The sequence below is a fragment of the Aegilops tauschii genome, chromosome 1 (genome assembly GCF_002575655.3).
Source record: "Aegilops tauschii subsp. strangulata cultivar AL8/78 chromosome 1, Aet v6.0, whole genome shotgun sequence".
Classification (NCBI taxonomy): Eukaryota; Viridiplantae; Streptophyta; class Magnoliopsida; order Poales; family Poaceae; genus Aegilops; species Aegilops tauschii.
Window position 1 is genome coordinate 120,748,385 of NC_053035.3, and position 72,089 is coordinate 120,820,473.

The window sequence follows — 72,089 nt, forward strand, 5'->3', positions numbered from 1 at the left end:
ATGCTGCAACGGGGGAAGCTGCTGAAGATCAAGAGGAACCAGACGATGTGCCCAATGATGCTGCAAGGGGGGAAGCTGCTGAAGATCAAGAGGAACCAGTGCCCGATGATGATGATCTCCGCCGGGTCATTGTCGATGCAAGGACGCAATGCGAAAGTCAAAAGGAGAAGCTGAAGTTCGATCGCATGTTAGAGGATCACAAAAAAGGGTTGTACCCCAATTGCGAAGATGGCAACACAAAGCTCGGTACCGTACTGGAATTGCTGCAGTGGAAGGCAGAGAATGCTGTGCCTGACAAAGGATTTGAGAAGCTATTGAAAATATTGAAGAAGAAGCTTCCAAAGGATAACGAATTGCCCGACAGTACATACGCAGCAAAGAAGGTCGTATGCCCTCTAGGATTGGAGGTGCAGAAGATACATGCATGCCCTAATGACTGCATCCTCTACCGCGGTGCGTACAAGGATCTGAACGCATGCCCAGTATGCGGTGCATTGCGGTATAAGATCAGACGAGATGACCCTGGTGATGTTGACGGCCAGCCCCCTAGGAAGAGGGTTCCTGCGAAGGTGATGCGGTATGCTCCTATAATACCACGGTTGAAACATCTGTTCAGAAACGAAGAGCATGCCAAGTTGATGCGATGGCACAGTGAAGACCGTAAGAAATACGGGAAGTTGAGAGCACCCGCTGACGGGTCGCAGTGGAGAAAAATCAAGAGAAAGTACTGGGCTGAGTTTGCAGCTGACCCAAGGAACGTATGGTTTGGTTTAAGCACGGATGGCATTAATCCTTTCGGGGAGCAGAGCAGCAATCACAGCACCTGGCCCGTGACTCTATGTATGTATAACCTTCCTCCTTGGATGTGCATGAAGCGGAAGTTCATTATGATGCCAGTTCTCATCCAAGGCCCTAAGCAACCCGGCAACGACATTGATGTGTACCTAAGGCCATTAGTTGAAGAACTTTTACAGCTGTGGAATGGAAACGGTGTACGTACGTGGGATGAGTACAAACAGGAGGAATTTAACCTGCACGCGTTGCTGTTTGTAACCATCAACGATTGGCCCGCTCTCAGTAACCTTTCAGGACAGACAAACAAGGGATACCACGCATGCACGCACTGTTTAGATGACACTGAAAGTATATACCTGGACAAATGCAGGAAGAATGTGTACCTGGGCCATCGTCGATTTCTTCCGACCAACCATCAATGTCGAAAGAAAGGCAAGCATTTCAAAGGCGAGGCAGATCACCGGAAGAAGCCCGCCATGCGTACCGGTGATCACGTACTTGCTATGGTCAATGATTTACATGTAATCTTTGGAAAGGGTCCCGGCGGACTAGCTGTTCCGAATGACGCTGAGGGACATGCACCCATGTGGAAGAAGAAATCTATATTTTGGGACCTACCCTACTGGAAAGAGCTAGAGGTCCGCTCTTCAATCGACGTGATGCACATGACGAAGAACCTTTGCGTGAACCTGCTAGGCTTCTTGGGCGTGTATGGGAAGACAAAAGATACACCTGAGGCACGGGAGGACCTGCAACGTTTGCACGAAAAAGACAGCATGCCTCCGAAGCAGTATGAAGGTCCTGCCAGCTACGCTCTTACGAAAGAAGAGAAAGAAATCTTCTTTGAATGCCTGCTCAGTATGAAGGTCCCGACTGGCTTCTCGTCGAATATAAAGGGAGTAATAAATATGCCAGAGAAAAAGTTTCAGAACCTAAAGTCTCATGACTACCACGTGATTATGACGCAACTGCTTCCGGTTGCATTGAGGGGGCTTCTACCGGAAAACGTCCGATTAGCTATTGTGAAGCTATGTGCATTCCTCAATGCAATCTCTCAGAAGGTGATCGATCCAGAAATCATACCAAGGCTAAGGAGTGATGTGGCGCAATGTCTTGTCAGTTTTGAGCTGGTGTTCCCACCATCCTTCTTCAATATCATGACGCACGTCCTAGTTCATCTAGTCGACGAGATTGTCATTCTGGGGCCCGTATTTCTACACAATATGTTCCCCTTTGATAGGTTCATGGGAGTCCTAAAGAAATATGTCCGTAACCGCGCTAGGCCATCAAACAGAGGATGTCATTGGGTTTTGTGTTGACTTCATTCCTGGCCTTAAGAAGATAGGTCTCCCTAAATCGCGGTATGAGGGGAGACTGACTGGAAAAGGCACGCTTGGAGGGGACTCAATAATATGCAGGGACGGATATTCTTGGTCTCAAGCACACTACACAGTTCTACAGAACTCTACCTTGGTGACCCCGTATGTCGATGAACACAAGAACAGTCTGCGCTCCAAACACCCGGAGCAGTGTAACGACTGGATTACATGTGAACACATCAGGACTTTCAGTAGTTGGTTGGAAACACGTCTCAGAGGTGACACCACTGTTTGTGATGAGTTGTACTCGTTGTCCAGGGGACCATCTTCGACTGTATTGACTTACAAAGGATACGAGATAAATGGGAATACATTTTACACGATCGCCCAAGATCAAAAGAGCACCAACCGAAACAGCGGTGTCCGCTTTGATGCAGCAACCGAGAGGGGAAAGGACACATATTATAGTTACATAATGGACATATGGGAACTTGACTACAGACATGATTTTAAGGTCCCTTTGTTTAAGTGCAAATGGGTCAATCTGTGAGGAGGCGGGGTACAGGTAGACTCACAGTACGGAATGACAACAGTGGATCTGAACAATCTTGGGTACACTGACGAACCGTTCGTCCTAGCCAATGATGTGGCACAGATTATCTATGTGAAGGACATGTCTACCAGACCTAGAAAAAGAAAAGATAAGGAAGCGAATACATCATACGATGAGCCAAAGCGCCACATAGTTCTTTCAGGAAAAAGGGACATTGTGGGAGTGGAGGGCAAGACAGACATGTCTGAAGATTATGAAAAGTTTCATGAAATTCCTCCCTTCAAAGTCAAGGCTGACCCAAGCATCTTGATAAACGATGAAGATTATCCATGGTTACGGCGCAATAAGCAAATGACACAAGCGAAGAAAAAGTGAAGACTTTCTCCCGCAACTATTATGATGATACCATGCCAACTTTGTAACAGACGAGTATGATACCATTGTCCGTTTTGTACACGAAGTGCATCTAGTTTTTGCCATAACCCTCTCAACTTTCTTGCACATGCTATGTGGATGAAATGATGATACCATGCCAACTTTCAACCTTTTCAGAGTTCATTTGAAATGCTTTTCAATTTTAGGGTCTTATAGCTCAAAATAATTAGTAAATGCATGAAAAATAACAGGCCAAAAATTATGCCACCTACTGGGCCACCACGGCCTGAATACGATTAGAAACCCATCCATGGGCCAGGATTCAGGCCCGTAGAAGGCCCAGTAGGCCCACAGGCATGTACAGAGAGGTTAGGCCCGTAAACCTGCTTTAGAGAGGAGCTCGACAGCTCAGGCGCACCGCACCTTATAAATAGGTGCGGCTCTCTCTCAGCTAGCGAGGGGACTAAACTCCCACCACCACGCCGCTGTGCAAGGCCATTGGTCCCGGTTGGTGGCACGAACCGGGACCAATTCCACCCTTTGGTCCCGGTTGGTGCCACGAACCGGTACTAATGAGGCTGTGGCCCCACGAGCACCTTTAGTACCGGTTCGTAGCACGAACCGGTACTAGAGTTTCTTACTAAGCAGTTTTTTAGTCCCACCTCGCTAGCTGAGAGGCACTAAGAGTGGTTTATAAGCCCTGAGTGCAGAGACGATGAAGAAGAGGTGCAATGCTCACGTTGCTTAGCTTCAAGCCTTGAGGAATAAGGTAGACTGCATGGAGCTATGTGCAGTGCAGTCTACACTATTTCGAAAGGCTTGAAGCAAATCAACGAGCATTGCGCCTCTTTTTTATTTTTAATAACTTATTACAACTCCGGACTTCTTGTGTTACGACAAAATAAAATAAACTTTAATAAAATTTATGAAACTAAAATTAACAAAGTATTTTCTGTTCAAAATATTATAAGAAACCTCTAGTATTATTGAAACTAAAATTATATAAAATTGATGCAACTAAAATTATCGAAGTATTTTCTGTTCAAAATCATTAAAAGCAAAAAGAATTTTCATAAAGAACTTTTTTTGATAGAAACTTTAATAGCAAAAAGAATTATCATAAAGTAAAATAAATAAGTAATTAGAAACAAAATATAATAAAATAAATAAGTTTTTTGTTGTAAGTAGAAACAAAACAAAATAAATAAAGCAAAAAAGAAAACAAAAAACTAAATACAGCAAAAAGAATTTTCATAAAGAACTTTTTTTGATAGAAACTTTAATAGCAAAAAGAATTATCATAAAGTAAAATAAATAAGTGATTAGAAACAAAATAAAATAAAATAAATAAGTTTTTTGTTGTAAGTATAAACAAAACAAAATAAATAAAGCAAAAAAGAAAACAAAAAAACTAAATACAACAAAAAAAATTGTTGGGGCGCTGCCCGCTGGGCCTTCCAACCCTCGGGTTTGCAAATACAGGCCCAGAAGGGCTAGAGGGCTCAACGGGCAGCGCGCCAAAGTTAGGCCCAGAAGCCTGCTATAGAGAGGAGTTCGAGACAGCAGCCGCGCCGGGGCTTTTAAACTGGTGCGGGCGTCCCTCGGCTAGCGAGGTGGGACTAAACTTTTGGCCGCGACGCGGGCAGCAAGAGGCCTTTGGTCCCTGTTGGTGCCACCAACCGGGACTAAAGGGGTGCATTGGTACCGGTTCGTGGCACCAACCGGGACTAAAGCCCAACCGGGACCAATGCCCCCCTTTAGTCCCGGTTGGTGCCACCAACCGGGACCAAAGGCCGCCACTTCCCGCCCTTTGCGCTGCTAAAAAGAGGGCTTTGGTCCCGGTTGGTGGCACCAACCGGGACTAATGCCTACCTTTAGGCCCGGTTGGTGCCACGAACCGGGACTAAAGGCTTTGCTATATAAGCAAACACTTAGGAAATTTTTCAGAGTTCATCTGCAGTTTGCCCCGACGACGCCGACGCCGCCAGGCTGCCCCGACGCCGCCCGCCGCCCCGACGCCGCCAGGCTGCCCCGACAGCACCTGCCGCCCCCGCCGTCGCCGTCGCCCGTGCCCGTCGTCGCCGTCGCCGTTGCCCGCGCCCTCGCCGTCAGCCGCGGCGCTGCCCCGACGCGCGCCGCCCCGGCCCGTCCCCGTCGTCGCCGTCGCCCTGCCCCGCCCTTCGCCGCCGACGCCTCTGCCCCTGCCCCGACCACGCCGCCGTCGCCTCTGCCCCTGCCCCGACCACGCCGCCGTCGCCTCTGCCCCTGCCCCGACGCGCCGCCGTCGCCTTGGTCAGGGCCGGCACTGCCCCCTTCCTCCCTGTCTTTTTATTGCATTTTTATAAAAATGTATATATGTATGTTCATGTATATATGTTCTCTGTGTATATATATGTATGTTCATGTATATATGTTCTCTGTGTATATGTTCATGTATATATGCAAAAGATAGATTTTTAGAAAAGTTATGATTTTTTTTCTGTTCATAGATTTTTTTGGTGATATTAATTATTGTAGAATATGCAAATGTTTGTATATTCATATGAACAATGCATTAGACAAAACCTTTACTTTTTTCGAAATTTTCTATTTGAACATTTTTTTATGAATGAGAGGAAAAAGGAAAATAAGAAGAGGAAGAAAGGAGAAGAAGAGGAGAGGAAGAAGAGGAGAAATAAATAAGAAGAGGAAAAAAGAAGAAAAAGAAGAGGAGAAGAAGAAAGGAATAGAAGAGAAGAAGAAAAAATAGAAAAAAATTCTATTTTTTCTTCTTCTCTCCTCTATTCCTTTCTTCTTCTCCTCTTTTTTTCTTCTTTTTTTTCTTGGATCTTCTCCTCTATTCCTTTTCTTATTATCCTCTTTTTGTTTCTTCTTCGTTTTCTTATGTTTTATCGGGTCTGTCGTCGTCGATATACCCCTCTCCCGATAACTTCAACACGGGGGGGGGTCGATATACCCCCTCCCCGATAATATTATTTTCCCATGTACGTTCATTGTCGTTGTCGATATAACCCCCTCCCGATAACTTCAACACGTGGGGGGGGGGGTCGATATTCCCCCTCCCCGATAACGTTATTTTCCCATGTATGTATGTCGTCGTTGTTGATATATATAACTCCCTCCCAGATAACTTCGACATGATGGACGGTCGATATTTATACCCCCTCTCGACCGTGATAACTTATACCACGGGAGCACCCCCCCGGCCCTCTCGCTTGACCAAAACTCTCGAGGACACCCAAACCCTAAAAAAACGATGTCGGTCTCCTACCCCCTCCCGCCGCGCCCCTACCCTTGAAGCGTTGCCGAGGCCACCCCAAACCCGGAATAAGCTAGGTCTACGTTTGCACTAACCACCTGCTGTCATGTTTGTGTAATAATTGCCATGTTGTAATATTTGCAGAAACAATGGAGCACGGACGAGACGAGCAAGCAGAAGAGGTGTTGGGGGACATAATCTTAGCCGGAAGTGATATCTTGTCGTATCTTAACGACAATGATGGTCTGGAAGAACAGGGTGAAGAAGCAGGCTACGGTGATCGAAGAGTGGAGGAGGAAAGACATGATTATGATGGCTCCGGTGACCCAATGCTGGAGAAAGAAGGAGCCCGTGGTGACGGCTCCGGTGACCGAACAGAGTCCGGCCAGGCAAATATATTAGTTAAGCCTGTGCTGACTAGCTAATTGATGCATTGATTGTTTTGGTATGTACACATATTAATTAACACTCGTCTTTCTTCTTTTTTCTAGCCTCCGGATCGAGCACAACTGCGGTAAAGAGACGAGGCCCGAAGAGAAAGTTGCGCTCAGATGAAAGGTTTGAGATCACAGCAATCGCGCGCGACGGCCAACCGATTGAACCCATCCGGACAAAGGATGCATTTGCTGCTCAGTGCGGGGTTCTAGTTAGGGACAAGATCCCGATCAGTATCCACCAATGGTATAAGCCTAAGAAGGAAGACCCTGAGGTGTCTTATGTCAATAATATGCAGAAAGATGATCTTTGGACTGAGCTTAAGGCAAATTTCACCCTACCGCCAGAGGAGGATCCGGAGAAGCCAGTTAAAGAGCAATTAATCAAGTCTCATGCTCTTAAGAAGATGGCAGACCTATTCAGGAGGTGGAAGAATGAGCTGAAAACGTTTGTCGACAAAGAAAAGACACCAGAATTCATCGGCCGGTATGAGAAGATCAGAGATCACTGGCCCGCATTTGTGGCCCACAAGACATCGGAAAAAAGTAAGAAGATGTCAGCGACAAACAAGAAGAATGCTGCGAAGAAGAAGCTTCACCAGCGCACGGGGTCAGGTGGCTACCTCAAAGCCCGGCCTAAGTGGGCCAAGGCTGAGAATGATCTGCTTGAAAAAGGGATCGAACCACAGACAATGAACTGGACAGACCGTTGCCGGACTTGGTTCTTCGGGGCTGGCGGAACCTTGGACCCTGTATCAGGGAGGTGCGGTTGGATGAACGAGCTTTTGAGAATACCAGTCAAGAAGATTCAGCAATATATCGATGCAGCGCAGGAAGGGACGTTCATTCCAGACAGAGAGAACGACGAGCTCACAATGGCCCTCGGGAATCCTGAGCACCCTGGACGGACACGAGGCACGCCAGGCTCCGTTCCGTGGAAGGCTAGTTTTCCGGACGCAGGCGGTTACAAAAGCCAGGAGAGGAGGAAAAAAATGGAGCAGACCCAAATTCAGAAGCTGCACGAAAGGGTTCAAGCGCTAGAGGAACGAGACAGCAATCGACATGCCGAAACTACCCCCGAAGCTACCCCGCCATCTCAGCGGAGAAGCAGCGTGGCTTCCACCGAGCTGCTTCAGCTAGAGCATGTCTTGACGGCTCCTGCTAGCTACCCCGTGGATGCTATCACGGAGTCTCAACATTGCCACCTTATGGAGCAATGGCAGAACTTCAAAGTCAAGGCGGCTGTTGGCTCTGTTTTACCTCCTGAACCCGGCGCAACCTACCACTGCCGGCCGATTCCAGAAGGATATGCTAGGGTGATGGTGGATGAAATAACGGAGGGATTTGAGGACCTCCAGCTTGACCACCCTACCGGTGAAGGGGAGACTCGGCTGGGTTTAGCTCTGAAGAATCCGTGCCTATGGCGGAAGGAGCTCATCAACCTTCCGAACTGGACGGCTCCGGCGAGTAAGGGCACTCCACCTCCTCCTCCGCCTCCTCCTCCGGCGAGTGATCAGGGCACTCAGCCTCCTTCTCCGGCGCGTGGCGGCACTCCGCCTCCTCCTCCGGCGAGTGATCAGGGCACTCAGCCTCCTTCTCCGGCGCGTGGCGGCACTCCGCCTCCTTCTCCACCTGCGTTGGCGCGCCAGAGCAGCCAGCCTCCTCCTTCTCCGCCTCGTCAGCAAGGGCGGAAGAGACCCGCCGCCGCTGCGGCTGCTCCGGCGCGTCGTAGTCCTTCTCCTCCGCCTCATAAGCAAGGAAAGAAGACAGCCGCAGCCGCTCCGTCTGCTCTGCCGGCGTCTAGCAGTACAGCTGCCAGAGGCGGGAGGCAATACAGATTCGGTCCTTCTCTGAAGACTCCAGAGAAGTTACCATACGAGAGGACCGAGGAGGAAACCAGGAAGATCGTGCGAGCCGAAGTGACAAACTTTTTTGAAGGGGTGAAAGCAAAGAAACATCCACCTCCGGAGGAGAAGGTAGATCCGGTGAAAGCAAAGCGCACTCTGGCTGCCCTAACAAAACCACCAAAGTCTCCGCCGAGAGGCAACTATGAGCGCATTCTTGCAAAGACATATGCCGAAGCGGAGCGGTCGGGAAGTACTGTCAGTGATCAAAGGTTAAAAGAACGACGAGCTGGGAAAAAAATTGCCCAGCTCGGTGAACAAGCGAACCAATCGTGCCCCCCGCTCAAGGTGTCAAAAGACATCGTCGCTAATGATCCGAGGATGGTGGCCGGTTATAGCAATCTTGGAGATTACCTGCCCGACGATGTACATTATGAAATCATGGAGGTGGACGAACACAAATACCATTACGGGAAGCCTCTCGTCAAAGATGAAAGATCTCTAACAACGATGATGCGAAGATTACATGATTGGTACATGAAAACCTGCAGAGAGTCTGATGGGATGAGTACTTTGACGCTGAGAGTTAAACCGGAGCATGACCTCGTTGAAATTGAACTGCTGAATGTTCCATTTGAGGATTTCTTCCAGTTTTACAATCAAAAGGCTCTCGATAAAACAACGATCACTTGCTACTGTTTTTAAGTAGTACTACTTCTGTCATTAAGTCTCTCTATATAGGTCAGCTCTTTCATTGCATGTATTTATAATTATCCTCACTATATTATGCAGATTGAAGATCGCCGAATTGAAGAAAAGACAAATCGGTGATATTGGGTTCATTAACACAAATCTCATAGATGCATATACGGTTGAAAAACATGCCAAAGAAGCCGAGGCCAACTTGCTACGATCGTTGGTATTAAATCAAAACAAAGATATAATACTCTTTCCTTACAACTTCAAGTGAGTGTTACTGTCTTGTGCATATTCGGTTTCCCTTATTAGTCCAGGTTATGGTAATGTAATTGATGACTTATGCATGCATGCGCAGCTTCCACTATATTCTCCTAGAGATTAAGCTTGAGCAGGGAGTAGTAACCGTCTTAGACTCGAGACGAAAAGATCCCCAGGACTATGCGAACATGACTCAAATGCTCGAGAAGTAAGTTAAATCGATCATTATCCACCATATCAGCAACTTTGTTCATTTCCTGATATCAAGTAATTGTTTTCTTTGTCTGGCAGGGTTTGGAGAAAATTCACCACAAAAGCTCCGGGACTGCCGAAGAAGCTGCAATTTAAACACCCGAAAGTAAGTACTATAGTAGCATGTTCCGCGCATCTCCTAGTGATTCAAGCGCTAGTTTCATCAATACCATTTAGCATGCTTGCTTATCAGTTTGATTGACCTCTATTTCTTGTAAAGTGGTTGTGGCAGAAACCCGGGAATAATTACTGTGGATACTACGTTTGCGAGTCCATCCGCTACACGACCTGTGAGCGGGGTTACTCTGATGAACAATATGAAGTGCGTAAGCAATAATATTCACAATTTTATTTTATTACCATCATTTGTGTTGAGTTTCATTTATTCATATATATATATGTATTGACCCCCTTCTTCAAATTAGATGTTTGGGAAGCGGGATGAACTCCTAGCACCAGATCGTATGCGAGCAATTCAAGAGGAATTGGCGGCATTCTTCCTTGACCACGTGATCGCTGAAAACGGAGAATACTATGTGGACCCTGTGTTCTTACAATTTAATTAGGAGATTGTATTGTAAGAGATAATTATTGTATATATGTAGCCGGTAGTGTCGGATAGATATACGAGAACTTGTTGTTCGACCAATCTCTCGGAGAAGGAGAGGTGGTCGATATCACTTCTCTCTGTATGCATATGTTCATGACGATCTTCTGTTTCCTTCATTTGATTACTAGCTAGCGTGTCTAGTCCTCTCCATACGTATATAGTACGTAGCGTTGACCAAGCACGGAGATAAGAGAGGACACTTCTCTATATTAATTAGCTAGCTAACACAATATATGAAACACCTAAATTAACCCCCCAACACCCCCCCTTTAAAAAAACAAAAACCCCAGCCCCTGAAATGCTGACGCGTGGATGCCTATTGGTCCCGGTTGGTGACACCAACCGGGACAAAAGGCCCTGCCTATTGGTCCCGGTTGGTGGCACCAACCGGGACAAAGGCCTCCCTGCCTGGGCTGGCAGCAGCGGCCACGTGGAGGACCTTCTGTCCCGGTTCGTGTAAGAACCGGGACTAAAGGGTTAGGGCTTTAGTAACGACCCTTTAGTCCCAGTTCGAAAACCGGAACAAAAGGCCCTTACAAACCGGGGTAAAAGTCCCTTTTCCTACTAGTGTTACGAATGTAGCATCAACTGAGACATAACAAAATCTAAATCGAATGACGTCTAGCAAAGTTCTTCTGACATGTCAGTTGTTGGGGGCATCTTGTTCAGGGCAGTCCTCCTGCACTGGCATCTACTAATAAAGTTGCATGATTTGTATGAAAAGTTGGACTTTTTTTTCGAAACAAATTGCAGGACTAAATTGCAAAGAGCCAGTGATAGATCAAACGATTACAAACAAGATCTTGAGAATCCAATTCACCACATCCACCAACACAAAATGCCGGTTGTGAAAGAGCATATTTCAAATGTGACCGGTCATTGTTCGCGGACATACCTGAACGCGTCTGCGGACCTTTGAGGGATATCACCATTGGCCATACACTAATGGTCACTGAAGTTAAGATCAAAGCACAATACAGTCACTGAACTTTAGAATACGCTTAATATGGTCATGAAATACAAGTTGTGATGATTATACGGTCACTGGTTCATCGTAAAGCTCTGTATTCTATCTGCATGGACCTGGTTGACTAGTCAAATAGCCTTTTTTTTGGCATCCAGTGAAAGGTCCCATCTGTCAGTTGTCGAAATAAACAAATAAGAAGCAAAAACTAAATGCGCGGGTTAAGATGCGAACCAAAGACCTGCCGGTCATAGACCGCATGGGCTAACCACTTGACACAATAGGTTTAGCCGTACTTTCATAACTTATACTCCCTCCATCCCATAATATAAGACCTTTTTTTACACTAGTATAATGTCAAAATGCGTCTTACATTATGAGACGGAGGGAGTACTTGTTTTCATAAATACCCATGCACCATGCAAAAAAATAAATATAAATACCCATGCATGCACCCACGGATCCACGTACACAACGCCTGCATGCACACACATACTCGGATGCATGTCTTGCAACGCACCTACACGTCCATCTGGTGGCCACTTGTGCACTTCGTGAGCACGTCCTAGCCGCATGCAGCGCTGGGTCTGGCTACGTGCCGTATATAAGGCGACGTAGCTGCATGGAGGCGTGCAGCTACATTACTTAGCTGCGTAATCTCCTGCATGGAGGCGTGCATCACCCTAGTCTCCAAAAGTGTATATGAGCATATTGTGATGATGAATACAATCAGGGTGAGAGTTACATTAAGCTGGCGTGCGCCATCTAAGGCGACGCCCGGTTCGTCGTGCCGCGTCTAAGCTTGCCCACGACGCCGGGACGACATCTCTTGCAGCATGTCTTTGTCGCTGTTGCTCGATGGCGCGGTCCCAGACTTAGAGCACTGGACGAGACGGGAGCTAGGGCCATCGATCATGACAAGGTGATGAGGTTCTTGAAGGGGCTGATCCGGCAAGTGATCAAGAGCGACTCGAGCAAGACTCCATGCATGAGCACGTCAACATCAAACTTGTCAAGCCGAAGCGCTTTGGCCGTAGCAGGCAGTGAGCAGGCCATGCTGGTCCCGCCTCCACGCAGCATCATGTTGAGGCCGCACACACGCAGGAACACACACCAACACGCACATGTTAGATGGGAAGTGTTCCTACTCCCTCGTGAGGGAGCCGCGTGTGTATATATTGATCTGAGGCAGGAAACGTCCCTGCCGTGGCTTACAAGAAGATACCGATCTCTTGGGGATTCGCTTTGTTACAGAGGAGATAGAAGAAGCTACGGGAGAGGAAGAGATAGAGTTAGTTTGAGATTACAAGAAATATATATCTCTAAGTCTAACACCCTTCTTTAATCTCAACTATCCTACATTAAGATTCTTCTTGAATTCCTTGAAGGGCTTGACTGGCAAAGCTTTAGTGAATCCATCTGCAACTTGATCTCTGAAAAGAATGAATCGTATGTCTAACTTCTTTTCTGCAACCCTTTCTCTTACAAAGTGAAAATCAATTTCTATATGCTTGGTTCTGCCATGAAACACTGGATTTGCAGAAAGATATGTGGCTCCTAAGTTGTCACACCACAAACATGACACATGATGCTGCTTAACTCCCAACTCATTGAGCAATGATTCAACCCAAATGATTTCAGCAGTAGCATTTGCTAGTGACTTGTATTCAGCTTCAGTACTTGACCTAGACATTGTGGCTTGTTTTTTAGCACTCCAAGAAATGAGATTTGAGCCAAAGAAAACTGCAAAACCTCCAGTTGACTTTCTGTCATCACTGCATCCTGCCCAGTCAGCATCAGAGAAAGCACTAACAAGAGATGAGTTAGAGCGTCTGAACTAAAGACCTAAACTCACAGTATGCTTTATATACCGTACAATTCTTTTAACAGTTGTCCAGTGTACAGTTGTAGGCGCATGAAGATACTGGCAAACCTTGTTAACAGCAAAGGATATATCTGGTCTTGTCAGTGTCAGATACTGCAAAGCTCCTACTGCACTCCTGTGTCTTGGGCTCTCTTCTTCCTTAAGTGGCTCTCCTTCAAAAGCTGAAAGTTTTTCTGAAGAAGACAATGGTGTGGGTGAGGGCTTCCAGTCCTTCATCCCCATACGAGCTAGGAGTTCAGTGGCATATTTTTCCTGATTCAGTACTATGCCATCTTGAATCTTCTTAACTTCAATACCTAGAAAGAAGTGTAGATCACCAAGGTCTTTCAAGGCAAACTGTAAACTCAGATCACTCAAAAGAGCATTAGTGGCACTTTGTGAAGAGCTTGCAACTATGATATCATCAACATATATTAACACAAATATAGTTGTATTCGCTTTGTTATAAATGAACAGCGATGTATCAGCCTTGGATGCAACAAAACCAAGATACTTCAACTAAGAACTCAACCTTGAATACCATGCCCTCGGTGCCTGTTTCAAACCATAAAGTGCCTTGTCAAGCTTACAAACATAATTAGGTGTTTTATTACTTTCATACATAGGTGGTTGTCTCATGTAAACCTCCTCTTCCAGGACACCATGCAAAAACGCGTTCTGAACGTCTAGCTGTCTCAAGCTCCATCCCCTAGACACAACAATTGCTAGCACAAGCCTAATAGTTGCAGCTTTAACAACAGGACTAAAGGTGTCTTCATAGTCCAAACCATAACGTTGTTTAAAACCTTTTGCAACTAAGCGTGCTTTATACCTGTCAATTGTGCCATCTGCCTTTTTCTTGATTCTGTAAACCCACTTACAGTCAATAATATTTTTACCTCGTTTTTCAGGTACAAGATGCCAAGTCTTGTTCCTCATGAGAGCTGAGTACTCCTCATCCATTGCATTTTTCCATCTTGGATCCCCTAAGGATTCTTCTAACTTTGCCGGTTCTCCTGTGATACATAGCATACCATACGTAATAGTGCCGTCAGTTCTAACCTTTGGATTTCGTATACCTTTCTGAAGTCGAGTAGTGACACGTGAAACCGTAGTTAGAGGTGGCACAGGAGCTGATGCAGCAGAATTAGCCACAGACCCGCTTTCCACAGCGAATCCCGATCCGAGCCGTGTGGCCTGTGATGTGGCCGACCCACCAGAAGCAGCAGCCGCAGAAGATCTCGTGCTGCTGGCCTACACATGCGCGTGGGTCAGGGATCCCGAGGCTGACCCGAATCCGCCTGTCGTTGTCAATGCATTGGGCCCGCGCGTGGGACGCGGTGTCCCGTCTCGATGCGGTGACGCGTCGCCCTCCAACTGGCGCTGCAGGCTCCTGCCTGGCGCGTGATCCAATGCCAATCTGCGAGCCCGATCCGAGGCGACCTGGCGCACAGGAGTTCCAGGCGACGACGGATCTGCTTCGTGCTCCGCGCCTGCTCCGTCTTCTTCTGGCACATGCAATATAAGGTCGTTTTCTTCAAAATTTTGATCATTTTCTGCACCGATTTCTGCTGCATGATCCTGCATACGAAGAGGCATGGTTCCACTAGTAGGATCATTAGTTGGGTTAGTACAATTGTCTCCCCGATGATCAATGTTTTGGAGATGTGGTGGAAGAAGAAGTAGTTCTTTCTTGAGAAGTGCTCCGACATTAGGATGAAGAGATGCAAAAGGGTAGACAGATTCATCAAACACAACATCTCGAGAGATATAAACTCTACCAGTGGAAACATCAAGGCATTTGACTCCCTTGTGGATTGGACTATATCCAACAAACACACACTTTTTGGAACGGAATGCAAGCTTATGTGTATTGTATGGACGAAGTGAAGGAAATATGCCCTAGAGGCAATAATAAAGTTATTATTTATTTCCTCATATCATGATAAATGTTTATTATTCATGCTAGAATTGTATTAACCGGAAACATAATACATGTGTGAATACATAGACAAACATAGTGTCACTAGTATGCCTCTACTTGACTAGCTCGTTGATCAAAGATGGTTGAGTTTCCTAGCCATTGACATGAGTTGTCATTTGATTAACGGGATCACATCATTAGGAGAATGATGTGATTGACTTGACCCATTCCGTTAGCTTAGCACTTGATCGTTTAGTTTACTGCTATTGCTTTCTTCATGACTTATACATGTTCCTATGACTATGAGATTATGCAACTACCGATTACCGGAGGAACACTTTGTGTGCTACCAAACGTCACAACGTAACTGGGTGATTATAAAGGTGCTCAACAGGTGTCTCCGATGGTACTTGTTGAGTTGGCATAGATCGAGATTAGGATTTGTCACTCCGGTTGTCGGAGAGGTATCTCTGGGCCCTCTTGGTAATGCACATCACTATAAGCCTTGCAAGCAATGTGACTAATGAGTTAGTTGCGGGATGATGCATTACAGAACGAGTAAAGAGACTTGCCATTAACGAGATTGAGCTAGGTATTGAGATACCGACGATCGAATCTCGGGCAAGTAACATACCGATGACAAAGGGAATAACGTATGTAGTTATGCGGTTTGACCGATAAAGATCTTCGTAGAATATGTAGGAACCAATATGAGCATCCAGGTTCCGCTATTGGTTATTGACCGGAGACATGTCTCGGTCATGTCTACATAGTTCTCGAACCCGTAGGGTCCGCACGCTTAAAGTTCTGTGACGATCGGTATTATGAGTTTATATGTTTTGATGTACCGCAGGTAGTTCGGAGTCCCGGATATGATCACGTACGTGAAGAGGAGTCTCAAAATGGTCGAGACGTAAATATTGATATATTGGATGACTATGTTCGGACACCAGAAGTGTTTCGGGAGGTTTCGGGCATATACCGGAGTACCGGGGGTTACCGGAACCCCCCGGGGAGTATATTGGGCCTAATGGGCCTTAGTGGAGAAGAGGAGGGGCGGCCAAGGCAGGCCGCGCGCCCCCTCCCCCTCTAGTCCGAATTGGACAAGGAGGGGGGAGGGCGGCGCCCCCCTTTCCTTCCCCTCTCTCTCCTCCTTCCCCCTTCTCCTACTCCTACTAGGAAAAGGGGAGTCCTACTCATGGTGGGAGTAGGACTCCCCCCTTGGCGCGCCCTCCTACTTGGTCGGCCGCCTCCCCCCTAGCTCCTTTATATACGGGGGCAAGGGGGCACCCTAGAACACACAAGTTGATCATTGATCTCTCCCAGCCGTGTGCGGTGCCCCCCTCCACCATAATCCACCTCGGTCATATCGTAGCGGTGCTTAGGCGAAGCCCTGCGACGGTAGCTTCATCAACATCGTGACCACGCCGTCGTGCTGACGAAAATCTCCCTCGAGCTCTACTGGATCGTGAGTTCGCGGGACATCACCGAGCTGAACGTGTGCTGAACGTGGAGGTGTCGTACGTTCGGTACTGAGGATCGGTTGATCGTGAAGACGTACGACTACATCAACCGCGTTGTCATAACGCTTCCGCTTAACGGTCTACAAGGGTATGTGGACGACATTCTCCCCTCTCGTTGGTATGCATCACCATGATCTTGCGTGTGCGTAGGAATTTTTTTGAAATTACTACGTTCCCAACGGTGGCATCCGAGCCAGGTTTATGCGTAGATGTTATATGCACGAGTAGAACACAAGTGAGTTGTGGGCGATACAAGTCATACTGCTTACCGGCATGTCATACTTTGGTTCGGCGGTATTGTTGGATGAAGCGGCCTGGACCGACATTACGCGTACGCTTACGCGAGGCTGGTTCTACCGACGTGCTTTGCACACAGGTGGCTGGCGGGTGTCAGTTTCTCCAACTTTAGTTGAACCGAGTGTGGCTACGCCCGGTTCTTGAGAAGGTTAAAACAACACTAACTTGACAAACTATCGTTGTGGTTTTGATGCGTAGGTAAGAACGGTTCTTGCCCAGCCCGTAGCAGCCACGTAAAACTTGCAACAACAAAGTAGAGGACGTCTAACTTGTTTTTGCAGGGCATGTTGTGATGTGATATGGTCAAGACATGATGCTATATTTTATTGTATGAGATGATTATGTTTTGTAACGGAGTTATCGGCAACTGGCAGGAGCCATATGGTTGTCGCTTTATTGTATGCAATGCAATCTCCCTGTAATTGCTTTACTTTATCACTAAGCGGTAGCGATAGTCGTAGAAGCAATAGTTGGCGAGTCGACAATGATGCTACGATGGAGATCAAGGTGTCGCGCCGGTGACGATGGTGATCATGACGGTGCTTTGGAGATGGAGACCAAAGGCACAAGATGATGATGGCCATATCATATCACTTATATTGATTGCGTGTGATGTTTATCCTTTATGCATCTTATTCTGCTTTGATTGACGGTAGCATTATAAGATGATCTCTCACTAAATTTCAAGGTATAAGTGTTCTCCCTGAGTATGCACCGTTGCGAAAGTTCGTCGTGCCGAGACACCACGTGATGATCGGGTGTGATAAGCTCTACGTTCAAATACAACGGGTGTAAGCCAGTTTTGCACACGCGGAATACTCGGGTTAGACTTGACGAGCCTAGCATATGCAGATATGGCCTCGAAACACTGAGACCGAAAGGTCAAGCGTGAATCATATAGTAGATATGATCAACATAGTGATGTTTACCATTGAAAACTACTCCATCTCACGTGATGATCGGACATGGTTTAGTTGAGATGGATCACGTGATCACTTAGATGATTCGAACGATGTCTATCTAAGTGGGAGTTCTTAAGTAATATGATTACTTTGAACTTTAATTTATCATGAACTTAGTACCTGATAGTATTTTGCTTGTCTATGTTGTTGTAGATAGATGGCCCGTGTTGTTGTTCCGTTGAATTTTAATGCGTTCCTTGAGAAAGCAAAGTTGAAAGATGATGGTAGCAATTACACGGACTGGGTCCATAACTTGAGGATTATCCTCATTGCTGCACAAAAGAATTACGTCCTGGAAGCACCGCTGGGTGCCAGGCCTGCTGCAGATGCAACTGACGAGCTTAAGAACGTCTGGCAGAGCAAAGCTGATGACTACTCGATAGTTCAGTGTGCCATGCTTTACGGCTTAGAACCGGGACTTCAACGACGTTTTGAACGTCATGGAGCATATGAGATGTTCCAAGAGTTGAAGTTAATATTTCAAGCAAATGCCCGGATTGAGAGGTATGAAGTCTCCAATAAGTTCTACAGCTGCAAGATGGAGGAGAATAGTTCTGTCATTGAACATATACTCAAAATGTCTGGGTATAATAATCACTTGATTCAACCGGGAGTTAATCTTCCGGATGATAGTGTCATTGACAGAATTCTTCAATCACTGCCACCGAGCTACAAGAGCTTTGTGATGAACTATAATATGCAAGGGATGGATAAGACAATTCCCGAGCTCTTCGCAATGCTAAAGGCTGCGGAGGTAGAAATTAAGAAGGAGCATCAAGTGTTGATGGTCAATAAGACCACCAGTTTCAAGAAAAAGGGTAAAGGGAAGAAGAAGGGGGACTTCAAGAAGAACAGCAAACAAGTTGCTGCTCAGGAGAAGAAACCCAAGTCTGGACCTAAGCCTGAGACTGAGTGCTTCTACTGCAAACAGACTGGTCACTGGAAGCGGAACTGCCCCAAGTATTTGGCGGATAAGAAGGATGGCAAGGTGAACAAAGGTATATGTGATATACATGTTATTGATGTGTACCTTACTAATGCTCGCAGTAGCACCTGGGTATTTGATACTGGTTCTGTTGCTAATATTTGTAACTCGAAACAGGGACTACGGATTAAGCGAAGATTGGCTAAGGACGAGGTGACGATGCGCGTGGGAAATGGTTCCAAAGTCGATGTGATCACAGTCGGCACGCTACCTCTACATCTACCTTCGGGATTAGTTTTAGACCTGAATAATTGTTATTTGGTGCCAGCGTTGAGCATGAACATTATATCTGGATCTTGTTTGATGCGAGACGGTTATTCATTTAAATCAGAGAATAATGGTTGTTCTATTTATATGAGTAATATCTTTTATGGTCATGCACCCTTGAGGAGTGGTCTATTTATATTAAATCTCGATAGTAGTGATACACATATTCATAATATTGAAGACAAAAGATGCAGAGTTGATAATGATAGTGCAACTTATTTGTGGCACTGCCGTTTCACTACTGGAATCAGGATCTTAGCCGTCAGCCATGTCTTCGCCGTCCGCTAGCTGACGACAAAGACCTTCTTTGCCGTCAGCTCAATAGAAGCTGACGGCAAAGACTTGGCTGACGGCAAATACCGTATTTGCCGTCAGCCAAGTCTTTGCCGTCCTCCAGCGGACGACATATAGTCTTTGCCGTCCGCTAGCGGACGACAAAGAATGAGGGTGGCCCACTACTGACAACCACCTAACGGACACTGTCTTTGCCGTCCGCTAGCAGACGGCAAAGAAAGTGGCCAAGCTAACGCCCGTTAGCTAGGATCTTTGCCGTCTGCTGGCGAACGGCAAAGAACCGTGCCCTAACTAAAATCCATATCAACGCCCGCCCGCGCCCCACATCTGTCCCCTCTCTCTCTCTGCCCGCGCCCGAGCCGCCGCCGCCCCGCACCATCCCGCCCCCGTGCCGCCGCCGCCCCGCGCCACCCCCGTCGCTGCGCCGGCCCAGCAGCCCCGGTGATCCCCTTCCCCGCCCCGTGCCATCCCCGTCGTCGCGCCGCGCCGCCCCGTGCCTGAGCCGCCGCCGCCCCGCACCATCTCGCCCCCGTGCCGCCGCCTCCCTGCGCCATCCCCGTCGCCGCGCCGCCCCAGCAGCCCCGGTGACCCCCTTCCCCGCCCCGCGCCATCCCCGTCGTCGCGCCGCGCCGCCCGTGCCCGAGCCGCCGCCGCCCCATGCCACCCACGTCGCCGCGGCACCCCCTCCTCCACCCAGGCGGCCCCGGCGCCCCTCTGCTCCACCACCGCGGCCGCCCTGCCGCTCCGGCGCTCCCTCCTCCACCAGGCGGCCCCGGCGCCCGTCTGCTCCACCACCGCGGCCTCCCCGCCGCTCAGGCGCCCCCTCCTCCACCCGGCCGCCCCGGCGCCCCTCTCCTCCACCACCGCGGCCGCCCCACCCCTCCGGCGCCCCCTCCTCCACCCGGTGAGACCTCTTGTATTTTTTCTGTTTTTGTTTCTATATTTTAAGTTTAGTTTAGGTTTATTTTAGGTTTGGTTTAGTTTAGGTTTACTTTAGTTTAGGTTTAGAGCATAGATAGCCAGATTTCTCCACTCATTGGCATATAATGAATTATTATTGTTATATTATTAATAGATGATGGAACAAAAACTATTTCCCTTCAAAGTGAAAAATCTTTCAGTGAAGTAAATATTAGTGCACGAATTCTTTTGTATACAAGAAAAAAATATTGGCATGTCTTGGTAGGTACGTGGCAACCGTATCATCAGAGTTAAACTTTAGAATTAGTATTTGTGATAAATGAATTCAAATGCATTTCCAATAGAAAATGTAATACACATATCTAGTGAACTGTAAACGAAACTTATCCACAGACTCCTTGAAGGGGTTGTATAAAAGATTATGAAACTAATAGTGAGAAGAGCAAAAGCTTTCCTCAAATTCCTTTGCATATATTCAAATTCATCAATCAGCAACACTCGAATTAGTTTAATTTGAGAAAACAACAAGGCATGCATATTGCTTATGGAATCTGTCATAAGAGGCAAACTATACTCGTCTTTTCCTTTTATTTTTTGCGGAAAGGCAAACTATACATTCTGATTTGCATACAAAGTAAATTGATTTTACGACACTACACCCTAGAGCCACCTAAAATATGGTGCAACTATGATTTGTTGCCACAAGTATTCCAATGTGATCACACCAGAAGGAACTTTAGGTTTAGTTTTGGTTAAGAAGAAAGAAGAAAGATGAAAAAAAGAAGAATATAAAGAGGAGAAAGAAGAAGTGTATTTTCCCCCTATTTTTATATTACTATGCTCTTTTTTTCAACATTTTCAGTTTTCTTTCACGTCTAAAGAAATCCCTAGTTTTGAAGGGTGCCAATTGCCATTGCCAACTAACCTACCAAATTAACTAAGTGTTGTTGATGTTGTTGAGCACAAGTGCATTGCTTTTTTTCTCTCAGTTTTCTTTCATGTCTAGAAACTTGGCTCTATGTTTATAGATATGATTCTAGCCAGATACTAATTGGTCTCTTCTGCTGCTTATTAGAGATGGGGGGAGGCCGTCACCGCAGGCTCCGCTCTGCCACACCAGAGTACGAGTTGGATGCTTTTGAGTTCTTCAGTATCATACTTGGGACTTCCTCCAAGAGGCAGGTATATAAAAGGAGAGATCTCCCCTTCACCCATCTCATTATGATAACTCTGTTGTTTGCTACATCACTCCTTGTCCCAAACTGCAGAGGCTGCCTGACACTTTTATGAACATGCTGGGTGAAGATCCACCAAATAATGTGAAGCTGCGACAGGCCGGCAGCGGGTTCTGCAGGCTGTGGGACGTGGGGTTGGTGATCAAGGAGGGCAACATGTACCTGTGTCGTGGCTGGGAGAAGTTCTACCGTGCCTACGACCTGTGGCTGGGGTACTTCCTTCTCTTCAGGTACGACGACGACGCCACCATGCTCATCGTGAAGGTGTTCAACATGACTATGTGTCGCATGCGCTACGCTGAGGACGATGATGCCAGTACGTTCCGCCTCTTCTTATTCCTCTACATTTGGCTTTGTCTCGCATCCATTGTTAACAGTCATTAATTGTTGCATTTGCACAGGCAATGGGAGCAGCAGCAGCGACACTGGCTACAGCCAAAGCAGCGGCAATTCTGGCTGTAGCAAAAGCAACAACGATTCTGGCTGTAGCAAAAGCAGCAGCGATTCGGGCTACAGCAAAGACAGCAAGGAGGATGATCCGGACTGGAGTGGGGAAGAAGAGGAGCAGAGTGGGCATCAGGCTGAGGATGACCTAGCGATGGTGGTGGCTGACCAAGGGCAAGAGATGGTGGTGGCGCACCATGGGCAAGAGATGGTGGTGGCTGAGGATGACCTAGCGATGGTCGTGCCTGTCCTGCCTGAAGATGGCCTCGCGATGGTGGTGGTACCTGACAATGACCTCGCACCGGTGGTGGCGTCGGCGATCCCATAGCTGGGCGACATGACCACGCCAATTGTGGTAGAAGACTACATCCCACTGCCTCCACCGCCTCGCCGCTCTTGGCGCATCAGGCTGAGGAAGGAGAAGGAGAAGAACAATGAGAACTAAACTATGTCAGGTATGTCAGATCTCCAAAATGATCTATATATAGTTAGCTCTAATATGCTTAGTTACCTATGTTAGCTCTAATATGCTTAGTTACATATTTTGGCTCTAATATGCTAAGTTATCTCTACTATGCTTAGTTTCCTATAGGTTAGCTCCAAAATTACTTATGTTAGCACAAAATGACCAAGTTTACATAATAATCTTATAGTCTTCTTCTTCTTCTTCTCCAAAATGACATAAGTTAGCTATAAGTTAGCTCTAATATGCTTAGTTCACTCAAAGATGGCATAATTAGCTAGGTTGGCTCCATTTTACCTAAGTTGGCTCTAATATGCTAAGTTATCTCTACTATGCTTAGTTTCCTATAGGTTAGCTCCAAAATTACTTATGTTAGCACAAAATGACCAAGTTTACATAATAAGCTTGTAGTCTTCTTCTTCTTCTTCTTCTCCAAAATGACATAAGTTAGCTATAAGTTAGCTCTAATTAATATGCTTAGTTCACTCAAAGATGGCATAATTAGCTAGGTTGGCTCCATTTTACCTAAGTTGGCTCTAATATGCTATGTTATCTCTAATATGCTTAGTTTCCTATAGGTTAACTCCAAAATTACTTATGTTAGTACAAAATGACCAAGTTTACATAATAAGCTTAATTATAGTCTTGTTCTTCTTCTTCTTCTTCTTCTAGTATTCTTCTAGTCTTCTTCTAGTATTCTTCTAGTCTTCTTCTTCTTCTTCTTCATTTTCTTCTAGGTTAGCTCCATTTTACTTAAGTATGCTTACTTCTTATAGTCTTCTTCTTCTTCTTCTTCTTTTTCTAACATCTTGTTTATCATTTTGCAGATTTGATTTAATTCACGGAAGCTTACATGGATGGAGTGCTTCTTTTCCATTTGTGCTTTTATAGATGGAGTGCTTATTTGGATGAACTATGTTTCTTTTGTAGCGATGAACTATGCATGTATGGTAGGATGACACTATTGTAATATGTATGGTTGGATGCATGTATGTGGAACTTGCTATGTATGGTTGATGGAACTATGCAGGTATGATGAAATTATATGTGTTGGATATCTCATATGTTTGCTCTGAACTTGCCATGTGAAAAATATATATGTATCATCTATTTTGCTATGAAAATGGTTGGGTATAAGAAAAAATAGAAAAAAGAGGCAATGCAGGCTCTTTGCCGTCTGCCACCAACGGCAACGGGCTCTTTGCCGTCCACCGCGGACGGCAAAGAAGCCACGTGGCAGCCACCTGTGCTTCCTGGCAGCTAACCCATTTGGTCAGTTTGCCTACAGTGGCAGACGGCAAAGGCTTGATGCTCTTTGCCGTCAGCCACGGACGGCAAAGACTGCCGTTAGCCACCTAACGGACTAACAGCACATTTATTGCCGTCAGCTTTCTTTGCCGTCAGCCGCTGATGGCAAAGGCCCCTTTGCCGTCCGCTTCATGAAGCATACGACAAAGAAGCTCTTTACCGTAGCCTACTTTGCCGGAGCCTTTTGCCGTCCGCGGCAGACGGCAAGGCCTTTGCCGTCCGCCATCCTTGCCTTTGCCGTCTGCCGTGGCAGACGGCAAAGTAGCCGATTCCTGTAGTGTTTAGGTCATATTGGTGTAAATCGCATGAAGAAACTCCATACTGATGGACTTTTGGAATCACTTGATTATGAATCACTTGGTACTTGCGAACCATGCATCATGGGCAAGATGACTAAAACACCGTTCTCCGGAACAATGGAGCGAGCAACAGATTTGTTGGAGATCATACATACTGATGTATGTGGTCTAATGAATATTGAGGCTCGCGGCGGGTATCGTTATTTTCTCACCTTCACAGATGATTTGAGCAGATATGGGTATATCTACTTAATGAAACGTAAGTCTGAAACATTTGAAAAGTTCAAGGAATTCCAGAGTGAAGTGGAAAATCATCGTAACAAGAAAATAAAGTTTCTACGATCTGATCGTGGAGGAGAATATTTGAGTTACAAGTTTGGTCTATATTTGAAACAATGTGGAATAGTTTCACAACTCACGCCACCCGGAACACCGCAGCGTAATGGTGTGCCCGAACGTTGTAATCGTACTTTACTAGATATGGTGCGCCCTATGATGTCTCTTACTGATTTAGCGCTATCGTTTTGGGGTTATGCTTTAGAGACGGCTGCATTCATGTTAAATAGGGCACCATCTAAATCCGTTGAGACGACGCCTTATGAACTGTGGTTTGGCAAGAAACCAAAGTTGTCATTTCTTAAAGTTTGGGGCCGCGATGCTTATGTGAAAAAAACTTCAACCTGATAAGCTCGAACCCAAATCGGAGAAATGTGTCTTCATAGGATACCCAAAGGAGACAGTTGGGTACACCTTCTATCACAGATCCGAAGGCAAGACATTTGTTGCTAAGAATGGATCCTTTCTAGAGAAGGAGTTTCTCTCGAAAGAAGTGAGTGGGAGGAAAGTAGAACTTGATGAGGTAACTATACCTGCTCCCTTATTGGAAAGTAGTTCATCACAGAAACCGGTTTCTGTGACACCTACACCAATCAGTGAAGAAGCTAATGATATTGATCATCAAACTTCAGATCAAGTTACTACCGAACCTCGTAGGTCAACCAGAGTAAGATCCGCACCAGAGTGGTACGGTAATCCTATTCTGGAGGTCATGTTACTTGACCAAGGCGAACCTACGAACTATGAACAACCGATGGTGAGCCCAGATTCCACAAAATGGCAAGAGGCCATGAAATCTGAGATGGGATCCATGTATGAGAACAAAGTGTGGACTTTGGTTGACTTGCCCGATGATCAGCAAGCCATAGAGAGTAAATGGATATTCAAGAAGAAGACTGACGCTGACGGTAATGTTACTATCTACAAAGCTCGACTTGTTGCGAAAGGTTTTTGATAAGTTCAAGGAGTTGACTACGATGAGACTTTCTCACCCGTAGCAATGCTTAAGTCTGTCCGAATCATATTAGCAATTGCCGCATTTTATGATTATCAAATTTGGCAAATGGATGTCAAAATTGCATTCCTGAATGGATTTCTGGAAGAAGAGTTGTATATGATGCAACCAGAAGGTTTTGTCGATCCAAAGGGAGCTAACAAAGTGTGCAAGCTCCAGCGATCCATTTATGGACTGGTGCAAGCCTCTCGGAGTTGGAATAAACATTTTGATAGTGTGATCAAAGCATATGGATTTATACAGACTATTTGAGAAGCCCGTATTTACAAGAAAGTGAGTGGGAGCTCTGTAGCATTTCTAATATTATATGTGGATGGCATATTGCTAATTGGAAATTATACAAAATTTCTGGATATCATAAAAGGATACTTGAATAAGAGTTTTTCAATGAAAGACCTCGGAGAAGCTGCTTACATATTGGGCATCAAGATCTATAGAGATAGACAAGACGCTTAATTGGACTTTCACAAAGCACATACCTTGACAAAGTTTTGAAAAAGTTCAAAATGGATCAAGCAAAGAAAGGGTTCTTGCCTGTGTTATAAGGTGTGAAGTTGAGTCAGACTCAATGCCCGACCACTGCAGAAGATAGAGAGAAAATGAAAAGTGTTCCCTATGCTTCAGCCATAGGCTCTATCATGTATGAAATGTTGTGTACCAGACCTGATGTGTGACTTGCTATTAGCTTAGCACGGAGGTACCAAAGTAATCCAGGAATGGATCACTGGACAGCTGTCAAGAACATCCTGAAATACCCAAAAAGGAATAAGGATATGTTTCTCTTTTATGGAGGTGACAAAGAGCTCGTCGTAAATGGTTACGTCGATGCAAGCTTTGACACTGATCCGGACGATTCTAAATCACAAACCGGATACGTGTTTACATTGAACGGTGGAGCTGTTAGTTGGTGCAGTTCTAAACAAAGCGTCGTGGCGGGATCTACGTGTGAAGCGGAGTACATAGCTGCTTCGGAAGCAGCAAAGGAAGGAGTCTGGATGAAGGAGTTCATATCCGATCTAGGTGTCATACCTAGTGCATCGGGTCCAATGAAAATCTTTTGTGACAATACTGGTGCAATTGCCTTGGCAAAGGAATCCAAATTTCACAAGAGAACCAAGCACATCAAGAGACGCTTCAATTCCATCCGGGATCAAGTCCAAGTGGGAGACATAGATATTTGCAAGATACATACGTATCTGAATGTTGCAGACCCGTTGACTAAGCCTCTTCCACGAGCAAAACATGATCAACACCAAGACTCCATGGGTGTTAGAATCATTACTGTGTAATCTAGATTATTGACTCTAGTGCAAGTGGGAGACTGAAGGAAATATGCCCTAGAGGCAATAATAAAGTTATTATTAATTTCCTCATATCATGATAAATGTTTATTATTCATGCTAGAATTCTATTAACCGGAAACATAATAAATGTGTGAATACATAGACAAACATAGTGTCACTAGTATGCCTCTACTTGACTAGCTCGTTGATTAAAGATGGTTGAGTTTCCTAGCCATAGACATGAGTTGTCATTTGATTAACGGGATCACATCATTACGAGAATGGTGTGATTGACTTGACCCATTCCGTTAGCTTAGCACTTGATCGTTTAGTTTACTACTATTGCTTTCTTCATGACTTATACATGTTCCTATGACTATGAGATTATGCAACTCCCGATTACCGGAGGAACACTTTATGTGCTACCAAACGTCACAACGTAAATGGGTGGTTATAAAGGTGCTCTACAGGTGTCTCCGATGGTACTTGTTGAGTTGGCATAGATCGAGATTAGGATTTGTCACTCCGATTGTCGGAGAGGTATCTCTAGGCCCTCTCGGTAATGCACATCACTATAAGCCTTGCAAGCAATGTGACTAATGAGTTAGTTGCGGGATGATGCATTATAGAACGAGTAAAGAGACTTGCCGGTAACGAGATTGAGCTAGGTATTAAGATACCGACGATCGAATCTCGGGCAAGTAACATACCGATGACAAAGGGAATAATGTATGTTGTTATGCGGTTTGACCGATAAAGATCTTCATAGAATATGTAGGAACCAATATGAGCATCCAGGTTCTGCTATTGGTTATTGACCGGAGACATGTCTCGATCATGTCTACATAGTTCTCGAACTCGTAGGGTCCGCACGCTTAAAGTTCTGTGACGATCGGTATTATGAGTTTATATGTTTTGATGTACCGAAGGTAGTTCGGAGTCCCGGATATGATCACGGACATGACGAGGAGTCTCGAAATGGCCGAGATGTAAAGATCGATATATTGGATGACTATGTTCGGACACCGGAAGTGTTTCGGGAGGTTTCGGGCATATACCGGAGTACCAAGGGGGTTACCGGAACCCACCGGGGAGTATATTGGGCATAATGGGCCTTAGTGGAGAAGAGGAGGGGCGGCCAGGGCAGGCTGCGCGCCCCCTCCCCCTCTAGTCCGAATTGGAAAAGGAGGGGGCGGCGCCCCCCTTTCCTTCCCCTCTCTCTCCTCCTTCCCCCTTCTCCTACTCCTACTAGGAAAAGGGGAGTCCTACTCCCGGTGGGAGTAGGACTCCCCCCTTGGCGCGCCCTCCTCCTTGGCCGGCCGCCTCCCCCCTAGCTCCTTTATATACGGGGGCAAGGGGCACCCTAGAACACACAAGTTGATCATTGATCTCTCCCAGCCGTGTGCGGTGCCCCCCTCCACCATAATCCACCTCGGTCATATCGTAGCGGTGCTTAGGCGAAGCCCTGCGACGGTAGCTTCATCAACATCGTCACCATGCCGTCGTGCTGACGAAACTCTCCCTCGAGCCCTACTGGATCGTGAGTTCGCGGGACATCACCGAGCTGAACGTGTGCTGAACGCGGAGGTGCCGTACGTTCGGTACAGAGGATCGGTGGATCGTGAAGACGTACATGTTGGAAATATGCCCTAGAGGCAATAATAAATGGTTATTATTATATTTCTTTGTTCATGGTAATTGTCTGTTGTTCATGCTATAATTGTGTTATCCGGAAATCGTAATACATGTGTGAATATATAGACCACAACGTGTCCCTAGTAAGCCTCTAGTTGACTAGCTCGTTGATCAACAGATAGTCATGGTTTCCTGACTATGGACATTGGATGTCATTGATAACGGGATCATATCATTAGGAGAATGATGTGATGGACAAGACCCAATCCTAAGCATAGCTCAAAGATCGTGTAGTTCGTTTGCTAGAGCTTTTCCAATGTCAAGTATCTTCTCCTTAGACCATGAGATCGTGCAACTCCCGGATACCGTAGGAGTACTTTGGGTGTGCCAAACGTCACAACGTAACTGGGTGACTATAAAGGTACACTACGGGTATCTCCGAAAGTGTCTGTTGGGTTGGCACGGATCGAGACTGGGATTTGTCACTCCGTATTACGGAGAGGTATCTCTGGGCCCACTCGGTAATGCATCATCATAATGAGCTCAATGTGACTACGGAGTTAGTCACGGGATCATGCATTGCGGTACGAGTAAAGAGACTTGCCGGTAACGAGATTGAACAAGGTATTGGGATACCGATGATCGAATCTCGGGCAAGTAACATACCGATTGACAAAGGGAATTGTATATGGGATTGATTGAATCCTCGACATCGTGGTTCATCCGATGAGATCATCGTGGAACATGTGGGAGCCAACATGGGTATCCAGATCCCGCTGTTGGTTATTGACCGGAGAGGCGTCTCGGTCATGTTTGCATGTCTCCCGAACCCGTAGGGTCTACACACTTAAGGTTCGGTGACGCTAGGGTTGTAGAGATATGAGTATGCGGAAACCCGAAAGTTGTTCGGAGTCCCGGATGAGATCCCGGATGTCACGAGGAGTTCCAGAATGGTCCGGAGGTGAAGAATTATATATAGGAAGTCAAGTTTCGGGGGTCACCGGTATTGTACCGGGACCACCGGAAGGGTCCCGGAGGTCCACCGGGTGGGGCCACCTATCCCGGAGGGCCCCATGGGCTGAAGTGGGAAGGGAACCAGCCCTTAGTGGGCTGGGGCACCCCCCATGGGCCTTCCCCCTGCGCCTAGGGTTCGAAACCCTAGGGTGGGGGGGCGCCCCACTTGCCTTGGGGGGCAAGTCTCCCCTCTGGGCGGCCCCCCCATGCAGATGGGTTCCTGGCCGGCGCCCCCCTCCCAGGGGGCCTATATATAGGGGGGAGGGAGGGCAGCAATACAACAGCCTTTGGCGCCTCCCTCCTCCCCTGCAACACCTCTCCCTCTCGCAGAAGCTCGGCGAAGCCCTGCCGAGATCCCGCTACATCCACCACCACGCCGTCGTGCTGCTGGATCTCCATCAACCTCTCCTTCCCCCTTGCTGGATCAAGAAGGAGGAGACATCGCTGCTTCGTACGTGTGTTGAACGCGGAGGTGCCGTCCGTTCGGCACTCGGTCATCGGTGATTTGGATCACGGCAAGTACGACTCCATCAACCTCGTTCATTGGAACGCTTCCGCTCGCGATCTACAAGGGTATGTAGATGCAATCCTTTCCCCTCGTTGCTAGTATACTCCATAGATGGATCTTGGTGATGCGTAGAAAATTTTAAAATCTGCTACGATCCCCAACAGTGGCATCATGAGCCAGGCCTATGCGTAGTTACTATGCACGAGTAGAACACAAAGCAGTTGTGGGCGTAGATGTTGCCAATTCTTCTTGCCGCTACTAGTCTTATCTTGTTTCGGCGGTATTGTGGGATGAAGCGGCCCGGACCGACCTTACACGTACGCTTACGTGAGACAGGTTCCACCGACTGACATGCACTAGTTGCATAAGGTGGCTAGCGGGTGTCTGTCTCTCCCACTTTAGTCGGAACGGATTCGATGAAAAGGGTCCTTATGAAGGGTAAATAGAAATTGGCATATCACGTTGTGGTTTTACGTAGGTAAGAAACGTTCTTGCTAGAAACCTATACAAGCCACGTAAAAACTTGCAACAACAATTAGAGGACGTCTAACTTGTTTTTGCAGCATGTGCTATGTGATGTGATATGGCCAGAAGATGTGATAAATGATATATGTGATGTATGAGATTGATCATATTCTTGTAATAGGAATCACGACTTGCATGTCGATGAGTATGACAACCCGCAGGAGCCATAGGAGTTGTCTTTATTTTTTTTGTATGACATGCGTGTCATTGAATAACGCCATGTAAATTACTTTACTTTATTGCTAAACGCGTTAGCCATAGAAGTAGAAGTAATCGTTGGCGTGACAACTTCATGAAGACACGATGATGGAGATCATGGTGTCATGCCGGTGACAAAGATGATCATGGCGCCCCGAAGATGGAGATCAAAGGAGCAAAATGATATTGGCCATATCATGTCACTATTTGATTGCATGTGATGTTTATCATGTTTTGCATCTTATTTGCTTAGAACGACGGTAGTAAGTAAGATGATCCCTTATAATAATTTCAAGAAAGTGTTCCCCCCAACTGTGCACCGTTGCGAAGGTTCGTTGTTTCGAAGCACCACATGATGATCGGGTGTGATAGATTCTAACGTTCGCATACAACGGGTGTTGACGAGCCTAGCATGTACAGACATGCCCTCGGAACACACGCAATACACTTAGGTTGACTTGACGAGCCTAGCATGTACAGACATGGCCTCGGAACACGGAGGACTGAAAGGTCGAGCATGAGTCGTATAGAAGATACGATCAACATGGAGATGTTCACCGATCTTGACTAGTCCGTCTCACGTGATGATCGGACACGACCTAGTTAACTCGGATCATGTTTCACTTAGATGACTAGAGGGATGTCTATCTGAGTGGGAGTTCATTGAGTAATTTGATTAGATGAACTTAATTATCATGAACTTAGTCTAAAATCTTTACAATATGTCTTGTCGATCAAATGGCCCACGTTGTCCTCAACTTCAACGCGTTCCTAGAGAAAACCAAGCTGAAAGATGATGGCAGCAACTATACGGATTGGGTCCGGAACCTGAGGATCATCCTCATAGCTGCCAAGAAAGATTATGTCCTAGAAGCACCGCTAGGTGAAGCACCAATCCCAGAGAACCAAGACGTTATGAACGCTTGGAATCACGTGCTGATGATTACTCCCTCGTTCAGTGCGGCATGCTTTACAGCTTAGAACCGGGTCTCCAAAAGCGTTTTGAGAAACATGGAGCATATGAGATGTTCGAAGAGCTGAAAATGGTTTTCCAAGCTCATGCCCGGGTCGAGAGATATGAAGTCTCCGACAAGTTCTTCAGCTGTAAAATGGAGGAAAATAGTTCTGTTAGTGAGCACATACTCAGAATGTCTGGGTTACACAACCGCTTGTCTCAGCTGGGAGTTAATCTCCCGGATGACGCGGTCATTGACAGAATCCTTCAGTCGCTTCCACCAAGCTACAAGAGCTTTGTGATGAACTTCAATATGCAGGGGATGGAAAAGACCATTCCTGAGGTATATTCGATGCTGAAATCAGCGGAGGTGGAGATTAGAAAAGAACATCAAGTGTTGATGGTGAATAAAACCACTAAGTTCAAGAAAGGCAAGGGTAAGAAGAACTTCAAGAAGGACGGCAAGGGAGTTGCCACGCCCGGTAAGCCAGTTGCCGGGAAGAAGTCAAAGAATGGACCCAAGCCTGAGACTGAGTGCTTTTATTGCAAGGGAAGTGGTCACTGGAAGCGGAACTGCCCCAAATACTTAGCGGATAAGAAGGCCGGCAACACCAAAGGTATATGTGATATACATGTAATTGATGTGTACCTTACCAGTACTCGTAGTAGCTCCTGGGTATTTGATACCGGTGCGATTGCTCATATTTGTAACTCAAAACAGGAACTGCGGAATAAACAGAGACTGGCAAAGGACGAGGTGACGATGCGCGTCGGGAATGGTTCCAAGGTCGATGTGATCGCCGTCGGCACGCTGCCTCTACATTTACCTACGGGATTAGTTTTAAACCTCAATAATTGTTATTTAGTGCCAGCTTTGAGCATGAACATTGTATCCGGATCTCGTTTAATTCGAGATGGCTACTCATTTAAATCCGAGAATAATGGTTGTTCTATTTATTTGAGAGACATGTTTTATGGTCATGCCCCGCTGGTCAATGGTTTATTCTTGATGAATATCGAACGTGATGTTACACATATTCATAGTGTGAATACCAAAAGATGTAAAGTTGATAACAATAGTCCCACATACTTGTGGCACTGCCGCCTTGGTCACATTGGTGTCAAGCGCATGAAGAAGCTCCATGCAGATGGACTTTTGGAGTCTCTTGATTACGAATCATTTGACACGTGTGAACCATGCCTCATGGGTAAGATGACCAAGACTCCGTTCTCCGGAACAATGGAGCGAGCAACCAACTTATTGGAAATCATACATACCGATGTGTGCGGTCCAATGAGTGTTGAGGCTCGCGGAGGATATCATTATGTTCTCACTCTCACTGATGACTTAAGTAGATATGGGTATGTCTACCTAATGAAACACAAGTCTGAAACCTTTGAAAAATTCAAGGAATTTCAGAGTGAGGTTGAGAATCAACGTGACAGGAAAATAAAGTTCTTACGATCAGATCGTGGTGGAGAATATTTAAGTCACGAATTTGGTACGCACTTAAAGAAATGTGGAATCGTTTCACAACTCACGCCGCCTGGAACACCTCAGCGAAATGGTGTGTCCGAACGTCGTAATCGCACTCTATTGGATATGGTGCGATCTATGATGTCTCTTACCGATCTACCGCTCTCATTTTGGGGCTATGCTTTAGAGACTGCCGCATTCACTTTAAATGGGGCTCCGTCGAAATCCGTTGAGACGACACCGTATGAATTATGGTTTGGGAAGAAACCTAAGCTGTCGTTTCTAAAAGTTTGGGGATGCGATGCTTATGTCAAGAAACTTCAACCTGAAAAGCTCGAACCCAAATCGGAAAAATGCGTCTTCATAGGATACCCTAAGCGATGGCGGGCCCGGATTTCGACAAATGGCTAGAAACCATGAAATTCGAGATAGGATCCATGTTTGAAAACGAAGTATGGACTTTGACTGACTTGCCCGATGATCGGCGAGCCATAGAAAATAAATGGATCTTTAAGAAGAAGACAGACGCGGATGGTAATGTGACCATCTATAAGGCTCGACTTGTCGCTAAGGGTTATCGACAAGTTCAAGGGGTTGACTACGATGAGACTTTCTCACCCGTAGCGAAGCTGAAGTCCGTCCGAATCATGTTAGCAATTGCTGCATACTACGATTATGAGATATGGCAGATGGACGTCAAAACGGCATTCCTTAACGGCTTCCTTAAGGAAGAATTGTATATGATGCAGCCGGAAGGTTTTGTCGATCCTAAGAATGCTAACAAAGTATGCAAGCTCCAGCGCTCAATCTATGGGCTGGTGCAAGCATCTCGGAGTTGGAACATTCGCTTTGATGAGATAATCAAAGCGTTTGGGTTTACACAGACTTATGGAGAAGCCTGTGTTTACAAGAAAGTGAGTGGGAGCTCTATAGCATTTCTCTTATTGTATGTGGATGACATACTATTGATGGGAAATGATATAGAATTCTTGGAAAGTATAAAGGCCTATTTCTCTATAGCATTCCTTCTTTTCTTTTCATCTTGTTATTTTTTCCTTTATTTATCATTTTTAAAAATATTGTTTTTATTTTTAAATGATAAAGAAATATTTTTTTGCGGGGATGATAAAGAAATCTTTAATGTAACAAATAAAATAAATAGGAAAACAAACAAAATGAAAAGAAGAGGACAATTTAGTGGCCTGTGATCGACAGATAAGCAACTATATGCGTCCAACTAATGTGCACATGTGTATCATTTTTGTTCTCTTTTTTGCGTGCTGTCTAGCTTTCCGTTCTATGTCCTGGGTTTTCTGATTTAATTTTCCCGTCGTTTGTTCAATGTTTTTATTATATTTCATTTTAATTACATGTCACCAAAAAAAGGAAGCACATTTTTGCATTCGTCGTTATACTTTAGAAAAAGTGTTTGTACATTTCAAAAATGTCCATCGTGTATTGATAAAATAGCCGTGTAATTATAAAAATATTCACCATATATTTTAAAATATAAAAATGTATTTTAAAATATTCAATGTGTATTTGAAAACATAATGAAGGTGTAGGAGCGGCTAGATGCTGGTACTTGTATCCCATGTTGTGGGTCATGTTACACCATGTAGTTACGGTTGAGATATGGCGTGCAATAGTTTTTTCATAAAAAAATGGCAGAACGCCACTAAGTTGCTGTCGTGATGAAAGAATGCAGTTGCAGCCAGGATCCACACTTGAAGTTGCATTCCTAGTGTCTGACATGCAATTGGCCTGCCCCCTCTCCCGCTGCCCCTCTGACAAAACAAAGGTCCAGTTGCAACCAATGTTGGGGGACATGCAGTTGCGGTCCGGTGCGGCCCTTGCAGTTGCGGGGCTGTTGTCGAGCTTGCAACTGGCCCGCCCTCTCGACAGAACAAAAAAATCCAGTTGCGGTCGGGTTACAAGACATGTAGTTGCGCTCGGGTGCGACACTTGCAATTGCATGCCTAGTGTCAGACATGTAACTGGCCCACCCCCTCTCCCGCCGCCCCTCCGACAAAACAGAGGTCTAGTTGCAACCATGTTGGGGGACATGCAGTTGCGGTCGGTTGCGGCGCTTGTAGTTGCGGGGCTGTTGTCGGGCTTGCAACTGGCCCACCCCCTCCAGCGGCACCCCCTCCGACAGAATAAAAAAGTCCAGTTGTGGTCGGGTTACAAGACATGCAGTTGCGGTTGGGTGCGACACTTGCAGTGGCATTCCTAGTGTCGGACATGCAACTGGCCCGCCCCCTCTCCCGCCGCCGCCTTCGACAAAACAAAGGTCCAGTTGCAACCATGTTGGGGGACATGCAGTTGCGGTCGGGTGTGGCGCTTGCAGTTGCAGGGATGTTGTCGGGCTTGCAACTGGCCCGCCCCCTCTACCGGCGCCCCCTTCGACAAAACAAAAAGTTCAGTGGTGGTAGGGCTAGAAGACATGCAGTTGCGATCGGTGCGACACTTGCAGTTGCATGCCTAGTGTCGGACATGCAACTGGCCCGCCCCCTCTCCCGCCGCCCCCTCCGAAAAAATAAAGGCCCAGTTGCAACCATGTTGGGGACATTGCAGTTGCGGTCGGGTGCGGCGCTTGCAGTTGCGGGGCTGTTGTCGGGCTTGCAACTCACCCGCCCCTTCTAGTGGCGCCCACTCCGACAGAACAAAAAAGTCCAGTTGTGGTTGGGTTACAAGACATGCAGTCGCGGTCGAGTGCGACACTTGCTGTTGAATTTCTAGTGCCGAACATGCAACTGGCCCGCCCCCTTCGAGAAAACAAAGGTCCAGTTGCAACCATGTTGGGGGGACATGCAATTGCAGTCAAGCGCGACACTTGCAGTTGCATGCCTAGTCTCAGATATGCAATTGCCCCCTCTCCCGTCGCTCATCTAAAACAAATGTTAGTTGCAGTCACTTGAGTAGACATGCAATTGCACTCGAAGATGACACTTGTAGTTGCATGCATAGTGTTAGACATGCAACTGTGTGTCTCTCTAGCCGTCCTCCGATAAAACAAAGTTAGTTGCAGTCGAGGGCGACACTTGCAGTTGCATGACTAGTATCAGATAGACAACTTCACCATCTCTCACCGCCCACCACCGAAGAACACTAGGTGACCCCTCAGATTGTTGTCTGCAACAATCTTCTCCACCATGTTCCATATGTTGCACTTTGTTGAGGACCCTCACTTTGCATTGTACGATCATGAACTGGCCTCAAAATGTGAGATTCTCTCCCGTTACCGTTGTTGGAATGACCACTTTCGTTACATTTTACAACCTATTTTGTTGAAGACACACAAAAAAGTAAAAAATATATCATGACAAATAACTTAAAAATAAGATTAAAAGATAAAAAATGAAAATTAAAAAATAGATTTGCTGAGTTAGCACTGCGTTTTTAAACTCCCATACATAGATGCCAAAACCGTTACACTTACTCTTATGGTTGCAACGGTTCAAACATACTTCATACGCCATCTCTTAAGCGCATAAAATAACAAAAAATAGGGATATTGACAGACATGCAACTACCCCATCCCCGACGAGACATTACATAGTTGCATGCCTAGTGGTAGACATGCAATTGCGTACCAACTACCCCCTCCCCTGATGAAACACCATATAGTTACAGTCGGGTTGAAGACGTACAGGTTAATCGAGGCGGCTTGTCGTTGCATGTTTAGTGATAGACATGAAACTATGCCCTCACCCCTGACAAAACACCACTGAGTTGCAGTCGTATTGATGACATGTAACTGCAGTAGGGTGCAATTGAGCAACCACAAATTTCAAAATAAAAACTATTTTTAATAAAAAAATGTTTAAAACAAAATTACAAAAATGTTTATTTTTTAATAAAATAAAAAGTAAAAAATAAAATGAAAATACAGCTGAGACAAATAATCAACGCGACAAGGAACACGGGAAAAAAGTAAACAAATAATCAATGCAATCACATGTGGATGGCTGTACATGTAGCTGATAGTATGATTTTAAAAATGACAAAACTAAATGTGAACAATTAAGAATTAATAAAATATAAAAAAATAAATGAAAAAACACACAAACATACTTCAAAGAAAGAATTATGAGAGAAAAGAGAACAAGAAAAGAACGAGAAGAATGGAAATAAGTAATAATTTCAAAAGAAGCAACAAAAATAAAATTCAATAGGAAAACTATCCTTGAAATCCAAAATGAATTGGCTCAAGGCATTTTGAAAAAAAATATAAAAAATATTGCGACAGGAAAAAGGAAATGCAACACAAATTTGCACCAATCTTGGCGCATAGATTAAACGGTTTATCATATAACCAAATCTTATATGAGCAAACCTTGACATATATCATGGAGGAAAATAAAAAAACGTGGAGAAAGATTAAGAGTGTGCATTGATCATGACATCCTAAAAGATATAGGGAAAGACACTGAGCGTGGATGACACACATGCTAGTCTAGTAGAAAAAATGTGAAAAAACAGGACAACACGCTTCCTCTTTGCACTTTGCATGGTCTATTTCTAACCACAGCCCAACAAATAAACAAAAAGAAACAGGCTGGACGCATCATCCTAACAGACCGATTTAAACCTGACAAACAGCTAGCATAAAAAAATATTCAATGGAGGCGTCGACTGAGACTTGGATAGAAATCAGTCGACTGATTTTTAGTCCCTCCAATTTTCTTTTTAAGGGCCGACCTGATGTAAATTATGATTTCTGGCAATAAATTGTTTGCTTGTCTTGCCAATTGTGTCAAACGTGCTGAGCTATTTTCTTTGTATGTAGTTCTGGGAGATGATGCCTGTACTCATGAACTAAAAGATTTTGTGCGCTTTTGCTCATCACGATATAGTGCTGTATCTTGTTTTTTTTTTTGCGGGTCATAGTTCTGTATCTTGTTGATAAATACATATGACGTGTTCTGTTCTCTCACTAAACAATTTTAATATTTCTGTCATTGTACAAAAAGATTTACAAACTACTCCCTCCATCTCATAATGTAAGATGATTTTTCACACTAGTTGTCGACGTTCTGGGATCGGAGTACACAGACTTGCCTGCCTGCGGCCCAGGACGCAGCCTCATCGACGGCCTGGTACGGCCCAGCTACAAGACCCCCAAGACAAGACCCTCGCGAGGGCCCCTGGCCTCGCGAGGCGGACGGCGCCAAGACCTCCCGAGGAGCAGCCCCCCGAGGCTGCCTCCAAAGAGCGGAGACTTCTATGCAGGTACCCAGCCTCGCGAGCCTTCCGATGACGTGAGCCATGACGACCAATGCCAGGCGGGCACAGAGGAGGACAATTTCCTCTTTAGTGTTAAGGAGGTAAGGACGTACGCGGGTCCCAAGGAATCCCCAAAAGGTTTCCATTCTGGTGCAACAAGACCAAAACCGCTGGCTCGGCAGGACGGATGTCATCGTCGAGCCCACCTATGCGTCACGGCCAGAAGCTTTGCAGGCGAAGATCACCTTTTGTCAGGATAAGATGTACTACTTGTCCCCTTTCAAATTGGCCATTGTGGGATCCCTTCCCGCCTAAGTTACGAGGGAAGAGGACCAAGGCCACTATAAGTATAGGCTAATCTCCACCGTAGCAGGGGATCGGATCCATTCCACCTTCAATCCCAGAGCCCTCGCGAGGCTGCTGATCCACTATACCAGTTCATCCTCAACCTCCACGTGAGGCCAATCCACCACAAAGCAGGAGTAGGGTTTTACACTGCAAGGTGGCCCAAACCTGGGTAAATCTCTGTGTTCATCTTCTTCCCCGCTCACACGAACTCGACGAGGCTAGGCCATGGGGTGACGAGCTTGAGGCTGGGGCTGGTTTAGATCTTCGCACCCCCCAGAGTTCGAACCTCGTTTGGGTCTGTGTAGCCCCGATTCTGATATTTGGCGCGTCGGGTAGGGGCGTGTCGAGATCCTCCTTCCAGCTCCGCTCCGCCCCCGCTTCGTCGCCCCCATGGCCGACGCCGCCCGCCTAGCAGTCCGTCCTGTTGTTCCCGGCGTCGCAGCGGGATGCCCCGCCTTCACTCCAGACCTACGTTGGGTTTACCGGCCGGTAAGGTTCAGGCCGACGCTGCCCCCGCGGTACGACGACACGGCTGATCTGGAGGAGTTCCTCTAGCTGTACGAGCAGGGCATTCTGGCGGCAGGCGGCAATGAGAAGGCCATGGCAAATTGGCTCCCTCTAGCCCTCACAGAGGCCCCCTGCTCTTGGCTCCACGGTCTCCCTGAGGCTTCAATATCCTTGTGGGGGGAGCTCCGCGGGCAGTTCGTCGCGCACTTTGCGGCCCCAGGGCCCCACACGGTCGCATGCATCCTCGACGGTCACAAGCACCTGCGTCCGATCTCCACGCCAAGCGGCTCCTCTGCCAGGCGATCACCGCCCGGGCCTAGCCTGAGACCCCGCGGAGCCTTGCGCGGCGCGAGGTCGCCATCACCTTCGACCACAGGGATCACCCAGGATCTATGGCTGCCGCCGGCGCGCTCCCCATGCTCTGCACGCCCACCATTAGCAATGTCTCCATCACCAAGACTCTCATCGACGGCGGTGCCGGGATTAATGTTCTTTCCGTCGAGACGTTTGAGACACTCCAGGCGCCCTACGATCAGCTCATGCCCACCAAGCCATTATCCGGGGTGACCAGCGGCTTTGCCACTCCCTTAGGGCAAGTGCGCCTTCCCGTCACCTTCGGCAAGCGCGACAACTACCGCACCGAGCTCATCGACTTCGACGTGGCCTGCATCGGCCTCCTTTACAACGCCATCTTGGGGTACCCCGCTCTCGCCAAGTTCATGGCAGCGACTCACCTAGGCTACAACGTCATCAAGATGCCGGGCAGCAGCGGTGTCATCACTGTGAGCGGAGACAAGAGGGATGCGGTTCGGGCGTTCAAGCTCGCCTACAGGGCTGCGGCGGCCTCACGTCTGGGCGATGAGGATGCCACGGTGGCTCTCGAGGCCGCGCCTGCAAAGAAGAAGCAGCTGTTCTCCCAAGACCGCGCCAAGACGAAGAGGGTGCCCGTCGACGACAACAACCTGGGCCCCACTTTCACCATTGGCGCCGTCTTGCCCACGGACAAGGAGCAGGCGCACATCTGTTTCTCCGAGCAAACAAAGACATGTTCGCATGGAAGGCGTCCGACTTGGTCGGCGTGTCGAGAGATGTAATCAAGCACCACCTAGCGGTGTGCCCCGGCGCCCGCCCCGTGAAGGAAAAGGCAAGGCGGCAGGCGCAGGAAAAGCAGGCGTTCATCGTCCAAGAAGTGCGCAAGTTACAAGAAGCAGGGGTCATACGTGAGGTGCGACATCCGAAGTGGCTCGCTAACCCCGTCGTTGTCCCCAAGAAGGGCGGTCAGGAGCGCATGTGCGATGACTTCACCAGCCTCAACAAAGCTTGCCCTCAGGACCCCTTTCCGCTCCAGTGTATCGATCAGATTGCGGACTCTACCGTGGAGTGTGACCTGCTGTGTTTCTTGGATGTGTTCTCGGGCTACCACCAGATCAAGATGACGACTGAATATGTTGAGAAGACGGCCTTCATCTCGCCATGCGGCGTGTACTGCTACACCTGCATGCCCTTTGGGCTGACGAGCGCCGGCGCCACCTTCCAGCGGCTCATGCGCATCGCGCTGGGGTCGCAGCTGGGGAAGAATGCGGAGCTTACGTCGACGACATCGTGGTCAAATCATGCAAGGCGACAACACTGATCGAGGACCTGGAGGAAACATTGGCCATCTTGCGCAGGGTAAACCTCAGGCTTGATGGAAATATGCCCTAGAGGCAATAATAAAGGGTTATTATTATATTTCCTTAATCATGATAAAGGTTTATTATTCATGCTAGAAATGTATTGACCGGAAACTTAAATACAGGTGTGGATACAGAAACAAATACCGTGTCCATAGTGAGCCTCTACTAGACTAGCTCGTTGATCAAAGATGGTTAAGGTTTCCTAACCATAGACATGAGTTGCCATTTGATAACAGGATCACATCATTAGGAGAATGATGTGATGGACAAGACCCATCCATTAGCTTAGCGTATTGATCATTCAGTTTATTGCTATTGCTTTGTTCATGTCAAATACATATTCCTTCGACTATGAGATTATGCAACTCCCGGACACCGGAGGAATACCTTGTGTGCTATCAAACGTCACAATGTAACCGGGTGATAATAAAGATGCTCTACACTTATCTCCGGAGGTGTTTGTTGAGTTGGCATAGATCAAGATTATGATTTGTCACTTCGAGTACCGGAGAGGTATCCCAGGGCCCTCTCGAACATCATAAGAAGCCTTGCAAGCAAAGTGACTAATGAGTTAGTTGCAGGATGATGTTGAACTAGGTATGAAGATACCGACGATCGAATCTCGGGCAAGTAACATACCAATGGACAAAGCGAATCATGTATGTTGTCATAACGGTTCGACCGATAAAGATCTTTGTAGAATATGTAGGAGCCAATATGGGCATCCAGGTTCCGCTATTGGTTATTGACCGGAGAGGTGTATCAGTCATGTCTACATAGTTCTCAAACCCGTAGGGTCCGCATGCTTAACGTTCGTTGACGATATAGTGTTATATGAGTTATATGTTTTGGTGACCGAATGTTGTTCGGAGTCCCGGATGAGATCACGGACATGAAGAGGAGTCTCAAAATGGTTGAGAGGTAAATATTGATATATATGGAGATGGTATTTGGACATCAGAAGTGTTTCTGGACGTACCAGGAAGGAATCGGGTCACCAGAAGGGGTTCCGGGCACCCCCCGGCAAGTTATGAGCCTTATGGGCCAAAGGAGGGGACAGACCAGCCCACAAGTGGGCTGGTGCACCTCCTCCCTTGTTTGGGCAGCCCTAGGGAAGGAAAAGGGGAGGGCTAGCCCCTCCTGCCTTTCCCTGTCATGGGAGAAAGTAAAGGGGGGCACCCTCCCCTGCCTTTCCCCGCACTCGAAATAAGGAAAGGGGGGACGCGGCTTGGGAGGGACCCCAAGTAGGATTCCTCCTACTTGGGCACCTTCTTTGGCTGCTCCTCCCTCCCTCCCACCTATATATATGTGGAAGGGGGCGCCTAGCATAGAACAGACAATTGCCTAGCCGTGTGCGGTGCCCCCTCCACCATTTACACCCCCGGTCATATTTTCGTAGTGCTTAGGCGAAGCCCTGCGGAGATCACTTCACCATCACCGTCACCTTGCCATCGTGCCGCTGGAACTCATCTACTACCACACCGTCTTGCTGGATCAAGAAGGCGGAGGACGTCACCGAGCTGGACATGTGCAGAACGCGGAGGTGTCGTACGTTCGGTACTTGATCGATTGGAGCGCGAAGAAGTTCGACTACATCAACCGCGTTGTTAAACGCTTCCGCTTACGGTCTACGAGGGTACCTAGAAACACTCACGCCCTCGTTGCTATGCATCTCCATGGATAGATCTTGCGTTTGCGTAGATTTTTTGTTTTCCATGCAACGTTTCCCAATAGTGGCATCCGAGCCAGGTCTATGCGTAGTTGATATGCATGAGTAGAACACAAAGAGTTGTGGGCGGTGATAGTCATATTTCTTACCACCAACGTCTTATTTGATTTGGTGGTATTGTAGGATGAAGCGCCCGGACCAACCTTACATGTCCATGCACATGAGACTGGTTCCACCGACTGACATGCAACTAGTTTTGCATAAAGGTGGCTGGCGGGTGTATGTTTCTCCTACTTTAGTTGAATCGAATTTAACCATGGTCGGTCCTTGAAGAAGGTTAAAACAACAAACTTGATCAATCACCATTATGGTTTTATGCGTAGGTAAGAACGGTTCTTGCTAGAAACCCGTAGCAGCCACGTAAAACTTGCAACAACAAAGTAGAGGACGTCTAACTTGTTTTTGCAAGGCATGTTGTGATGTGATATGGTCAAGATATGATGTGATATATGTTGATGTATGAGATGATCATGTTTTGTAATATCGACAATCGGCAGGAGCCTTAGGGTTGTCTCTTTATTGTATGAAGTGCAAGCGCCATGTAATTGCTTTACTTTATCACTATGCATTAGCGATAGTTGTAAAAGCAATAGTTGGCGTGACGACATCGACGCAACGACGCTACGATGGAGATCAAGGTGTCGAGGCGGTGACGATGGAGATCATGACGATGCTTTGGATATGGAGATCAAAAGCACAAGATGATGATGGCCATATCATGTCACACATTTTGATTGCATATGATGTTTATCTTTTATGCATCTTATTTTTCTTAGAACACGGTAGCACTATAAGATGATCCGTCACTTAATTTCAAGATAAAAGAGTTCTCCCTGAGTATGCACCGTTGCTATAGTTCGTCGTTTTGAGACACCATGTGACGATCGAGTGTGATAGACTCTACGTTCACATACAACGGGTGTAAGACAGTTTTGCACATGCAGAATACTTGGGTTAAACTTGATGAGCCTAGCATGTACATACATGGTCTCGGAACACTGGAGACCGAAAGGTCGATTATGGTCATATAGTAGATATGATCAACATAGAGATGTTCACCATTGATGACTACCCCATCTCACGTGATGATCAGACTTGGGTTAGTTGATATGGATCATGTAACACTTAGACAACTTGATGGATGTTGATTTAAGTGGGAGTTGATACGTCCCTAACGTATCTATAATTTTTGATTGTTCCATGCTATTATATTATCTGTTTTGGATGTTTAATGGGCTTTAATATGATCTTTTATATTATTTTTGGGACTAAATACCACCGCCCCCTCTCTCCGCCGCATCTCGCGCCGCTATCGCCGCATCTCACCACCGCCGCCGGAAGCCGCAGCCGCCGCCCTCGTCGCCGTCGACCGCCGCCCTCGTCGCCGTCGACCGCCGCCCTCGTCGCCGTCAACCGCCGCCGACCCCCGCATCGACTCCGCCGCACCACGCCGCCCCTCCCCGACCTCTTCGCCGGCCTCAACGACCGCCGGAGCCGCCGCCCCGATCGGATCCTCGCCGCCACCACCGTCGGCCCCGCCGCCGCGGTAACGCCCCATCTCCTCTCGGCCGTTTGATCTCCATCCAACGGTCCACTATTAGATTGGTTAGGTCTTCGCAGCGAACGGTTTCGTTTGTTAGGTTTTCGTAGCGGACGTTCATCCGATAGATTTTTCTTTTTCTGTTTTAATTTTGGCCTGGGACCTAGATGCAATTAGTTTATTTATAGTTTAGCCCCTGATCTTCAAACCTTCGCTACTTTTTACTCGTGTATCCAAATCCAACGAAATCAATGCTCACTTCTTCGTTATGATCCCCTCTATCCAGATAATCGACTTAAACATATTTTTGAAAGTTTAAAATTTGATTTCAAACAGATTTGAATTTGAACTTCTTTTGTTCATAACTTGAGTTTTATAACTCCGATTTAATTGATCCTTTTTGCAAATTGAAGCTCTTGACCTAAACTTTATGATAAGGCAAAATTCACCTAATTTTGGTACTATTAGAATTTTTTTCTGTTGCAAGAGTTAATTGCTTGTTTTCGAAGTTTTCTGAGATCTTTTCTTCGATTCTTTTGCATGAGTGGTTATGTATGCAATTGCATGCTCACGATAGATTGAACGGAGTGTGACGAGTAGAACTGTCAGGAGTTATGAGTGTGAATCATCGTTATCAACAGTACAAGGCAAGTTCACACTTTGATCATATCCCTTTAATACCCAGTTTTTATGCATTAGTTTCAACCCTCAAACATTGCATGAGTAGGTTTTGATTACATGTGGGTATTGGGAAGTAGTTGATGAGGTAGGAACCTATTGCTTTTCATTCAACCTTGGGTCTATACGTTATGCTCCTACTGCTTTGCTATGCTCGTAGACGTGGATTGGTTTGAGAGAATTCATGAAAGATGTGAGAGTTATTTATAACTAAGGGAAACTTAAGGTGGCTACTTTAATACACATCTGGGTGGATTGGTTGGGGCACCCTGGGGTACCTAGTGGTTTGCCCGGGCACCTGGAGAACCCAGTGCTTGCCCAAGGGAATCCCGGAGTACCCGTGTGATCACCCTATGGAATGCCACCAGGCTCAAAGGGATCATAAGATTATTCATGCTAGAAACTTCCATGTGCAGCCACAAGTCATTATGGGCACTGGCATAGTTGAGTATGTTGTGTGACCTCTTTCAGTGGTAGGCTAGCAGATGTAGGGGGAAGTAGGTGGTACTGTCTACCCAGAGTAAAGAGTTAATGCTTCGAAAAGACTGTGTCTCGATCATCCGCTTCTCAAACATCTTGTAGTGCGAGAAATTCCACGGAGGAGATCGAGTCTTGTGGGGAAAAGTGCGCAAACCTCTGCAGAGTGTACAAACTAATCATGATTAGCCGTGTCCCCGGTTATGGACATCTTGAATATCTGGTACATGAATTATTGGTTTGATCTCATCATTTTACTTAGTGAAATTGTTGGGTTATAATTATTACTTTGGGATTGAGTTGGAGGAACCTTCTCAATATTTTAACAAACTTTATAGTTAAATAAAATTTATTCCTTTGTTGTAGGGAAAAATTAGCTTTATGCAAAATTAAACTTAGAGCCTCCACCAGCCATATATGCATGTAGCGATAGCCATTATTTAGCATTGCACTATAGTGTGAAATTGCGAGTACATTCAATGTACCGACCTACATGGCTGCAACGTCTCATGTTGCAGGATTCTTACGACGAGTAAGTGATACGTTAGGGTTATGATGTCTACACTCAACTTTGCCGTTGGTGTTGTTGGGACTCCACAGCCTTGTTGTTACTTCTGCTATATGGATTCATGTAATAGTATTATGTTACTTTATACATGTGATTTACCTTTGTTATAAATCCTCGAGTACTGTGTGTGTCAGCATACCGATCCAGGGATGACACTTAAGCACAGAGACTTGATCCATTCAGGTCGGGTCGCTACAACCTCTTTGCTCTATAAATACCCCAATATTCCAGAAACCCTAGGGGAGTCGACAAAAATCAATTCCAGCCGCCGTAGAGTTCAGAACCACCAGATCCAATCTAGACACCATATCGGATGGGGTTCACCACCTCCATTGGTGCCTCTCCGATGATGCATGAGTAGTTCTTTGTAGACCTTCGGGTCTGTAGTTAGTAGCTAGATGGCTTCCTCTCTCTCGCTGAATTCTCAATAAAACTGTCTCTTGGAGATCCATATGATGTCACTGTTTTTGCGGTGTGTTTGTTGGGATCGATGAACTTTGAGTTTATGATCAGATCTATCTTTTTATATCCATGAAAGTATTTGAGTTTCTTTGATCTCTTTTATGCATGATTGCTTATAGCCTCGTATTTTTTCTCCGATATTTGGGTTTTGTTTGGCCAACTTGATCTATTTATCTTGCAATGGAAAGAGGTGCTTTGTAGTGGGTTTGATCTTATGGTGCTTGATCCCTGTGAAAGAAAGGGAACCGACACGTATGTATCGTTGCTACTAAGGATAAAACTATGGGGTCTATCTCTACATAGATAGATCTTGTCTACATCATGTCATCGTTCTTATTGCATTACTCCGTTTCTCCATGAACTTAATACACTAGATGCATGCTGGATAGCGGTAGATGTGTGGAGTAATAGTAGTAGATGTAGGCAGGAGTCGGTCTACTAATATTGGACGTGATGCCTATATAATGATCATTGCCTGGATATCGTCATCATTATTTGAAGTTCTATCAATTGCCCAACAGTAATTTGTTCACCCACCGTTTGCTATTTTTCTCGAGAGAAGCCACTAGTGAAACCTACGGCCCCCGGGTCTCTTTCTCATATTATTTGCCTTTGCGATCTATTTTCCTTTGCTTTTATTTCCAGATCTATTAAACCAAAAATACAAAAATACCTTGCTGCATTTTATTCTTATTTATTTTATTTGGCGTTGGATCTATCAATCTACTACAATTTTATTCATGTCCGTTTGCTCATCTGGGGCACCGCTACCCCGAAAAGGATTGACAACCCCTTTTACACGTCGGGTTGTGAGAAGTTGTTATTTGTGTGCAGGTGCTGTTTATGTTGTGTTGCTTGGTTCTCCTACTGGTTCAATAACCTTGGTTTCACATCTGAGGGAAATACCTACCGATGCTGTGCTGCATCATCCCTTCCTCTTTGGAGAAATACCGATGTAGCTTCAAGCCGCATCACACATATTCATAATATTGATGCCAAAAGATGCAAAGTTGATAATGATAGTGCAACATATTTGTGGCACTGCCATTTAGGTCATATTGGTGTAAAACGCATGAAGAAACTCCATGTCAATGGACTTTTGGAATCACTTGATTATGAATCATTTGATACTTGTGAACCATGCCTCATGGGCAAGATGACTAAAACTCCGTTCTCTGGAACTATGGAGCGAGCTAATAACTTATTGGAAATAATACATACCGATGTATGCGGTCCGATGAGTGTTGAAGTACGCGGCGGGTATCGTTATTTTCTGATCTTCACAGATGATTTGAGAAGATATGGGTATATCTACTTAATGAAACATAAGTCTGGAACATTTGAAAAGTTCAAAGAATTTTAGAGTGAAGTAGAGAATCATCGTAACAAGAAAATAAAGTTTCTATGATCTGATCACAGAGGCAAATATTTGAGGTATGAGTTTGGCCTTCATTTAAAACAATGTGGAATTGTTTCACAACTCATTCCACCTGGAGCACCACAGCGTAATGGTGCAGCCGAAAGTCGTAACCGTACTTTATTGGATATGGTCCGTTCTAGGATGTCTCTTACCGATTTACCACTATCGTTTTGGGATTATGCAGTAGAGACAACCGCATTCATGTTAAATCGGGCACCATCTAAATCCGTTGAGACGACACCGTATAAACTATGGTTTGGCAAGAAACCTAAGCTGTCGTTTCTTAAAGTTTGGGGATGCAAAGCTTATGTCAAAAGGCTTAAGCCTGATAAGCTCGAACCTAAATCGGAGAATGGGCTGTTATTACACATTATCACAATTCTTATGCCTTTTCTCCCTTATTTTACAAGGTTTACATGAAGAGGGTGAATGCCGGCAGCTAGAATTCTGGACTAAAAAAGGAGCAAATATTAGAGACCTATCGTGCTGCATCATCTCTTCCTCTTTGGGGAAATACCGACATAGCTTCAAGCCGCATCAAAAGGAATTTCTGGCGCCGTTGCCGGGGAGGATCTTCAACATATACTAGGTTCCTAATCACAAATCTCATCTCCTCGCAATTTCCATTATTTGCCATTTGCCTCTCGTTTTCCTCTTCCCCACTTCATAAAAATTTGCCGTTTTATTAGCGCCTCTTTTCCGTTCGCCGTTTTCTTGCCGGATCTGTTTTGGAGTGCAATCTTGTTGTGTAGTCAACATGACTCAAGAGAACAGCAAGTTGTGTGATTTCTCAAATACTAACAACAATGATTTTATTGACACTCCGATTGCTCCTCCCGCCACTAGTGCGGAGCTTGTGATATTAATACTGCTTTGCTGAACCTTGTCATGAAAGATCAATTTTCCGGTACTCCTAATGAGGATGCCGCGTCCCATGTTAATACCTTCGTGGAATTGTGCGATATGCAAAAGAAAAAAAAGATGTGGACAATGATGTTGTGAAGATGAAATTATTTCCGTTTTCTTTGCGTGATTCTGCAAAAATTTGGTTCTCTTCTTTGCCTCGCAATAGCATCGATTCTTGGAATAAGTGCAAAGATGCTTTTATCACTAAGTATTTTACGCCCGCAAAAATTATTTCCCTTAGAACCCAGATCATGAATTTCAAGCAACTTGAACATGAGCATGTTGCACAATCTTGGGAAAGGATGAAAATGATGCTAAGGAATTGCCCAACTCATGGGTTAAATCTTTTGATGATCATACAAATTTTTTATGCAGGGTTGAATTTTGTTTCTCGTAATCTTTTAGATGCCGCCGCGGGTGGTACTTTTATGGGAATTACTTTGGGTGAAGCCACCAAATTGCTTGATAATATTATGGCAAATTATTCTCAATGGCATACCGAAAGAGCTCCTACTAGTAAAAAAGTTAATTCGGTTGAAGAAATTTCTTCTTTGAGTGAAAAAGTTGGTGCTCTTATGAAATTGGTTGCTAGTAAAATTGCTCCTATTGATTTTAATGATATGCCTTTGTCTACTTTGATTGAGAAAAATAGTGATGCCATAGATGTGAATTTTATCTCTCGAAATAATTTCAATAACAATGCTTATAGAGGTAATTTTAATCCTAGGCCTTTTCCTAGTAATTCCTCTAATAATTATGGTACTTCCTACGGAAATCCTTCTTATAATAATAATAGGAACACTTCTGATCTTGAGAATAATATTGAAGAATTTATCAACACGCAAAAAGTTTTCAACACTTCCATAGGAGAAAAGTTGAATAAGATTGGTGATTTGTCTATAAGTGTTGACAGAATTTCTCATGATGTGGAAAATCACAAGATGAAATTTTTTGTGCCTAAGGTCGATGAATAAATTAAAGCTCTTTATGTTTCTATGGATGAAAGTAACAAAAGAACCGTTATGCTTAGAGCTAAAAGAGAATTTTTAGAAAAAACGTTTTCTAGTGATTACTTTCGCAAAAATGATGAAAATCTTAAAATGATTGGTGTTTCTTCTATTGATTCCGTGTTTAAGATTGATGAAAAAGGGACTGGAGAAGACTCAACTTTAGGTAGAAGGCGTCCCAATATTTCGAAGGGTGAAAATCTTGTTGAGAAAATTGATGAAAGTGGGTTTGAAGAGGTCAAAACTTTAACTAGTGATGTGCCAACTCTTTTGGATTACAAAGACTTTAATTATGATAGTTGCTCTTTGATTGATTGTATTTCTTTGTTGCAATCCATGATAAATTCACGCCATACTTATGAACAAAATAAAGCTTTTACTAAACATATTGTTGATGCTATGATGAAAGCTTTTGAAAAAAAATTGGAATTAGAAGTTTCAATTAGTAGAAAATTGCATGATGAATGGGAAACTACTATCAAAGTCAAGATAAAAAATTATGAGTGTTTTGCTTTGTGTGACTTGGGTGCTAGTTTTTCTACTATTTCGAAATCTTTATGTGATGTGCTTGGTCTTACCGATCTTGAAGAATGTTCTTTAAATTTGCATTTGGCGGATTCTACTATTAGAAACCTATGGGAAGAATTAATGATGTTATTATTCTTGCAAATAGGAATTATGTGCCCGTAGATTTTATTGTTCTTTATATTGATTGCAATTCTTCTTGTCCAATTATTCTTGGTAGACCGTTTTTACGCACTATCGATGCCGATTGATATGAAAGAAGGCAATATTAAGTTCCAATTTCCTTTGAGGAAGGGTATGGAACACTTTCCTAGAACAGGAATTAGGCCACCATATGAATCAATCATGAGGGCATCTTATGGATCTCGAAACAAAGATGACAAAACTTAGATCCTTGCTTTATGCCTAGCTAGGGGCGTAAAACTATAGCGCTTGTTGGGAGGCAACCCAATGAATAAAATTTATTTTTGCTTTTTGCTTTCTGTTCTTGAGTGTTAGCACAATTATGCTACTGTTATGATTGTTTTTTGTGTTTTAGTTAGTGTTTGTGCCAATTAAAGCCTTTAGGATCTTCTTGGGTGATAGTTGTTTGATCTTGCTGAAAAACAGAAACTTTTTCTCTCACGAAAACAATTCTCATTTTTTACCAGAGCATGCTAAAATGCCAATTCTTTTTGAAGTAGATTAATATACAAATTGCTCAAGTCGTCCTAATTTTTCAGAATCTTTGGAATTCCAGAAGTTTTCGAAATAGTCATATTGCTACAGACTGTTCTGTTTTGACAGATTCTGTTTTCTTTGCATTGTGTGCTTGTTTTGATGGCTCTATGGTTTTCTTTGATGGTTTTCCATAGCGTAATGGTGTATCCGAACGTCGTAACCGTACTTTATTTGATATGGTCTGTTCTATGATGTCTCTTACCGATTTACCACTATCGTTTTGGGGTTATGCAGTAGAGACAACCGCATTCATGTTAAATCGGGCACCATGTAAATCCGTTGAGACGACACCGTATGAACTATGGTTTGGCAAGAAACCTAAGCTGCCGTTTCTTAAAGTTTTGGGATGCAACGCTTATGTCAAAAGGCGTCAGCCAGATAAGCTCGAACCTAAATCGGAGAATGGGCTGTTATTACACATTATATCACAATACTTATGCCTTTTCTCTCTTATTTTACAAGGTTTACATGAAGTGGGAGAATGCCGGCAGCTGGAATTCTGGACTGGAAAAGGAGAAAATATTAGAGACCTATTATGCACAACTCCAAAAGTCCCGAACCTTCACGGAGAATTGTTTTGGAAAATACACAAAATATTGGGCGAAGAAAGCACCAGAGGGGGGCCACCTGCCATCCACAAGGGTGGAGGGAGAGCCCTACTCCCCTGGGCGCGCCCCCTGTCTTGTGGGCCACCTGGCAGGCCCCCGACGCCCATGTTCTGCTATATGATGTGTTTTGACCTGGAAAAAATCAGAAGGAAGCTTTCAGGACGGAGCGCCGCTGTCTCGAGGCGGAACTTGGGCAGAACCAATCTAGGGCTCTGGCGGAGCTATTCTGCCAGGGAAACTTCCCTCCGAGAGGGGGAATCGAAGCCATCGTCATCACCAATGATCCTCTCATCAAAAGGGGGTCAATCTCCATCAACATCTTCACCAGCACCATCTCCTCTCAAACCCTAGTTCATCTCTTGAATCCGATCTTTGTCTCAAAACCTCAGACTGGTACCTGTGGGTTGCTGGTAGTGTTGATTACTCCTTGTAGTTCATGCTAGTTGGTTTATTCGTGTAACATCCCAAATTTTCAATTTGGAATGTTATACATAGATCATCATGTGCATATCATGTTTTGTTGCATTTTGACAAATCCTCGATAAATCCTAAGCAACTCAAGGACCCTCGGAGAGAGTTGGGGATTTTCTCGAATTTTCTTATTTGATTTTTCAAACGAGGATTTGGATTTTTTTTAATTATTTTTCTCTCCGAAAAAATATTTCATTTTAAATAAACGAGAGGAGAAAATATGACTTCTCCAAAACATTGAAATACTGGAGGAAAAATGTTAAAATCATTATCTGGAATTTATTTGGATTTTATTTGCAATTTTTATTGTATTTTAAAATATGCATGTTTTCAAAATATTTATTTTTGATTCTAAAAATGTTCACCCTATTCTAGATTTTCTAACTAGACGGGGAAAATTTATTTCATGTTTTTCTGATTTTTATTTATTTTTCTACGCAATATTTTCCGCGGAACTTAAAAAAACGCGCCCGCGCCGACTGGGCCGAGCCCAGCCGACGGCCCGCCCCGTCGCCTCTCCTCTTCCAGCACGCGACGCGCCGCCGCCGGAGTCCGAGCGCGCCACGACGCCGCCGCCGCCTCGGTAGCCCCTTCCCCAAGCCGCCCGCACCCCCCCTCATAAATACCCCCCCTCCGTTTTCCGCATCACCGCCGCCGGAGGAGCCGCCGCCGCCGCCCGCCGTTTGCCTCGTCGCCCGCCGCCGGGAGTCGCCGGAGCCCGGAGCCCCTCGCCGCCGGAGCCCCCTCCCCCCCCCCCCCCCCCCCGAGCCCCGCCCGCCGGAGCTCCGCCGAGGTACTACTGCCGCCGGCCGTTTTGCTGTTGACCGGTTTTCTGTAAAAAAAACCTTTTGTTTAAAAAAAAACCCTAGATCGGTTTTTTTTCGGTTTTCTTATTTCACGAGCGTTCACCGAACCGTTCGTTTTAACGAACGCGTTCGTCGGTTTTTCTCTGTTAACGAACGTCTGTTATTTAACCGTTCGTCCGTTTTCTTTTTCGTCGGATTTTCTCGTTATTTTCTCAGATTCGATTTCTAATCGAATTTTCGAATCTGTTTAACTTTTCGCTCGTTTATCGGAATCAGGCGATTCAAGCGCCTAGAGTTTCGTCTCAAAATTCTCTTTCCGATTAATGTACTCAAACAAGTTTTTGCTACAGTAAAATTTGACCTAGATCCAGATTAGCAAACGAAGTTTCTTTCTTTCGCCGTTTGACTTTTGTTGCTTCTTTCGAGTTGATTCTTTTTGCAAACCGGAGTTCTTAAGTTGAACTTTCTGCTTGGATCTTTCATTCGAGTTTTACCTGTGCATTAGATGAGTACTGATTGTATGCTTGTTTGTTTGCGATGAGTACCCGGAGTGTGCGGCTTGTTACTTCGACTCGCTAGGTTTTGCGGATCATCAGCAAGGCAAGTAACACTTTGATCATACCCCGTTCTTACCCAGTTTTTATTGCATTAGATCTATTCCTCAAACACATTGCATGATTAGGATCTAATTAAGCTGTGGGTATTGGGAAGTAGTTGAGGTAGTACCTATTACCTGTTTTATTTATCAAACCCTTGGGAGTTACTTCTACGTTGCTTTTATTATTGCCATGCTATGCTCGTAGACGTGGATTGGGTTTGAGAGATATCCATGACAGATGTGAGATGTTTATTAATGGTTCAACTTAAGGTGGCAACTAAAACTCACATCTGGGTGGATTGAGGCACCTGGAGAACCCAGTGTTGTCTGTATGTATGAGGTCCGCCACCCAGGCTCAAAGGGATCATAAGATTATTCATGCTAGAAACTTCCGTGTGCAGCCACAAGCTATTATGGGCTCTAGCATTGCTGAGTAGGTTACAGGATCTCTTGAAGAGGTGGCTAGCAGATGTAGGGGAAAGTAGGTGTACCGGTCCATCCAGAGTAGAGAGTGACTGTTTCTGAAAGATTGTGTCTCGGTCATCCGTTTCTCAAACATCATGCAGTGCGAGAATCAAGCGGAGGCGATCGAGTCTTGTGGGGAAAAGTGCACAAACCTCGGCAGAGTGTACAAACTGATCATGATTAGCCGTGTCCCCGGTTATGGACAACTTGAGTATCTAGTATCTGGATTATCATTTGAATCTCATCACCGTGATACTTATAATTAATTTTGTTGGGTTAATGATGACACTTAATTGGGATTGAGTTGGAGGTACCTTCTCAATGTTTCAACCACCATGATAGTTAAATAAAATTTATTCCTTTGCAGTAGGATAAAATTGGCTTTTCGCAAAACTGTAACCATAGAGCCTTTCCACCAGCCATATATGCATATAGTATAGCATTATTATTGTTCATTGTCCTCTATGTGTTACTTTGCCAGCATATTCTATGTGCTGACCCGTTTTCGGGCTGCAACGTTTCATGTTGCAGACTTTTCAGACGACGAGTAAGGTGCCTTAGGTCGTGGTCTTATACTCAGTGATGCCGCTGGAGTTGATGGACTCACTTATCTTCCGAGTCTTCCGCTGTTATCGTTATTAGATGGCCTCAAGCCATGTTATTCATACTTAATCTCTTCGGAGATTTTCGATGTAATAAGTGTGTGATTGCTACTCTGTTATAAATCCTCCATTTGTACTGTGCGTGTCAGCATTACTGATCCAGGGATGACACTGGTGCACAGCAGCACAGGCCATTTGAGGTCTGGTCGCTACAAAGTTGGTATTAGAGCCCACGCTGACTGTAGGACACGACCACTAAGCTTAAGCCCTAGAAAAACTTCTCTCTTCTCATTTCTGACCCCTCTCCACTTTCTACTCTTTTAGGAATGGCGAATGCAAGGAGCAAGTTCATGCAACCAGATGAAGATACGCCGTTTGGACGACACTTGAAGGAAGTCACCAAGTACTTGAACATAGGAATACCAAGCGTCACCGGAACCTACAACGCTACATTACCTGAAGAGGAGAGCTGGAAGATTCAAGTTATCATTCTAGGAAGGATGTTTAGTGCCATGAGATTGGTTTTCGAAGCACCAACTTGGAGCTTAGGGAAGAGCATGGCCGCACACATCGCCATGGGACGCATTGGAGAAGTCTATCACCAGGAGCTTAAGGATACGATTTATCAGATTTGTGGACGTCGAGACGCGCAATGGGAGATGATCAAGACCAAGAAGGATGGATCAATTGCAGCTTTCATCCAGGAGCAGAACCAACATATTCGACGCCAGGAGAACCAGATGTGCACGGACAAGGAAGAACTGAAGAAGGCATTCACGAAGATCAAGGAACTCCAAGAAGAACTCAAGACTACACGCGAAGATTATTTGGAGGAAATCAACGCACTAGTCGGGAAGATTGACGACCTGGAGAATAAGATTGGAGCATTCGTGGGAAATCCAGTGCCAAAAGCAGAAGTCGACGAATGCACTTGTCCGGATAACTACATCATCATCGACGACACCGACTCGGAACCAAGTGAAGACGAATGGATTGATGAAGCTGGAGCAGACATCATGGAGTCTTCAACGGATCAGAATTTTTAGTAGACTACCATATCAGTAGTAGTTTTCCTCCATTTAGTAGTATAGTTCAAGCACTTTGTAACGCTAGATAGATCGATTGTTTTGCCTTGTTTGGATTGATTGAGTGATATTGATTGAATTTGTCTCATGAGCATATGGGTAGTGTTTTCTCTCTAGACCTCATTCTATTCTTAAATCTCATCTTTTCAAAAACCTATCAGATGCCTCCGAGACGCGACAACGGATTTGTGTTCCCGCCAGAGATCACCCAGTTGATTCAGCAACAGAATGCCTTGATGCAAGTGTTAGTTCAGAACCAAGGCAACAACAACCCACCGCCACCACCACCTGTTGATCACTTAGCCCGTTTCTTAAGGCTAAACCCGCCGGTGTTTTCCAGTAGCACCGAGCCGATTATAGCAGATGATTGGCTCCGCAAAGTTGGAAGGGAGTTGACCACTGCAGGATGCACAGATGCGGAAAGAGTGCGTTTTGCCGCACATCAGCTTGATGGACCCGCAGCATCATGGTGGGAGAATTATACAGCCACGCACCCTATTGACACTGTCACATGGGACCAGTTTCAGCAAGCTTTTCGTACAGCTCATGTTTCAGCAGGAGCTATGGCTATGAAGAAGCGTGAGTTTCGCAACCTACGCCAAGGAGGACACACCGTAGGCTAGTATGTGGAGGATTTCAGTAAGTTAGCACGTTATGCACCAGATGACGTTGCTACAGATGCTGCCAAGCAGGAGAAATTTTTGGAAGGGCTGAATGATGAACTGAGTATGCAGTTGATGGTAGCAACCTTCAACAACTACCAGGAGCTGGTAGATAGAGCTCTCATGATTGAAGGGAAGCAACAGCAGATTAAAAACCGCAAGAGGAAGTATGGACAAGGGAAGTATAATTCTGGAGCTCAGCAGAAGCCACGATTTACCCCGAAGCCGGGAGGACAGTTTCAGCATACCCATAGAGGAGGTAGTTCGCACAACCATAATGGCGCCAAGAATGGTAATGGGAATGGAGGAGGAAACGGACAGAACCGCACCAACCCATCTACCCCAACCAAGAGAGATCTAAGTCACATTACTTGTTTCAAGTGCCAGAAGACGGGACATTATGCAACTGATTGTCCCGAAGCCCAAAATGGAAATGGCAATGGAAGCTCTGGGAAGAAGCCGAACCCGTTCAACAAAGGACATGTGAACCACGTGAGCATGGAGGAGATTGAAGCTCAGCCTGATGCAGTAATAGGTAAGTTTTTGGTTAAGTCATTTACTGCAACTGTTCTTTTCGATACTGGTGCATCGCATTCATACATATCAAGGGGATTCGTAAACAAGTTTAAGATGTCCACCCAAGTTCTCAAAAGCCCCATGTTAGTAACCTCGCCAGGAGCAGAGTATATGGCCACCCAAGGATGTTTTAAGATACCGTTGGTCATTGGAAGGCATGTTTTCCCCTCAGACCTCATTGTTTTGGAATCGCAAGGTTTGGATGTGATTTTGGGAATGGATTGGCTATCGTTGTATGGAGGAAACATCGATTGTGCCAGCAAGACGATTTTGCTTACCACCCCGGAAGGAAAAAGGATCAAGTATGTATCCAGGCATATGCCGAAGAAGACTCAAGTGAATTCCTTATCAGGAGTTGTACAGGAGGAAGTACCAATGGTGAAGGACTATCCGGATGTATTTCCAGAAGAATTGCCAGGCATGCCACCAGATAGAGACATTGAGTTCTTGATTGAACTTTTGCCAGGCACAGGGCCAATATCTAAGAGACCGTACAGGATGCCCGCAAAGGATTTGGAGGAAATTAAGAAGCAGATCAAGGAGTTACTGGATAAAGGCTATATTCGCCCAAGTTCGTCACCTTGGGGATCACCAGTACTTCTAGTAGAGAAGAAAGATGGATCACTAAGGATGGCTGTTGATTACCGAGGATTGAATGAAGTGACCATCAAAAATAAGTACCCACTGCCGATGATAAATGATTTGTTTGACCGCTTGCAAGGAGCTAAAGTATTTTCCAAGATCGATCTACGATCAGGGTACCATCAGTTGAAGATTCGAGAGCAGGATATACCCAAGACGGCATTTACCACCAGATATGGATTGTATGAGTATACCGTTATGTCATTTGGACTGACTAACGCACCGGCCTACTTTATGAACCTGATGAACAAAGTGTTTATGGAGTTTCTGGATAAGTTCGTCATGGTGTTCATTGATGATATTTTAATCTTTTCCAAGGATGAAGAAGAGCATGAGGAGCATTTACGATTGGTACTTGAGAAGCTCAAAGAACATCAGTTATATGCCAAGTTCAGCAAATGTGAGTTTTGGTTGAAGGAAGTTGGATTCCTTGGACATGTTATTTCTAGAGAAGGAATAGCAGTAAACCCTGCCAAGGTTGACACAGTGACAAGTTGGGAATCACCCACGACAGTTGGAGAAATCCGGAGTTTTCTTGGACTTGCAGGATACTACCGGAGATTTATCGAGAATTTCTCAAGGATTGCTAAGCCCATGACTGAGCTATTGAAGAAGGACACCAAATTCAATTGGACTGAGGAATGTGAAGCTAGTTTCCAAGAGTTGAAGAAACGATTGGTTACATCACCAGTGTTGATTCTGCCAGATCAACGCAAGGATTATGAAGTTTATTGCGACGCTTCTCGTCGAGGACTTGGAGCAGTGCTTATGCAGGAAGGACGAGTTGTTTCGTATGCTTCACGACAACTTAAACCCCATGAAAAGAATTATGCAACGCATGATTTGGAATTAGCAGCTGTGGTGCATGCATTGAAGACATGGAGACATTTTCTCATCGGAAACCATTGTGAAGTGTACACGGATCACAAGAGTTTGAAGTACATTTTCACGCAGAAGGAGTTAAACCTCAGACAGAGAAGATGGTTGGAGCTCATCAAAGACTATGATATGAGATTGCATTATCACCCTGGAAAGGCTAACGTAGTAGCAGACGCGTTGAGCCGCAAGAGTCATGTCAACACCCTCATGACAGGAGAGTTACCTCAGGAGTTAGCCGAGGACCTACGTGAGCTATGCTTGGAGATAGTCCCTAGAGGCTATTTAGCGACATTGAAGATTCAGTCTACCTTGATGGAAAAGATCAGAGAAGCTCAGAAAACAGACAAGGAGATTGAGGAGATAAAGGAGAAGATGAGCAAAGGAAAAGCCAAGGGATTTCGTGAGGATGAGCACGATACCTTATGGTTCGAGGACCGTGTATATGTGCCAAATGATCCGGAGATCAGGAAGTTGATTTTGCAAGAAGCCCACGATTCACCATACTCGATTCACCCAGGGAATACCAAGATGTATTTGGATTTGAAGAATACTTTCTGGTGGACCGGAATGAAGAAGGATATTGCGGAGTTTGTAGCAGTTTGTGATGTATGTCAGAGAGTGAAGGCAGAGCATCAGAAGCCAGCAGGATTGCTACAACCATTGCCGATACCCGAATGGAAGTGGGATAAAATAGGCATGGATTTTATCACAGGATTACCCAGGACTCGTTCAGGCTATGACTCGATATGGGTTGTAGTCGACCGTTTGACGAAAGTGGCTCATTTCATTCCAGTGAAGACCACTTACACCAGTGCTAAGTTGGCAAAGATATACATGACCAGGATAGTATGTTTGCATGGAGTTCCGAGGACCATTGTATCAGACAGAGGAACCCAATTTACCTCGAAGTTTTGGAAGCAGTTAGATGAAACGTTGGGAACCAGGCTGGAATTTAGTACAGCATTTCACCCACAGACAGATGGACAGACCGAGAGAGTCAACCAGATTTTGGAGGACATGTTGAGAGCTTGTGCACTAGATTATGGATCTAGTTGGGACGACTATTTGCCATATGCGGAGTTTTCATATAACAACAGTTATCAAACCAGTTTGAAGATGGCCCCTTTCGAAGCTTTGTACGGAAGGAGGTGTAGAACACCGTTGTTATGGGACGAAGTTGGAGATCGTCAGTTGTTTGGACCAGATTTGATTAAGGAGTCTGAACAGAAAGTAAAGTTGATTCGCGATAGGCTCAAGGTAGCCCAGTCCAGGCAGAAGAGTTATGCTGATTCTAAACGCAAGGAGACAGTTCACGAAGTCGGAGACCGAGTATATCTTCGAGTATCACCCCTTCGAGGAGTAAAGCGCTTTGGAGTTAAGGGAAAGTTAGCGCCTCGTTTTATCGGACCATACAGAGTGTTGGAATGTATGGGAGAAGTTGCCTACAAGCTAGAATTGCCCGAAGGATTGTCTGAAGTTCATGATGTATTTCATGTTTCGCAGTTGAAGAAGTGCCACGCAGAGATGGCTGAGATACCACTGAGAGATACTGTGCCACTGGAAGCGATTCAGTTGGAAAGTGATTTGACTTATGAGGAGAAGCCAGTTAAGATTCTCGAGTATGCCAGCCGAGTTACCCGCAGCAAGGTTATCAAGTTTTGCAAAGTTCAGTGGAGTCACCACACAAAAGATGAGGCCACCTGGGAGAGAGAGGAAGATCTACGGAAAAACAACTCCCACCTGTTTTCTAGCCAACCCGAATCTCGAGGGCGAGATTCATCTTAAGGGGGGTAGGTTTGTAACATCCCAAATTTTCAATTTGGAATGTTATACATAGATCATCATGTGCATATCATGTTTTGTTGCATTTTGACAAATCCTCGATAAATCCTAAGCAACTCAAGCACCCTCGGAGAGAGTTGGGGATTTTCTCGAATTTTCTTATTTGATTTTTCAAACGAGGATTTGGATTTTTTTTAAATTATTTTTCACTCCGGAAAAATATTTCATTTTAAATAAACGAGAGGAGAAAATATGACTTCTCCAAAACATTGAAATACTGGAGGAAAAATGTTAAAATCATTATTTGGAGTTTATTTGGATTTTATTTGCAATTTTTATTGCATTTTAAAATATGCATGTTTTCAAAATATTTATTTTTTATTTTAAAAATGTTCACCCTATTCTAGATTTTCTAACTAGACGGGGAAAATTTATTTCATATTTTTCTGATTTTTATTTATTTTTCTACGCAATATTTTCCGCGGAACTTTAAAAAAAAACGCGCCCACGCCGACTGGGCCGAGCCCAGCCGACGGCCCGCCCCGTCGCCTCTCCTCTTCCAGCACGCGACGCGCCGCCGCCGGAGTCCGAGCTCGCCACGACGCCGCCGCCGCCTCGGTAGCCCCTTCCCCAAGCCGCCCGCACCCCCCCCTCATAAATACCCCCCTCCGTTTTCCTCATCACCGCCGCCGGAGGAGCCGCCACCGCCGCATCTAGCCGCCGCCGCCGCCCGCCGTTTGCCTCGTCGCCCGCCGCCGGGAGTCGTCGGAGCCCGGAGCCCCTCGCCGCCGGAGCCCCCCCGAGCCCCGCACCCTCGCCGCCCGAGCCCCGCCCGCCGGAGCCCCTCGCCGGAGCCCCGCCGAGGTACTGCTGCCGCCGGCCGTTTTGCTGTTGACCGGTTTTCTGTAAAAAAAACCTTTTGTTAAAGAAAACCCTAGATCGGTTTTTTTCGGTTTTCTTATTTCACGAGCGTTCACCGAACCGTTCGTTTTAACGAACGCGTTCGTCGGTTTTTCTCTGTTAACGAACGTCCGTTATTTAACCGTTCGTCCGTTTTCTTTTTCGTCGGATTTTCTCGTTATTTTCTCAGATTCGATTTCTGATCGAATTTTCGAATGTGTTTAACTTTTCGCTCGTTTATCGGAATCAGGCGATTCAAGCGCCTAGAGTTTCGTCTCGAAATTCTCTTTCCGATTAATCTACTCAAACAAGTTTTTGCTACAGTAAAATTTGACCTAGATCCAGATTAGCAAACGAAGTTTCTTTCTTTCGCCGTTTGACTTTCGTTGCTTCTTTCGAGTTGATTCTTTTTGCAAACCGGAGTTCTTAAGTTGAACTTTCTGGTTGGATCTTTCATTCGAGTTTTACCTGTGCATTAGATGAGTACTGATTGTATGCTTGTTTGTTTGCGATGAGTACCCGGAGTGTGCCGCTTGTTACTTCGACTCGCTAGGTTTTGCGGATCATCAGCAAGGCAAGTAACACTTTGATCATACCCCGTTCATACCCAGTTTTTATTGCATTAGATATATTCCTCAAACACATTGCATGATTAGGATCTAATTAAACTGTGGGTATTGGGAAGTAGTTGAGGTAGTACCTATTACCTGTTTTATTTATCAAACCCTTGGGAGTTACTTCTACGTTGCTTTTATTATTGCCATGCTATGCTCGTAGACGTGGATTGGGTTTGAGAGATATCCATGATAGATGTGAGATGTTTATTAATGGTTCAACTTAAGGTGGCAACTAAAACTCACATCTGGGTGGATTGAGGCACCTGGAGAACCCAGTGTTGTCTGTATGTATGAGGTCCGCCACCCAGGCTCAAAGGGATCATAAGATTATTCATGCTAGAAACTTCCGTGTGCAGCCACAAGCTATTATGGGCTCTAGCATAGCTGAGTAGGTTACAGGATCTCTTGAAGAGGTGGACTAGCAGATGTAGGGGAAATTAGGTGTACCGGTCCATCCAGAGTAGAGAGTGACTGTTTCTGAAAGACTGTGTCTCGGTCATCCGTTTCTCAAACATCATGCAGTGCGAGAATCAAGCAGAGGCGATCGAGTCTTGTGGGGAAAAGTGCACAAACCTCTGCAGAGTGTACAAACTGATCATGATTAGCCGTGTCCCCGGTTATGGACAACTTGAGTATCTAGTATCTGGATTATCATTTGAATCTCATCACCGTGATACTTATAATTAATTTTGTTGGGTTAATGATGACACTTAATTGGGATTGAGTTGGAGGTACCTTCTCAATGTTTCAACCACCATGATAGTTAAATAAAATTTATTCCTTTTTTTGCAAAACTGTAACCATAGAGCCTTTCCACCAGCCATATATGCATATAGTATAGCATTATTATTGTTCATTGTCCTCTATGTGTTACTTTGCCAGCATATTCTATGTGCTGACCCGTTTTCGGGCTGCAACGTTTCATGTTGCAGACTTTTCAGACGACGAGTAAGGTGCCTTAGGTCGTGGTCTTATACTAAGTGATGCCGCTGGAGTCGATGTAATAAGTGTGTGATTGCTACTCTGTTATAAATCCTCCATTTGTACTGTGCGTGTCAGCATTACTGATCCAGGGATGACACTGGTGCACAGCAGCACAGGCCATTTGAGGTCTGGTCGCTACAATTCGGTGGAAGATCATAAGTTCAGATCCTTAATGATAATTAATACTCCTCTGATTATGAACATTAATATGCTTTGTGAGTAGTTACGTTTGTTCCTGAGGACATGGGAGAAGTCTTGTTATAAGTAATCATGTGATTTTGGTATTCGTTCGATATTTTGATGAGATGTATGTTGTCTTTCCTCTAGTGGTGTTATGTGAACGTCGATTACATGACACTTCACCATGATTTGGGCCTAGGGTAAGGCATTGGGAAGTAATAAGTAGATGATGGGTTGCTAGAGTGACAGAAGCTTAAACCCTAGTTTATGCGTTACTTCGTAAGGGGCTGATTTGGATCCATATGTTTCATGCTATGGTTAGTTTTATCTTAATTCTTCTTTCGTAATTGTGGATGCTTGCGAGAGGGATTAATCATAAGTGGGAGGCTTGTCCAAGGAAGGGCAGCACCCAAGCACCGGTCCACCCACATATCAAATTATCAAAGTAACGAACACGAATCATATGAGCATGATGAAAACTAACTTGACAACAATTACTATGTGTCCTCGGGAGCGCTTTGCTTTATATAAGAGTTCATCCAGGCTTGTCCTTTGCTACAAAAAGGATTGGGCCACCTTTCTGCACCTTATTTACTTTTGTTACTTGTTACTCGTTATGAATTATCTTATCATACAACTATTTGTTACCATTAATTTCAATGCTTGTAGAGAATACCTTGCTGAAAACCGCTTGTCATTTCCTTCTGCTCCTCGTTGGGTTCGACACTCTTACTTATCGAAAGGACTACGATAGATCCCCTATACTTGTGATTCGTCAAGACTCTTTTCTGGCACCGTTGCCGGGGAGTGAAGCGCCTTTGGTAACTGGAATTTGGTAAGGAAACATTTATATAGTGTGCTGAAATTTATTGTCACTTGTTACTATGGAAAGTAATCCTTTGAGGGGCTTGTTCGGGGTATCTTCACCTCCGGAAGAGCAAATAGTTGCTCCTCAACCTACTACAACTACTGAAAATATTTATTATGAAATTCCTTCGGGTATGATAGAGAAACTGCTAGCTAATCCTTATGCAGGAGATGGAATATTACATCCTGATATGCACCTAATTAATGTGGATGAAGTTTGTGGATTATTTAAGCTTGGAGTTATGCCCGAGGATGTTGTCAAGAAGAATGCCTTCCCTTTATCTTTGAAGGGAAAGGCATTGACATGGTATAGGCTATGTGATGATGTCGGATCATGGAACTACAACGGATTGAAATTGGAATTTCATCAGAAGTTTTATCCTATGCATCTGGTTCATCATGATCGGAATTATATATATAGTTTTTGGCCTCGTGAAGGAGAAAGTATCGCTCAAGCTTGGGGGAGGCTTAAGTCAATCTAATATTCATGCCCAATCATGGGCTCTCAAGAGAAATTATTATTAAAAAAAATTATGTTCGGCTTTCTCATAACAATCGATCCATGCTCGATATTTCTTGTACTGTTTCTTTTACGAAGAAGGATACTAAATTCAAATGGGATTTATTGGAAAGAATTAAACGCAACTCTGAAGATTGGGAACTCGACGAAGGTAAGGAGTCAGGTATAAACCTTAAGTTTGATTGTGTTAAATCTTTTATGGATACCGATGCTTTTCATGAATTTAGCACTAAATATGGACTTGACTCTGAGAAAGTAGCTTCTTTATGTGAATCTTTTGCTACTCATGTGGATCTCCCTAGGGAGAAGTGGTTTAAATATCATCCTCCCATTGAAATGGAAGTGGTAGAACCTATTAAAGTTGAAGAAGAAACTATTACTTATAATGTTGATCCTATTGTTCCTACTGCTTATATTGAGAAACCACCTTTTCCTGTTAGAATAAAGGATCATGCTAAAGCTTCAACCGTGGTTCATAAGAGTTACACTAGAACACCTGCACCCCTTGAACAAATTAAAGTTGAACCTAGTATTGCTATGGTTAAAGACCTCTTGGTCAATAATATTGATGGGCATGTTATTTATTTCTGTGATGAAGCTGCTATACTAAACCTGATATGAAAGATAAGGATAAACCTGTTGTTGGCATGCCTATTGTTTCTGTTAAAATAGGAGATCATTGTTATGTAACATCCCAAAATTCTAAATTTTGGAATGTTACATTAAATAAATAGTTTTGATTGATTGATTATTTGATTGTGTGAAATTGAGTGAAATTTGAATATTTGAAAATTGAATGAGAGGGAATGAAATGACTTTACCAAACTTTCACCCTTGCATTTTGATCTCCATGAATTCAAATTCATTTCATCACAAAACCCCAGAGTGAAGATGATATGAATTCTTCCATTTAAATAAATGAAAAGGGGGTTTGAAAAGTTTGAATTCCATTCGGGAATATTTCAAATTCAGAAACTTTATGCAGCTCAATGAGTTTCATGAGAGAAGATAAGATGACTTCTTTAAAACTTGCAGAAAGAGAGTTGGAAGTTTCAAAGAACCATTTTGGGGTTATTTTTTTATTTTTCTCCAACAAAATAAAATATATGGAAAATAGGGTAAAATGATTCCCTACAATAGAAAAATGGCAAAAAATGGATTTGAAATCATTTTGGTATTTTAAAATAATTTTATTTGCATTTTTAATGCAATAGTAGCACTGTTTGCTTTATCTAAATTTTTGTGGATTTTATATGTAGCTGCAAATATGTTCACGTTTTAAGATTCCTTTTTGTGAAGATTTTGATATATTATATGCCTATATAATATATATATAATCATATTTATTTGTGTTTGTTTAATTGTCTGTGCTTTAAAAAAATCAACGGCCGAAGCCACCGAGACCCAACCCACCTCTCTCTTCCCTCTGCCTAGCTGGCCTTTCGGCCCAGCCAGCCTGCACCGTGCTACCTCTTGAGCACTGCGTTGGTTTTCCCTTGAAGAGGGAAGGGTGATGCAGCAATGTAGCATAAGTATTTCCCTCAATTTTTGAGAACCAAGGTATCAATCCAGTAGGGGACTACACGCAAGTCGCCTCATACATACACAAACAAATAAGAACCTTGCAACCAACGCGATAAAGGGGTTGTCAATCCCTTCACGGCCACTTGCAAAAGTGAGATCTGATAGAGATAATAAGATAAATATTTTTGGTATTTTTATGATATAGATTGAAAAGTAAAGATTGCAAGTAAAATAGATTGGAAACTTATATGATGGAGAATAGACCCGGGGGCCATAGGTTTCACTAGTGGCTTCTCTCAAGATAGCATAAGTATTACGGTGGGTGAACAAATTACTGTCGAGCAATTGATAGAAAAGTGCATAGTTATGAGAATATCTAGGCATGATCATGTATGATAGGCATCACCTCTGCGACAAGTAGACCGAAACGATTCTGCATCTACTACTATTACTCCACACATCGACCGCTATCGAGCATGCATCTCGAGTATTAAGTTCATAAGAACAGAGTAACGCATTAGGCAAGATGACATGATGTAGAGGGATAAACTCAAGCAATATGATATAAACCCCATCTTTTTGTCCTCGATGGCAAAAATACAATACGTGCCTTGCTGCCCCTGCTGTCACTAGGAAAGGACACCGTAAGATTGAACACAAAGCTAAGCACTTCTCCCATTGCAAGAAAGATCAATCTAGTGGGCCAAACCAAACTGATAATTCGAAGAGACTTGCAAAGATAACAAATCATACATAAAAGAATTCAGAGGAGATTCAAATATTGTTCATAGATAATCTTGATCATAAACCCACAATTCATCGGATCTCGACAAACACACCGCAAAAAGAATTACATCGAATAGATCTCCAAGAAGATCGAGGAGAACTTTGTATTGAGATCCAAAGATAGAGAAGAAGCCATCTAGCTAATAACTATGGACCCAAAGGTCTGTGGTAAACTACTCACACATCATCGGAGAGGCTATGGTGTTGATGTAGAAGCCCTCCGTGATCGATTCCCCCTCCGGCGGAGCACCGGAAAAGGCCCCAAGCCCCAAGATGGGATCTCACGGGTACAGAAGGTTGCGGCGGTGGAAATAGGGTTTCCTGGTGCTCCTTGATGTTTTTGTGGTATATGGGTATATATAGGAGGAAGAAGTAGATCGGTGGAGCTGCGAGGGGCCCACGAGGGTGGGGGCGCGCCTCCCTACCTCGTGCCCTCCTCGCTTCTTTCTTGATGTCCACTCCAAGTCCTCTGGATTACTTTTGTTCCAAAAATAACTCTCCCGAAGGTTTCATTCCATTTGGACTCCGTTTGATATTCCTTTTCTGCAAAACACTGAATTAGGCAAAAAAATAGCAATTTGCACTGGGCCTTCGGTTAATAGGTTAGTCCCAAAAATAATATAAAAGTGCTTAGTAAAGCCCATTAAACATCCAAAACAGATAATATAATAGCATGGAACAATCAAAAATTATAGATACGTTGGAGACGTATCAAGCATCCCCAAGCTTAATTCATGCTCGTCCTCGAGTAGGTAAATGATAAATACAGAATTTTTGATGTGGAATGCTACCTAGCATATTTCTCAATGTAATTTTCTTTATTGTGGCATGAATGTTCAGATCCGAAATATTCAAGACAAAAGTTTAATATTGACATAAAAATAATAATACTTCAAGCATACTAACTAAGCAATTATGTCTTCTCAGAATAACATGGCCAAAGAAAGTTAATCCCTACAAAATCATATAGTTTGGTCATGCTCCATTTTCATCACACAAGAATGCTCTCATCATGCACAACCCCGATGACAAGCCAAGCAATTGTTTCATACTTTAGTAATCTCAAACTTTTTTCAACTTTCACGCAATACATGAGCGTGAGCCATGGACATAGCACTATGGGTGGAATAGAGTATAATGATGGGGGTTATGTGGATAAGACAAAAAGGAGAAAGTCTCACATTGACGCGGCTAATCAACGGGCTAGGGAGATGCCCATCAATTGATGTCAATGCAAGGAGTAGGGATTGCCATGCAACGGATGCACTAGAGCTATAAATGTATGAAAACTCAACAAAATAAACTAAGTGGGTGTGCATCCAACTTGCTTGCTCACGAAGACCTAGGGCATTTGAGGAAGCCCATTGTTGGAATATACAAGCCAAGTTCTATAATGAAAAATTCCCACTAGTATATGAAAGTGACAAAACAAGAGACTCTCTATCATAAAGATCATGGTGCTACTTTGAAGCACAAGTGTGGAAAAAAGGATAGTAGCATTGTCCCTTTTTATTTCTTTTTTGGGCCTTTTTTGGCATTTCTCTTTTTTTATTTGGGACAATGCTCTATTAATGATGATCATCACACTTTATTTACAACTCAATGATTACAACTCGATACTAGAACAAAATATGACTCTATATCAATGCCTTCGGCGGTGTACCGGGATGGGCAATGAATCAAGAGTGACATGTATGATAAATTATGCATGGTGGCTTTGCCACAAATACGATGTCAACTACATGATCATGCAAGGCAATATGACAATGATGAAGCGTGTCATAATAAATGAAACAGTGGAAAGTTGCATGGCAATATATCTCGGAATGGCTATGGAAATGCCATAATAGGTAGGTATGGTGGCTGTTTTAAGGAAGATATAAGGAGGTTTGTGTGTGATAGAGCGTATCATATCACGGGGTTTGGATGCACCGGCGAAGTTTGCACCAACTCTCAAGGTGAGAAAGGGCAATGCACGGTACCGAAGAGGCTAGCAATGATGGAAAGGTGAGAGTGCGTATAATCCATGGACTCAACATTAGTCATAAATAACTCACATACTTATTGCAAAAATCTACAAGTCATCAAAAACCAAGCATTACGCGCATGCTACTAGGGGGATAGATTGGTAGGAAAAGACCATCGCTCGTCCCCGACCACCACTCATAAGGATGACAATCAAAGAACACCTCATGCTTCAAATTTGTTACACAACGTTTACCATACGTGCATGCTACGGGAATTGCAAACTTCAACACAAGTATTTCTCGAATTCACAACTACTCAACTAGCATGACTCTGATATTACCATCTTCATATCTTCAAACAATCATCAAGTATCAAACTTCTCATAGTATTCAATGCACTTTTTATGAAAGTTTTTATTAAACCCATCTTGGATGCCTATCATATTAGGACTAATTTTATAGCCAAAGAAAATTACCATGCTGTTCTAAAGGACTCTCAAAATGATATAAGTGAAGCATGAGAGATCAATAATTTCTATAAAATAAAACCACCACCGTGCTCTAAAAAGATATAAGTGAAGCACTAGAGCAAAATTATCTAGCTCAAAAGATATAAGTGAAGCGCATAGAGTATTCTAATAAATTCCAATTCATGTGTGTCTCTCCCAAATAGGTGTGTACAGCAAGGATGATTGTGCTAAACTAAAAGCAAAGACACAAATCATACAAGACGCTCCAAGCAAAACACATATCATGTTGTGAGTAAAAATATAGCCTCAAGTAAAGTTACCGATAGACGAAGACGAAAGAGGGGATGCCTTCCGGGGCATCCCCAAGCTTAGGCTTTTGGTTGTCCTTGAATTTTACCTTGGGGTGCCTTGGGAATCCCCAATCTTAGGCTCTTGCCACTCCTTATTCCATAATCCATCAAATCTCTACCCAAAACTTGAAAACTTCACAACACAAAACTCAACAGAAAATCTCATGAGCTCCGTTAGCGAAAGAAAACAAACCACCACTTCAAGGTACTGTAATGAACTCATTCTTTATTTATATTGGTGTTAAAACTACTGTATTCCAACTTCTCTATGGTTTATACCCTCCGATACTAGCCATAGATTCATCAAAATAAGCAATCAACACACGAAAAACAGAATCTGTCAAAAACAGAACTGTCTGTAGTAATCAGATTTGTTCGAATACTTCTGGAACTCTAAAAATTCTGAAAAACTTGGAAAACCTGGAATTTTTTTGTATATTGATCTACTGCAAAAAGAATTGGTATTTTATCACGTTCTGGTGAATTTAAAAAATTATATTCGTGAGCGCAAAGTTTCTGTCTTTTTCAGCAAGATCAAACAACTATCACCCAAGAAGATCCTATTGGTTCTACTTGGCACAAACACTAATTAAAACATGAAAACACATCTTAACAGAAGCTAGATGAATTATTTATTACTAAACAGAACCAAAAATGAAGAAACAAAAATAAAATTGGGTTGCCTCCCAACAAGCGCTATCGTTTAACGCCCCTAGCTAGGCATTGAGATTTCGATGATGCTCACACGAAAGACAAGAATTGAAGCGCAAAGAGAGCATCATGAAACACGTGAGAAACACATCTAAGTCTAACATACTTCCTATGCATAGGCATTTTATAGGAAAACAAATTAGCAAGACAAGCAAGATCTAGCATATGCAAGGAAGAAGAAAGAAACAATGGCAATCTCAACATAACGAGAGGAAATTTAGTGACATGAAAATTTCTACAACCATATTTTCCTCTCTCATAATAATTACATGATAATTACATGTAGGATCATAAGCAAATTCAACAATATAGCTATCAAAAAACATATTCTTAGCACGATCCACATGTATGCAAAGTCGACACTCTTCCAAAATAGTGGGATTAACATTAACTAAAGTCATGACCTCTCCAAACCCACTTTTATCAAAAACTTCATAAGAGTGACCATTCTCCAAATATGTGGGATGTAAAGTTGACACTCTTCCAAACCCACTTTCAATATTATTGCAAACATTATTATCAATCTCATATTCATCATGAGGCTTAAATAAATTTTCAAGATCATAAGAAGAATCACCCCAATCATGATCATTGCAACAAATAGTAGTCATAGCAAAACTAGCATCCCCAAGCTTGAGGTTTTGCATATCATTAACACAATTGACATTAAGAGAATTTATAATAACATCATTGCAATCATGCTTTTCATTGAAGGAACTATCAAGTATGGGTGCAATAGCAACGATCTCATGTTTAACATAAGGAACTATACCAAATTCATCTTCATAAATATCGGCATTATGGCCACAAGAATAGCAAACATCATGTTCATCAAGGGATATTTCAATCAAATCATCAGAATCATAATTATCTTTAGATTCATGCATATCATTATTTTCTTCAGAAGCAACGGTCATTCTTTCAATAAATTCTTTGACACAGACATTATGAGCATAGTTTTGATAGCAATATTTAAGTATGTCAAAATTTTCAGATTCGTAGAGAGTAATATCATACTTTTCAATCAAAGAAGCAACTTCATAAGCACCCTTAAATGCAACAAATTCTTCAATTTGTTCGATATCGTAGTAACTATAAACACCCTTTGCATAAGAAGATACGATTTCATTATCATTAAACTCACATAGGTAGGGGAGGTGTTTTTTAGGGTTCTTAGAGCAACAAGTAAAATCATAAATTTCACAAAGATTCCAAGCATAACACAGCAATCTGTTCATTTGATCCCATAAGAGTCTCCCTTTTTCAGACAAACGGTGACACACAAAATAAGCATGCTCATCTAAAGATTTCCCATCAACTAGGCTAGTTGGGGTTTCAGCACGAGTGTATAAGGATCGAAGATGACCCAAGTAGAACACTTTAAGTGGATCCATATCAATAGATTTTCAGCAAGCGAAGATGCAAGCATATAGAAGGCACATGGCAACACGAGCAAACAAAAGGACGAATGGAAGAAGGGCGAATAAAACGGCAAAGGTGAGGTGGGGGAGAGGAAAACGAGAGGCAAATGGCAAATAATGTAATGCGAGGGATAAGAGTTGTGATGGGTACTTGGTATGTCTTGACTTGACTTGACTTGGCGTAGATCTCCCCGGCAACGACGCCAGAAATCCTTCTTGCTACCTCTTGAGCACTGCGTTGGTTTTCCCTTGAAGAGGAAAGGGTGATGCAGCAAAGTTGCGTAAGTATTTCCCTCAGTTTTTGAGAACCAAGGTATCAATCCAGTAGGAGACTACGCGCAAGTCGCCTTGTACCTACACAAACAAATAAAAACCTTGCAACCAATGCGATAAAGGGGTTGTCAATCCCTTCACAGCCACTTGCAAAAGTGAGATCTGATAGAGATAATAAGATAAATACTTTTGGTATTTTTATGATATAGATTGAAAAGTAAAGATTGCAAAGTAAAATAGATTGGAAACTTATATGATGGAGAATATACCCGGGGGGCATAGGTTTCACTAGTGGCTTCTCTCAAGATAGCATAAGTATTACGGTGGGTGAACAAATTACTGTCGAGCAATTGATAGAAAAGTGCATAGTGATGAGAATATCTAGGCATGATCATGTATATAGGCATCACATTCGCGACAAGTAGACCGAAACGATTCTGCATCTACTACTATTACT